At 42.6% G+C, this 71,645-nt stretch overlaps 4 protein-coding genes and 1 long non-coding RNA gene across 5 annotated transcripts in view; 1 reads left to right on the top strand and 4 right to left on the bottom strand.

The window, feature by feature from the left end:
- LOC131321202 (protein INVOLVED IN DE NOVO 2-like) overlaps positions 1-4,775 on the bottom strand; it is a 13,972-nt gene extending 9,197 nt beyond the window's left edge. The window contains exons 1-5 of the mRNA XM_058352206.1: positions 4,431-4,775; positions 2,023-2,962; positions 1,617-1,798; positions 884-973; positions 505-792 (exon numbers count right to left, since the gene is read on the bottom strand). Coding sequence (XP_058208189.1) covers positions 505-792; positions 884-973; positions 1,617-1,798; positions 2,023-2,941 — 1,479 coding nt within the window. The 5' untranslated portion in view covers positions 2,942-2,962; positions 4,431-4,775. The remainder of the gene's footprint in view (positions 1-504; positions 793-883; positions 974-1,616; positions 1,799-2,022; positions 2,963-4,430) is intronic.
- An 11,700-nt stretch (positions 4,776-16,475) lies between these two features.
- LOC131320408 (uncharacterized) lies at positions 16,476-19,812 on the top strand. The gene is made up of 2 exons (XR_009198219.1): positions 16,476-16,807; positions 19,536-19,812. It is a non-coding gene; the product is annotated as an uncharacterized LOC131320408 (long non-coding RNA).
- LOC131320407 (uncharacterized) lies at positions 18,120-22,203 on the bottom strand. The gene is made up of 9 exons (XM_058351110.1): positions 22,073-22,203; positions 21,802-21,918; positions 20,905-21,226; positions 19,699-20,116; positions 19,523-19,622; positions 19,377-19,436; positions 19,141-19,224; positions 18,712-18,819; positions 18,120-18,611 (listed from the first exon to the last, which is right to left on the bottom strand). Exons 1-9 carry the CDS (start codon positions 22,142-22,144, stop codon positions 18,303-18,305), a joined length of 1,590 nt encoding a protein of 529 aa, XP_058207093.1. The 5' UTR covers positions 22,145-22,203; the 3' UTR covers positions 18,120-18,302.
- A 22,065-nt stretch (positions 22,204-44,268) lies between these two features.
- Positions 44,269-45,154, bottom strand: LOC131321201 (serine/threonine-protein phosphatase 7 long form homolog). Its single transcript, XM_058352205.1, has 2 exons — positions 44,561-45,154; positions 44,269-44,442 (listed from the first exon to the last, which is right to left on the bottom strand). Exons 1-2 carry the CDS (start codon positions 44,840-44,842, stop codon positions 44,269-44,271), a joined length of 456 nt encoding a protein of 151 aa, XP_058208188.1. The 5' UTR covers positions 44,843-45,154.
- Positions 45,155-49,874: 4,720 nt separating this feature from the next.
- On the bottom strand, positions 49,875-55,484 carry LOC131321199 (16 kDa phloem protein 1; the record flags this gene model as incomplete). Its single annotated transcript, XM_058352203.1, has 4 exons — positions 49,875-50,442; positions 50,551-50,695; positions 54,227-54,295; positions 55,388-55,484. Coding segments are annotated over 4 exons (513 nt in total), but the record flags the coding sequence as incomplete, so codon positions are not given.
- Positions 55,485-71,645: the final 16,161 nt, after the last annotated feature.

Genomic DNA, 71,645 nt, shown 5'->3' with positions numbered 1-71,645 from the left:
AGCTTTTTGCACCTTAACCACAGACCAACGGTTGATGGTTAGCATTTTCCAAACACATTTACCGCAGTCCACATAGAAAGTCACTGGTGACTTGCGCAGGCAGCACAAGTACCAGGTGATGTAAGTCATGTAACAGATTCTCGCTTTCCAGGTCATCCTATCAGAAAAGCATCTACACTATCACAAACTATGCAACTTGAAGTCCATTAAAAGGCCATGTGCTACATTCAACTTAATCATTACGTACCGTAACCTATATTTGGCATGATCATGTAAGACTGACTATAATGGCAATGGGATCTGAACAACAGCGGTAAAACCTGCAAGTAAATTTGGAATTTGAAGCTACAAGGCATCTCAAGGTAGAGGGCACCCGTCGTCATTTTAGGCATTTCTTCTTTTTTCCCTCTACCGTTCTTGCAGTTTCTTGAATCTAAAAAGTAGACCTCAGAGAAGAAAACTACAAGGCAGGGTAAAAAGAAAAGAGTAATACAAAATGCTTACATTAACCAATTCTTTGCGAGCTTCCTGCAGCTCGTCGTTACTCTTCCGCTCCTTCACAATTAGTGTCTGGTTCAATGCTTCTAAATCATCAAGATCTCCTTCCTTTTCTCTCAACATCGTGTGTATTGCATCAACCTTTTTAAGAACTTCCAAATCACCATCATCTCCCATGTGCTTCATAACATTCAACGACCCTCTCAGTTGCTCGATTTCTAGCTCTATTGCTTGTTTCGCATCCAATTGTCTTTCCAGTTGAATAATTCTCTTGTGGAGATCCTCTTTTTGCCTCTGAAATAGATAGTCAGGCATGCATGACCTAGCCAACATTTCAACTTTGAAAAGGGGAGTCAGTATCAACAACTACTAAAAATTAACATACCTTCTGATCTTCAGCCAATTTCAATACATTTTCGTCAGCTTTCAGTTGCTCCATAGCTGCCATCTCAAGCGAACTATTTCTAACCGCATTCTACAAGAACAATGTAATCCATGTCGTCAACCATTTCATAACCCAGATACTACAGCATTTAAAGCACAAAAATGACACTAATGTGTTGTTGCAGTAAAAATTACAACGAATGCGAGTTACTTTCGAGTAAGATCTCTTTTGCCCAGTAAGACTTTTTTTACCTTCTTATTCAAAAATAATGTCACAGCACTTAGTGTAGCTGTACATGTAGCATGACACATAAGACATTTTTTACCTTCTTATTCGAAACTAATGTCACAGCACTTAGTGTAGCTGTACATGTAACATGACACAGGAGATCACACACACAAAAAAGAAACACTTCGGGAAGCCATGCCAATTAGGACGTGAATTAATTTGTTTTCCCTTGTGCCTTACGGGTGAGAATAATAAGAGGTGAGTTTTAAGTTAACCAATACTTTAACAAAATGGAGTAGAATGTCTAATCTCCCTAAAATGGTACATTTACATACCTAAAATAAATAAGCAACAGCAAGGACAAAGGGGGGGAAAACTGTTAATTTTATGCTCTTCCACTGCGGAAAGCATGAAGCTAGCAGTATATTGAAAGAAAAGCTTAACTTCTTCATTGTTTACATGAGGAACATGAAACCATAATAAAACCAAGCAAGAAATACCATACTTTCTCAATCTCTTCAGCAAGCTTTCGGCTTTCATTTTCAGTTTGGACCTCACGTTTTTCCAATTCTTGTCCCCGCAGCTCAAGCTCCTTCTTTTGAGATTCCAATTGCAACTTAAGCTTTTCATGGTCATTAAAAATCTTCTGAAAATGGTCTCGCGCACTCGACTGAATCTTTTTAATCTCTGACTCCAAACAAACATCAAATACACTACCGTCAGTTCAAGTATTAGGTGGGGATTGTGTGTGTGTGTGTGTTTTTTTTTTTTTTTTGGGTGGGGGGGGGGAAATACATAACTCAAACAGCCTACAAGTGCACTAGATTAAAATTAAACTTCCTCAAACACGTTACGCAGGTAAAGGGAAAAAATACTTGACCGCTAAAACCAATAAGGAAAAAAAAAAACACCTTCGTTATAAGATTGATGAAGCCTATCTTTCTCCTCCATTAATTTGTTAAGGGAGTTTGAAGTCTCAGACATTTTATCCTGCATCTTTGCCAAGTCCTTATTTTTTACCTCAATCAAATCTGTCAACTTAGACACAAGTTTACTAGTTTTCCTGGCTTCTTCCTCCATGAGATCAGAAATTGTTCTAAGGTCTGCAATCTTGCGAAGATTTTCCCCAATAATCCCATCAGATTTGTAGTCATCTGCGCGAGCAACCCAAGCATAGAGATCAGATCCTCGATCTTTCATGTCTTTAATTACAATCCAGTCCTTTTTCCCGTGATGATCCGCCTCATAGGCCTTCTCAAATGACATGGCATAGTTGAAACCAGACCAGTCTTTGTTAAATTCCACAGTAGCAGTTCCAGAGTGACCCCTGAAGTTCCATAATGGATTAACTCTTGTTGGATTGAAGCCTCTCCTGGTTAATTGGTCCCTCAGCTTGGAACCACTTGCCCCCACATAACGCCCATCCTTCCATTCAGTTTGGAGGTTAACCACAATTCCAATCCACGGCCACACAAACATCTCATCATGGTCACAGTTTTCTAGAGCGTCACCCTCAGCAACAACAGGTTGTGAGGGACCACCACCAACCCCTAGATCTTTCTCCAAGTACTTTACCAATGCCAGATGATTTGCCTTATCTCTCGCAGTTCGCTTCTGTGAGCTACCCTTGCCCACCGCATTCGCATGCTGTAAGAGATCCTTGTATTGGAAATCTCGTTTTTTGTTCTTCGGACAATAAGGACAATTGAAGGTTTCATCTGATATTTTGACCTGACGAGTTCCACTCTTGAGTTTTTCATAAGATTTGTCTTCGTACTCCTCAATTTCAGATTCACTTATATCAGTGTCCTCTTCTGAACTGTGATCCATTGCACTTCCTGCCCAATTTGCCTAAAAAATTGTTGAAAATGAAATGATGAAGACGTTAGACTATCAACCAACAGCAAAAATCATTGATACTGACATACAAAAGAAAAAGTTGAGGTGAGGTGAGTGACTCTTTTCAGGAAATAATTCATTTAAGGAGGAGGGAACCAAATGAGTTCCAAACTTACAAGTTACACATGACAAAAAGGCTGTTTGTTAACGCTTCTGCGGTAACTATTCCACTTTTTTGCATTAAAAAACCTTCATAATGGTATTTTGGTAGCAATTTCAGGGACTGATAAAAGTAAGACATTTTATAGCCCAGTTGATTGGGACACAAGGCTCAGTTTGGTTTGGTTAGATATGCAGATTTTCCACTTATTTGGCATGGATTAAACATGTATGGACAAAAAAAAAAAAAAAAAAGCAATTAACTTCTAAGGGGAACTTGGACATTCACTCGATGGAAAGCCATCACAGGGTGTGCATGAGATTCTTCCAAAGTTATGCCATCATAAAATAGAAATGCATTCACAGCTATTTATCGGATACTAGTTTTAACCCCAATTAATTTGACTTTCATAAACCTATAAGTCATGAAACCTAGATGGACAATGGTAGTTAGCAGAATGTAAAACATCTCATAAAGTGTCACAAACAGATTAGAGTCTCGACCAACTCTCCAATGTTATACACTCTCCAATGTTATACTCGATTTCCCATTTCATAGCTTATAAAATGTAAACAGGCTATGGATTATGTAATCCGGCCCTCTTATTCTGTTTCACAATTAGTTTTCTATAACACTTCAGAAAATTCATTGTGTGATGCATTTCACACGTTATTTTTGAACTCTTTTCTTCAATAAGAACTCATCTTTTAGCGAATAACTGAGAATTTTTCAAAATCCAGCGGAAATCACTAACCAAAGCGAGCGTGTGTCCCAATCAATTGGGATCAGCTAATTCATGTCATAAAGATCTAACGGGGCTTTTACGTGCTGGCTGTCAAGTGTGCTACCTAACACACAACCCTCCTCCTTTATTCGGGCTTGGGACCGGCTGCAAAAAGATATGACTCAAAGCACGGCACGGGCGGAGTTATAATCTAGCAGAAATCATTTATGCTAAAAACTAAATAACACGTGCAGAAGATGAGTACTTTTGGGGGGGTTAAAGAAAAAACGGAAAGATGAGTACTTGTTTTCGAAAACAACTTCCCTAAAGTGTTTTGAAAATCTGTTTTCGAAATTAGCAACCAAACGGGGTTATAAATTACGACAACGCACAACTCACCCAAATCAAACTGCTTGAGAACTGAGAAGATCAATTGCGGCACATTTACAAAAGCATGCATGAATCTGAAAATTGCTTAAAATGCAGACGAAAAATCAGCTCAAAATCGCACAGAACAGAGCAAATCTCATCAACATAAAAGAGTTTCTAGAAGTATACACAAACGAGCACGCGTACAGAAGATAGAATTTAAGTACCTTCGATTTAGTCGAATGTCGTGTCGTTTCTCAAAATAAAAAAGCGGAGGGGGAAAACCCTAGCTGTCGCCGAGAATTGGTGAGGAATGAAGTGAGTACGAGGGCCGCCAGGGTTTTCGATTTGATCGAGGAAAACAGAAAGCAAAAATGGTGGAAGGGACTCGTGATGACTTGGGGTTCGGTGAGCAAAGCAAAGGAAGAGGACAGTATACTTTCTGAACAAATGTACACAGACTGGGGTAAATTATCGTGACCACCCTGAGGTTTAGACTATTGCAATTAGCAATGCTAGGGACCCGAAAAGTTTCTTCGAAAATATCTCTACAAAGACAAATCAGTTGTTCGGATTCACTGGGACCGGCCTATTAGCTTGTGCAACTTTAACCTCAAGGTTATCACCAAGGTCATGGCTAATCATCTCAAAAGTTTTCTGAACGGTTTCATCTCTGTGAACCAGTCAGCCTTCGTCCTAGGGAGAGTGATCCAAGCAGGGCCGGCCCGGGGTAAGCTCTGTAAGCCCTCGGGCCTGGGCAACCCCCGGGCTAGGGCATTCAAAAGATTAATTACTTTAGGCATCTACCTGGTATTGTGGCTAATGCGTATGGTCAAAGTTCAGGGCGATCCAGGTTTGATTCTTGGCGCCTCATCCCTTATTTTCTTCCATTTTTATCCTACCTCTTTTTGTTTTCCTCCCGATCCACAATTTTTTTTTTTAATTTTTGTTATACCTCTTTCTGTTTTCCTCCCAACCCACAATATTACAAAAAAAAAAATCCTAAATTATTTTGTTGGAAATTTTTGTTATTCTACCTCTTTTTGTTTTCCTCCCAATCCACAATTTAATTTTTCATTTTTGTTCTACCTGTTTTTGTTTTCCTCCCAACCCACAATATTACAAAAAAAAAGATCCTAAATTATTGTTGGAAATTTTTGACTTAACAAACACAATAGTGGAGTAATGTGGATATATTCTTACATTTGATTAAAAAAAGTCATAGTTAAAATAAAATTAAGCGAGCTAACATAGTTTATGTTTGGAAACTGATATTAGCACTCCAAAAATAAAGGGAAGTGGCTTTGGAATTACAATGATATTGGAGTGCCTCCATCAATTTTTGAAGTGCTTATATCAGTTTCCTTTTTGTTTTTACCTTCGAACTATCATTTCGCAAGAGAGATTAAATAAATTGGCTATGATTTCAATTGAAAATGATGCATCATTCCATTAAGAGCATTTAGTGACTTTTTTTTGTGACTTTTTACACTTTTCAATACAGGCTCTCTTGTCACATATATCAACTAAAAAACACAAAAAAACTGAATAACCAAAACTTAGTGGAATGGACCCCAAGTTCATGGATAAGTAAAATATGATGACTTAATTGAGAAATTGCTTTAAAAATTGCAAAGGGAGGTAATTTTTTTTAATCGGATCATGCTATTTATAAAGCACTATAACCGGGGTTACATTTTGATGTTGATTTTTACGATATTATTCAAACTAAAGGAACAACATGTAACTTTGATGTTGTTTTTTTTGGTACTTATATGTTTTTTTTTTAAAATTTTGTATGACTTAATAGTGGATGGGCAACAAAGCATGAGGCTAGGCTTGGACAACCAAATGTCGGGGCCGGCACTGGATCAAGATAGTGTCATTATAGCTCATGAGGCTTTTCACTTCCTCAAAAGGAAAAAGAAAGGTTTAGAGGAATTCATGGCAATCCAATTGGATTTCAACAAAGTGTACGATCGGGGTGGAATGGGACTTTCTGGAGGCGGTAATGCTAAAATGGGCTTCAACAAGAGATGGGTAAAGTGGGCGATGGAATGCGTCTCAACTATTCAGTTTGATATATGTGCCAATGGGGAATCAAGGGCTAGAATCTCTCCTCAAAGGGGCCTAAGGCAAGGAGATCCTCTATCACCCTATCTATTTCTTCTGGAGAAAGACGTGTGGTCGGGGCTTATTCAAAAGGATATGGATCAAGGAAACCTTTCAGGTCTTCGTATCAACCGTCAGTGCCCCACCATATCCCATATTTTCTTTGCGGATGATGCCCTACTATTTACTAAGGCTGCACTTGGAGAATGTGACAGATTGAATGCTACTCTGGCTTTATATGGAGCTGCCTCTGGTCAATCCATCCACTTCGATAAATCCAGTATTGTTTTCTCATAAAAAATATAGGTGCAATGGACAAACAACTTATCTGTGATTTTATGGGGATTGTACCTATGCGGGGTGATGCAAAGTATCTTGGTTTGCCATTTTTCTGGGGCAAAACAAAATCGGAGGCCTATGTTTTTCTAGTAGAAAAAGCTCTCAAGAAAATGCAAGGGTGGATTTCCAAATGGTTAAACCAAGCTGGTAAGGAAACTATGTTGAAATCTGTGCTCCAAGCTATCCCAACCTACGCCATTGCCTGTTTTCTATTACCAAAGAAACTCTGCAATAAGCTGGATAGTCTTGTTCGAAACTTTTGGTGGAAAGGAAATCCTGAGGAAAGGGGTATTTGCTGAATTGCATGGGAGAGTCTGACTTGTCCAAAGGAGGAAGGAAGAAAGGCCTTTCGCAACTTCAGAGCTTTTAATGAAGCAATGCTGGCCAAACAAGGGTGGTGATTGATTATGAATCCTTAATCTTACTGGGCAAATTGCTAAAGGGTATCTACTTCCCAAATTCATCTTTCCTACAAGCTGCTAGAGGAGGTCATGCATTGTGGGTGTGGCTCAGTCTGCTCCATGGTAGGGGTCTTCTGGAGAAAGGGTTGAGATGGTAGGCCCAGGATGGGGGCTCTATTAACTTTTGGGAAGACAGCTGGATTCCAATGCTGGAGGGTTTCAAAGTGCAATCGGTTAGGCCTCATAATTCTAACATTCAAAAATGTTGCAGATGTGATTGAAATTGGCAAGGGCTGGAAGATCCCAAAGCTAGTTGTTGTAACAAGTCCCTCGGGGCTTAAAGCAATACAAGATATCCCTCTCCCAATTCTCAAAAGGGGGGATCGACTAGTATGGCATCACAACAGAAATGGAGTTTACTCTGTGAAGTCTGGGTACCATCTAGCTTCTAAAAAGCAAGCCTCTAATATCCCAAGTAAACCTGGCCCCTCCTTTCAACCCGGTGTCAAACTTTGGAAGGCTATTTGGAAGCTCAAAGTGCCAAATAAACTTAGGAACTTCCGGTGGCGAGCTTGTAGGAATGGGTTGGCATCAAAGAAGAATCTATTTAGAAGAAGATGCGCTCAGTCTAACATCTATTCAATCTGCAACTCTGAGGTGGAATCTATCGAACATCTCCTCTTTTAGTGCCCTTGGGCGAGAGCTGTTTGGTTTGGGTGTAATGTTGTGCTCGATGGGACTATTGGAAGGCCAAACTCAACAATTAAGTGGACAGCCAATATTCTTGAATCTATGCCAAAGACGGAAGCTATGGATTTCCTCAGTAAGGTTACTTTCATCGCATGGAACATCTGGAAGGGAAGAAATGATTTTGTTTCCGTAATGAACGAGTGAACCCAACTATAGTGATGGCCAGGGCAAACTTCGCTCAACTTGAGTTTTCTAGTACTCGTGTGACTCATTCTGTCCCAATGGATAACCAACCCATAGCAGATGTCCCATCTGGTTGGGTGGCTCCAAACGTTTCGAAAATCAAGGTAAACTGCGATGTGGCTTTTAAAGAAGGGGATACAAATAATACAATGGCAGTGGTGATGCGTGATCATGCAGGGGAACTCGTGGAGAGTAGAGCCAAGACTTCCAAAATTTCGTCTGCCTTACATGGAGAACTGGTGGTGATCCGGGAAGCTTGTCTCATGGTCTCAACTTTGAAATAGCTAGGGGTCACGGTGGAATCAGACTGTAAACAAGCTATTCTCCCCAGTGTTTTTGAACTGGTCCCACCTTGGCATGTTGCGGCAGTAGGGCTGGATATCAGGGACCTTGCAAAAGCCAGTGGCATTGTTTTCAGCTGGGCGCGCCAAGTTGCAAACAAAGCAGCCCACACCGTCGCGGCTTTAGCAAAATCTGGGAATCTACCTTGTAATTGGGTTGCTTGTCCCCCTTTATCTCTTTTGCCTATATTTTGTTTCTGATGCAATTTTGTAAGCTTGGGGGCATTTTTGGTGGATCAAAAAAAAAAAAAAATGATTCACTTGCATGTTTGGTTTTCACACATCAAAGTAAATCTCAATCATTAATTTTGTTTTCAGGAACATTTTTGGTGGAACTTTATGAGGTCCATAGAAATGTTGCTATTACAATAGTGACTCTACATTTTTAAAGGTTACTTATCCTCTAAAAAAATTGAATTTTGAAAAAATTATGCAATGCCCTTGAGGCACTGTGATGTGGTGCCTCTGGCGCCTCACATGATATTGTGGTGATTCATCAAGTGTAGCGTTGAACCGTTGCTTGCTCATGTGTTTAGGTTGGTCCCTTTCTTTTTCTTGTTTTAGGGTGAGCTCATGGAATAAATAAGACTAATCTAACGGGCGGCCTTGTACACAGTTGTTCTAAGGTGAAAAGAAGAAGTGCCAAACCAAAGAAAGATACCAGTTAGGAAGATTGGCCAAAATTTGAGCGATACAAATTCTAAAACCACTTGTGTAGGCCATGGTAGTTGACTTGATGAAGATGCAACTATATGGGAACCCTATGGCTAGACTGATCAACAATTTTCAAATCCGCCACTTTTTTCTTGTTGTTGCGAGAATGATATCATGTTTTTTTTTTTTTTGTAAGGTTTATTCCTTACTAAGCATTCTCCACCATAAAATCAAGTGAGGTGTCAAGGACACCATGAGGCGGTGCTCTAGGGGCACTGAGTAATCCCTCCTCCTTTTTTTTAGATTAAACCTAGGAGTCTTCAAATTTTAAAGGACAATGATATACCCACCGCACCTCACCCACCGCACTACCCACAACACACTAGCCGGGCCTACTCCGGCCACCAGATGGCCGATCCGAACCGTCCAAAAATTCTATAAAAAAAAAAACCGAGTGGGTCAACGAGAGAATCAACGGCATTAGACGTGTGTAAGTGCTTGATCCGAACTTCCAAAAATCAGATAATCCGAGCCATTAAAAAATGGAAGATTGGTTCGAGCACTTACACATGTCGGATGTGGTTAATTCTCGCGAAGGCCCACTCAGTTTTTTTTTTTAGAATTTTTGGAAGGTCCAGATCGGCCGGGAGTGGGCCCGGCGAGCGTGCGGTGGGCAGTGCGATGGGTGAGGTGCGGTGGGTATCATTGTCCAATTTTAAAAATAATTTTTGCTTGCTAATGTATTAATATATTACTATTTGGAAATTTTGTTTCAACAATTAACATGTATGAGAGAGGAGTGATGCTCCCCAACCATATACATAAAGAATTGACTTGATCTAAATCTTGTGTCAAATTTAAATTTTGGTTATTTGGAAGGACTTTGGTATAGAGTTAAAAATGATTTTTAAAAGAATTGTGTCAAACAATAGAAAGGGCTTAGATTTGGTGATGCTCTAAAGTTGTTGTTCTACCTACTAATAAAAATACATATACTTATATTTTGACCAAAATGTGGTTAATCTAACCTTAATGACGTCAATATGATTATGTTTGGAACTTAATTGACATTTTAAGCGCCAAGGTTACGTTGACCATCTCATTTGATTCTCACTCGGTCAAAACATTCTTCAAGCATGCAGCAGCTAGCACCAATGGTTTCCATCCTCATTTGCCCAATATATTTTTTTTTCCTGTCTCTTTTCATTTTGTAAAAAGTAAAAACATAACTCGTCTAATGGCACGGACGACGTCTGTGAGAGCCCATAATGGGCTAGTCCCACATCGCCTAAAAATGTGAAACATGTATAGCATACAGAGGCAGATTTAAAGAGGGACAGGGAGTCACATACAGAGGCAGATTTAAAGAGGGACAGGGAGTCACGTGCCCCCCTGGTTTTGAACTACTACACTTTAGTCCTCTATTTATTTGTATAATTTTCATTCACAACTTAAAATGTTTACACTAGTGCCCCTATATGGTTAAAAATTATAATTCATCAACTCTCATAAGCCTCAAAACCCATAAAGTAGCCTAAATTAATTTGGTTCACCATTTTTCTCTCCAAATTCACCTCTCATCTTTAGTTTTACAAGTCATTTTTTTTCATGAATATCTAATAATTACGGTTTGTTTGCTCGATTTTCATGTCGAATCTATTACTTATAGAGTGTTCTTGAAAGGTATGACTTTTAATTCCAAAGTTGATCTGTTACAATACGTACTTTTGATTTTGTTTTTTTAAATTTATATGTAGATTGCATGTTAGAACTTAAGTTTTTTCAATTTGAACAAGATTGGAAATAACATTGGACTTGATTGTGAAAAAGAAATCGAGAACATGAACAATAAGTGCCCCATCTGTACCAAATTTATGGCTCAGCCACTGATAGCATATAACGAATTCCGACCAGCTAATTGTGTAACGTCTTAAGATTAACCATTTAAGCCATATGGTTAGGCAAATAGTTAACAGGTCAGCTGGTGCAGGTCGTTACAACATCTAATAAGTGAGGTTTTTAGGACCTTCCCAATGGAAGACTTTTTCCGAATTATTTTGGAAATCATAAAATCAATCATTGGTAAGGCGCTAATGGGTGTATATATGCGTGGGTTGCGAGGGTATTGTGAACGGAAAGTCTAAGCTTACCGACCCAAAATCCTGATCGGAATCCCGACGCCCCACGCGGGCACACTCCGGCCATCGGACGGCCGATCCGAGCCGTCCAAAAATTCTAAAAAAAAAACAGAGTGGGCCTGTGGAGGAATAAATGGCATCCGACGTGTGTAGATAGCCGATTCAAACAATCCATTTTTGTGTTTGGATCGGCCAAAAATAGAGTGTTTGGATTGGCCAAAAATGGAGTGCTTGGATTGGCCACCTACACACGTCGGATCCCGTTTATTCTAACGAGAGCCCACTCGGTCTTTTTTTTTTAGAATTTATGGACGGCTCGAATCGGCCGTCTGGTGGCCGGAGTGTGCCTGGCGGGGTGTCGGGATTCCTCCCGTAGGGAACTGTAGCACCACTCTATTGTGAAGCGTAATATTGGATCGAGTATGACTGGACCATTGTGAATTTGATGTCACTACCAACCTTGGTTGCAATGAAGGGCATAATAAGTACTCCAACAATACCACATTAGCGTACAGTACACTATGCCTGTTTATGGTCTGTTGTATGGTGTCTTTTTTAATTGCCAATCCAAATTGCAATTCCAGAAAAAATAATAATAAAAATAAAAAACCCTGAGCAACGTGATAAGGACTTGACTCGTATCTTTGATGGCTCAGCCCATTTGGTGTGAGACGAAGAATGTCTAGTTACATAAGAGTGAAAACTTGAGATTTAACTAACACAAAGTTTTTTTTTTTTTTTGGGGGGGGTGGGGAGGAACATGGAAATAACACAATCGTGTGATTGTGTACTTTATGGAAAAAAGTAGTTAATAATGACCAATGAGCTTGTAGCCCAGTTGATAACTTGTAACTCGTGGCTCTCTTGTGTGAGACCAAAGTTTGAGCCCTGTTGTGACCAAAGTTTGAGCCCTGTTGTGGGCGGTTTGTGGGTTCAAGTTAGGGTTATGGATAGCTTCTGAACCCCCGAGAACTAACTCACTAAGTTTTTCCACTAACCCCTGCTGATGTATATAATATTGAAAAAAAAAAGTAGTTAATAATGTATATACCATTTGGGGTCCAATAAAAGATATGGCCATGTGGGTTCAAGTACAACAACAACTGAAACTATCAATCATTCTAGTACTCAGGTTGTGTTCTTTTACACTTAAATTTAACTTATTTTTTTTAATTCAGTCCATTCTTCTAACTTAACTTATTTTTCATCCTTAAACTCAACTTATATTGTAATTGTGTATGTGTGTTAGGCAATTAAGTTTAAGTTTAGAAGAATGGATGAACTTAACTTATTTTAATTTAAGTTCCAAAATGGGAGAAAAACTAAGTTAAGGTGTAAAAGAATGCAACTTCAAGCTAACTATCGGAAACTTGAATGTGGCAATTGCTTAACAGATATGCTACCAATCGGATTGTAATCAGAGAGACGATATGTTTCTAATCATATTCAGATCCTCTTCACATTTTTACACCTATTTGGATCGATCAAGAAGAAGAAAAAAAATATCATCTTAAGTGTGATCAAGCATAAGAACAAATAAAAATAATGGCTATCGAAGTCAGAATTACAGAATGTGTATGCAGCGGCTGCAGCCACCTTGTACTTGTTTATGGAAGCACATTGCAAATACGATAGTTTCCCTTTTATTTTCTCTGTACAACTTCTTGCATTTAGCAAAAGATGTTTCCACTAAATTTTTTAACCAAAAGTTTGTTGGGTTTTTGACCATGAAAAATAAGATAGGCCCAATTTGTATTTGGCCCAAAAGATTATTATGTGGGTTAGTTGTTAACATAGTATACATCATTAAGGGGTTAGTGAATGTGTTATAAATTAATTAGTATTAACACAAGAAATTGACCTCCTATTTATAGGAATCGAACCCATCACAGGAGCTACACGACTAACTGGGCTACACCCAAAGGTCATTATGTGAGTTAGTTAAATAGGTAGAAGTTTCTACACTTGTTTTGGCACATGTTTGTCACATGCCTTTGCTAGCTAGAAGGGGTTTTGCTGGAAAAAAGATAGAAATAGAGAGCGGAGAGAGAGTCGAAGATCAGAAAGAGAGAAAAGGGTTTGGTGTTGTTTGTGCTACCGTGAAAAAGGGAAAAACGTGGAGTGCATTGTGTGTGTTTGTGTTGTGACGGTGCTAAGTAGGGTGTCAAATGAACGGATTTAAGTCAAATTGGATAAGTTATTAGTGGTTTGGGTCTTTAATGGTTCAATGACATATTTAAACCCAACTAGTTATGAGCCTAATCATCCATACCCAACCCAACCCATTTTATTTGAAATGAAACCCGACCCGCCCATTAACCCAATTACATATATATTAAAATTTGAAACGACTAAAATACTCATGTACACTGAAATGACCGTATTGCCCTTGTACATTTAAATAACCATATTACCCTTGTACACTAAAATTACCATAATACCCCTTACGTACTAAAATAACCATATTACCCTTGTACACTAAAATTACCATAATACCCCTTACGTACTAAAATGACCAAATTACCCTTGTACACTAAAATTATTGAACTGAATGGAGATTTTGCTGGAATTTTAGAAATTTTTGGACTTAGCAGTTCGGAGTTTTATTTCTATTTTTTTATTTTATAGCTGGAGCTATGATGTAATTTGATATGTTTGCATTAAAAAGTCAAGTTAAGTGACTTATTTTTTTGTCTTTAAAAAAGTATGATTGAAACTCATAATTTTTTTAATAAAGACAAAAATAAGTCAAAAAGATAACTTTTTTTTGTGTTTTTAATTATGTGTTTCAATCAAAATGTTATACTTTTCAATCCAAAATGTTGGTGAATGGTACCCATCCAACATTTCAATCCACCGGTTAAAAAATGAGGTAATGGTGTTAATTTTGGATTCAATACTGACTTGCAACCTCAATTTGCAATTCCCTCTTAACTAGAGAAACACTTTTTCCTAAAACTCAACAGATTTTAGAGATCAATAAATTTTTTGGGAAGCTATTTGCGATGGCAGAAGGATGGTGGGAGCCTGAGAGGGGGCGTCGGGCAGCGGTTGAGAGAGAGGGGGGGAAAATTAAAACTTGCCTTATTTTGGGTTAATTAAGTGGGACCCACCTGAGGTGGCTTGCCACCTCAATTCTTGGACATGTTCCTGGTGGTTCTGTACTCATGGACCATAGCATTCCTCTTCCTTTTTTGTTTGGGTCATGTCTATGATTTATTGAGTCATTTAAATTGATCCAATTGAGACTCAATTAATAAATGGGTTAGATGGGTTGAACCCATTCTAACTCAACTAATTAATGGGTTGGGTCTATTTTCTAATAGATGGATTTGGGTTGATTAATATGTTTGAGTTCAATTTGGCACCCCTAAGTGCTAAGGAAGAGATCAAGGCAGCCACTTTCCTCTCTTTGTTCAAGCAATTTGCAGCAGCCTTTGTGTTTCTTTTGTTGGCTGATTTGCTCCGGTTGGTGCCCTCTGTTTCAGTTGTGTTGGAGAGTTTTGGATAAGATCCTTCCACTTTGATTGTAGGTTGTTGGATAGGGTATTTGTGAGATTGTTGGATCTCTTTGTAAGCCTTTTGTAAACCTTGGGGATAATGGAAATTGTTTCTCTCTCCCGTGGACGTATCCGAGTTTGGAGAACCACGTATATTGGTTGTTCTATTTGTGCCTTGTTTATTGTGCATTTAATTTTTCCGATTACCACTACAAGAAAAATTACATTGGGTGACGAATGAAAATCGTCACAAATTGCTTGTTTTTCGTCACAAATAATATAGGTGACGAAAAAAAATTTGTCGACTAAAGGTTGTCGAGGATTCCTACCTGGTGACGAAATCTATTTTTCGTCACCTATAGTGTCTTTTGATGACAAAATACTTCGTCATCAAAAAGTGAATAATTTGTGACGAAATTTTTTTCCTCGCTTATTGTGCTTTTTGATGACAAAATTTTTTGTCATAAATTATTCCTTTTGGCGACGAAAAAATTCGTCACTAATGAGTTTCATCGGTGACGAAAATTTTCGTTGCAAAAGACGTTTTCATATGGGAAAAAAATCATTCTTTCTTGCTCCTGCTAGGTTTCGAACCCGAATCTATTGAGTTTTTCGCGCAAGCTCTAACCAACTGCACCACACACACTTTTCAGTAAATATTTGAAATATCTAATATATAACATATATGTTTTACATTAAAATATATTTTGAATGCAATTTTGAACCTTTAAACATTAAAATTAGTAATTTTGATAAACATGAAAGTTGTAGGCAATTGAGTTATTGTTCAAACACAATTTGAATTATCTCAATCGGAGTTTTTAGTAAAGAGTTATGTCCGAAATACATTTAGTGACGAAGCGTAATTTATAAATTTCGTCACGAAAGGTACCCATTTGATGACGAAATTATTTTTCGTCACCAAAGTTAAGCATTTGGTGACGAAAAAAATATTTCGTTACTAAATTGGTCTCATTTAGCAACGAAATATATTTTTTGTCACCAAATGATTATCTTTGGCGACAAAAAATAATTTCGTCACCTTTTTTAAGCTTTTGGTGACGAAAAATGTATTTCGTCGCCAAATGGGTACTTTTGGTGACGAAAATATTTTTTTCGTCGCTAAATAGGTATAATTGATGACAAAATTATTTCGTCACAGAAGATGTCAAAACGGTGACGAATTTATTTTTTCGTCGCCAAATATACTCATTTAGTGACAAAATTAAATTTCGTCGTCACTTTTTCGTCATCAATTTTGATTTTTCTTGTAGTGTACGCTTCCGTTTGCGTGTGGGATGGATTTAGGGGAAATAATCCCAACAAAGTTTTGTTTCCCTTCATTTTTTCTCTTCAACTTTTACAACAACTTGTCCATTTAGTTTAGTGGAAACAGTTTGACTATATGTTAATGACAACATCAACCCCTTTTAGCTTAGTGAAAACACCACCTAAGTAGTGAACGCCCACTATGAAATCTGTGCTAGTAGTTTCAAATTTGTTAATGATATTGTGCAAAGTTTCGCTACTATTGGTTGTGTTAATCCTCGACCTGCTAGACTTATTTCATGGTCTATTTCGGGTACCTGCAAACTGAAATTGAACACAAATGGGAGCAGCAAGGGCAATCCAGTCATCAAGGGATGCATCTTAAAAGCACATATTTTGGGATGGTAACTAGGTGGCGGATAAGCTTGCTAATATGAGAGTGAATCAAAAAGACAAAATGGTGTCGCATGTCATTCGGTCAGATGATATCATTCCGCTTCTAGAGATGGATATGCAAGGCGTGCCATACGAGGGATTCTCAAAAAAAATAAGACTAAAAGAAAAAGAAAGTGAACGACCACATGTAATTATATACAGTAAAGACCATCAATCGAGAGCGCGAATCTCACACTATGCCTGCCCAGAGTCAGTGGTTTCCACTATCCACAACCCTGAAGTACATGGCACCACCAATTACCAAACAAGGTGCAAGGATATGTAGTTTGCACATGGGGATGGTGTTATATTCCCACTCTCAATTTCGCTTCGTCTTCTTCATCGATACTTCCCAGAGTGCAGAGACGCTGAGCAACAGACATAGAGAAACTAAATGCGTCTCCTAGAAAAGCGGAACTCTCTAACGATTAATAGCTCTCGAGGCATAAAGCTTTGACGTCTCCAATTTATTCCCCAGGCAGGTAATTATGTAATTATGCACATGCCTATTTAATCAGGGAGCCGCGATTTTCCTAGTTTGGTTGCTGAGAAGTAAAAATGAAACTACTTTTGAACTTTTCGCGGTAAATTGGTTCATGCCAATTTACTTCTAGAGATTTTTGTTTAGTTTTGTTTCACAATTTTTTAGAATCAATCATTCGTCTGGACGAGAGAATCAGAAAAGTATACAAGTATACAAGTATGGCCGGAAATTGGAAAGATGACACAAACAATAAAGACAGCTGTTTCAAATTTTTGTTTTTTCACATTTGCCATCAAATTTTTTGATGGTAAAAAATCAAAAGAATTTAACTTTAATTTAGTATACAAAGATATCAAAACGTTAATTTTTCCCAAACGGGTTAATATCTCTGGTGGATTGGTTTGCTAACCAGAATGCTGTATCGAATTCTATCAAGCGGAGTTCTGAGGATTCGTTTCCTTTTGTTCTCATACAATTTATCAGCAACCAAGTGGAGCTCGAAAGTATATAATTTTCCCTATGTCAACAAAATTGGTAGATATTGGCTTACATGATCAGGAGAGTGAAATTTGGTACTCCTGTTTTGGCCATTGATATTCGTGAATAAAATTGGACTCTACTGCATGGAACTGTGGAAGTATGGTGATTCTGGTATTTAAACCCTAAGGCCCTTAGCAACCATATTACAAACAAATGCTAGTTCACTTAAGAAGTAATGTAATCTGAGAATGTTCACAGATATGGACTTATATGTGGATATGTCAATCTAACTAGTTGTTATGTCTACTCGGAGGCACTCAGTCACTAAAAGTAAACATGGTGGTCTACCTGTACATGCTGCACTATGGAAAAAAGTATGCCACAGAGTTGTATTTGATCCCCGTCATTTTTAATACAAGCCATGAAGCACCAAAGAGCTCGATGTATTGTTTACGCGAGTAAGTATATATGTATTGTATTAGTGGATGGGCTCTCTGGTGAAACGGCAGGGATCTGTATACATGTAATTTTACCTCTTTCATTCTGGTGGCTGGGGGTAAATGTGCTAGAGAACCATCCGGACATGTTAGAAAATGTGCTGCCGATGCTCTTACCATGCATGATGTGTGTCTGGATGAAAACACTAGGGCAATTGAAGAGGCCAGCTTACGAGAGGTTGATTTTCGACAATGTTTATCGTAGTTGAACATAGGCCTTTGTAAGGGTACAAGAACTAAAACTGGGGGCTACTCCAACAGTCCAACTTATTGGTAATCTCATACCGAACAAAAAGAAATGAAAGGGAAAACGAAACGAAAGAAGAAAGAAAGAAAAGAAGTCATAATGAATTCTGCGGTCATGAAAACAGAAGTTATTTGTACAATATTCTGCGGGGCAAATTATGGATTCACATATCTGTTGTTTGGGGAGGCATTTACTGTTCTGTCACTTCTAAGTTCTATCTATATCATTGCCTTTTCTGTCAGCATCTTTGTTCTCTTCCCTTGTTTATCTCACAAGGGCAGCAAGTAGCGGAATTCCGAGTCATAAGGCTGAATCTCTACCATCTTTGCTAAAGGAGATTTTGTTTCTCCGATTAAGCACTCCATTATCAACCTTTTCAGTGAACCAGAAGGTGGCAATTGGCTGTAAATCCATTCCAGTAGCGACTCCAGGTCATCAGCAAAATCTTTCATGTGCCACTGTAGAAGTTTAGGCACCAAAATCTTTTTCTTGCTTGTAATTCCCACAGAAGCTTCCAAATACTCCACTTTTGCTTTTCCCAATTCATTCACGACGTCGTCTGGTGTGTACACCCTTAACTGCAGTTAACAGCTCCTTAAACTAATTTTTCTGTGGAAAATACGCTACTAGGACGAAATATTCATAGATTTGAGGTGAAATGAAGCTTAATGCACTTACTGCTGGTGAAGACCAGCTGCCTCGACAAAGAGCGAATGTCACATTTGGTTCAGGATATCCCAAGCCATAGGCATGCCGGAGTAGCATTTCGTTCTCGTCTATTAAACCCTTGTATATCCGATGCAAATGTTAGTTGGATGAAATGAGTACTCCAAAATTCAAACAGCACATTGTGTTTGCATTGACAAATTAATTTTGAGCCTTTGTGGTTGAAGTTGAGAATGGATCTCCACTGTTCTTTTGTCATTTTGATAATAGGAAATTTGATATTGGTGAACTGTTTGTACAATTTAGTCTGAGATTCTAGTATGTTTAGAACCGCACAAAAATGCAAGTGATGTCCAAAGTTGTTCATTGCTGACTTGCTTAAAATGCTGGATCTTGGTGCGTAGAAAGATTGATTTACTAGTTCAATTTATGTGCACTCACTTTTTTGGAGTCAGATGGATGACGGAGAATGAAGTGCTCAATAGCCAAAGCATTCAGTACTATCCCGCCCACATTCGTTGCAGCCTGGGTCAAATAGTTAAATTAGGTTACTAGAAATCAGTTTGCAAAGTTAGAACTAGCTTGTTGTAGAAGAGGTTTTCTCTGTGATTTAGGGTCTTGCATTGGTCATTTTTATTTCCACAAAGTAGTCCAATGCTTGCGGAATATTGACATACCTTGTTCATAAGTGCCAGCAGCTTCTCCTGTGTGGAAGGCAACCCATGTTGTAGAAATGCCTGGAGTAGAATATTAACCACTCAGATTGCTATATATAACAATGCATTCCATTTCTACTTTTGTGGCTTAAGATTTCTTACAGTACATGCATTATGCAGGCATTGTAGATGTTGATCCAGAAAGCTAATTTTTGCTTGTGGGTCAGTGAAGTTGGGTCCACATTGCAGAGTTTTTGCATCAAAACCCTGGAAGAAAAGAATAAGTAGGAGTGAAATACGAAAAATGATTGCTACTAGATCAGTAGGAGTGCCTTGGAAATACCTTAATTTTCCCATTGCTTTTATGCACTCTGAAATTTGGCTAATGTTCAGTGAACTTCTTGTGATTTGGAAGAAATTCTTGTACGGGCCAACATCTCTAATAAGGCCATCAAAATCGGGTAATATCCCATACGGATCAATATTTGATGTATTGTCAAATGAAAATTCTGGTGCTTTACAGTTGAATGAGGTCCTTGCCATGAAGCCTTTTGAGTTAATGCAAGAAATATGATGCCTTGAAGCAATAGCTGATCCTTTGCTGCCCGGAGATGCCTGGTTCAGTTTGAAAAATATGCCTATCAAGCACTTCATCAGCTCTTCTGAGAGTTCATTTGGTTTCTCCATACCATTCTTTATTACATCGGAACACTCATGGTTTCGGCTTCTTCTGGTACGTGTTGAGGTTTCAGCAATTTCCTCTGTTTTCATAGACCAAAACTGTGAGACTGTATGTAGATTTTTGGTTTTATCCGTGAGACTGAATCTAACTTTTAATTATTTTGCCCTGGAAAGTTATTCCCGGGAAAAGTCTATGATAAGAAAACTGCGAATATCTGCGAGACTGAAAAAAACTAAGTATAGTTATTTAATCCCATTGGGAACTAGATGAAAACAAGGTTCCTGACAACATTAGGTATTCTTTGTTGGACAAGCTTTGAGGGCGTTAGAGTTAAAGACGTCAGTCGGGAATTTTTTTTTTAACTGAACAATGAAAAAAAAATAGAAAACTAAGATATTCTGGTCCCCTTGTTTCATTTCCTGATTACTGGACGATCTTTTGGTTTTGCATTCTTGTAAACTTATTTGTCCAGAATTTATTTCGGTACTTTTTATTTTTCGTAACTTTTTGTTTAGCTTTTCGTTGTAGTTTTTGGGGTTAATCGTTTGTCACGAATCAGAAAAGTATAAAAATGTGGATTGATATTGGAAAAAATTCATATAAGACGACAATTTAGACAAAAAAAAAAAAAAACAGTTGTTTGAGAACTTGTTTTTGCTTTTAGTCATAATTTTTTACTTTTCAGACTTCTCTCGTCGAGACGGATAATTAATCCTAAAAATATAATGCAAATCTAACAAAAATTAAAAAAAGACGAACAAAATACACAAAACGAAGTAAAAAAATAAGTTTACAAGAACCCATTAATGCTGGTGTATTTTGTTGTATTGACTGCTATCTGTGTAGAGATAGGGATGAGTTTTGTACCATTGGATTTCATGGAAGATAAGTGTTGATGTTCCATAGAAGAACTAAAGGAGGCTCTTCTTTCACGTAAAATTGTGTTCTTGATATCCTCTTCTAAACCTTGGGGTTTTAGGGAAACCCGTCTGCAACTGACTTCCATTTGATTGCTCCGCTCAAAGGATAGTTGTTTGAGTTGCCAATGCCTCCTGCGCACCTTGGGCGGTTGCCATTCTCGGGTTTGCTTCTTTTCGTGGTACAAACTTAGTTTCAGCTTATCCACTTTTCTCTCTAGCCATATAATCTCTTCCTCCACCATAGCCAGTTCTGCAAGAAGTACTTGAACCTGCATCCAAACATCCAATTTCACCAAATTGGACTTCCTTCGATTACACAGAGAGTTAAAAACTAGTCCCTTCGATTACACAGAGAGTTAAAAACTACAATTAGCGCCTGTTCATTTCATTCATGATATGTATCCCACTTTTTGTGTGGGATTTCATATCCAACAAATGTTCAGTCTGATATAAAAAAAAAAAGTCCCTTTGGGTTTATATTCCAATGCAATGCTCAAATCCGGAAAAACAGACAGGCCCTTTGTTTGGCCGGATTAAACATGACATTGGAGCAAATGATTAAAAATTAACATGTTAGATGGGGATTCCATTCCCAGCGTTTGAGGACGCATCATGAATCCGTTGAACAACCAATTCCACAAAGAGCGAGACCTTTGGGGATTTCGCATTTGAATGCAGTAATGTTAGAGAAATTAAATCGGGGTTGATAACAAGGCGTGATGTGATAAATCCTCTCAGTATTAGTCCGGTTGGTTAACTAAGTTATCCTCATTTTGCCTCTCATGGGTTAGCCAACCTATCGTAGATGACCTTTTTGAAAGGAAGACTTGTCGTCTTTTCCTACCTGAGAAGGAAGCAATTTGGAAAGACAGGGACAGGATTGCACGGGCCCTTGCAATGCACATTGCAAAATCTTGCTCAGTTTCAGCTCTTCATCCAAATCTTCTTGCAATTTCTCTACCTGCAGAAGACAAGAATTGGTTTGTGGGTCATCAAACATTTCTTCTACTTCCATTTCTTGTTTTTTTTTCTTTGTTCCTATCCGTATTATGTTATTGTTGGGATGAGTGAGAATTAGAAGACATTTGTAATAGTAGAACACAAAGGACTGTCACCTCTTCCTCAAGGTCAACTCTCCTCTGCTTCTCTGAATCACTTGTCCGCATCAAGAAGTCTTCGAATTTCATTATTTGGCAAATGGGTTTTAGCTTTAAAGCCTTATTCGCACGCGCGCGCACAGAGAGAGAGAGAGAGAGAGAGAGAGAGAGAGAGAGAGATATGGGACAACATATACTGTATAAAAAAAGAGTATAGGTGGTTAGGGGGAAAGAGAGTTTGTAGCAACAAAAGAAAGCAGAGGAATGGAAACTGGTGGATGTACGACGTGGAGGTCTTGGATTGGGAACTTATGTGGATGGGCTTAACGTGAACGTGAGCTCACCTAAGACACTTATAGTTAATTCAAGTCAAGGAGGTGACAGCGTGAAGCCCATGCCCAGCCGTTGGGCAGTAGAGGTGGAGTTTTTACTTCCTTAATTTAGTAGGCCACTTGTCTTCAAAAAATTAAAAAATAAAATAAAATTAGTAGGCCACTTGACTTATCACGAGTTAAAAGTTGTGTGTGATAGAACCTTAAAAGGTTAGTCCGATTGTTTGGTGGTTTGCTTCTTATACAATTAACCATGATTTGATTCTAGAGGTCATGCTGTAAGAAACTATTTGTTTGTCAATTTTATTGTCCCGACGTGGAGGACTTGCCTTTGACCGGACTGAAGAAAAAATTAGTAAAGATGCGCGAAGCTGACCTAGACACCCTAACTCTTAGAGAGAGAGAGAACAATTATTCTCCATAGGTATAGGGTGGTCCAGAAAACAAGAGAAACCTTCCTTCTATAAGATTGAATCTATCAATGGTATCTCTTTTTTTTTTTTTTGGTAAACCTATCAATGGTATCTCAAGTGTGATTTGGCGCCACTCCCCCCTTTTTTATAACCGGATGTCGGGATCCCGAATTAGCGACGGGCAAATACTCCATTGGCCAAAGCTTCCCACCCTTCTAAATCACCATCTTTAATTTCTCTTACATTTTTTAACAAGAAAAATAAAAGGAAGACAATCTCAAATACCGATTCCCGGGAACCTCGTTCGTTTGGGGGACTCAAAACCCCTATGCACAATTCTCAATAAATTTTTTCAATCTATCTCTCTCTACTCATTACTCTTAAAAACCTTTCTCAAAACCCAAACCAAATAGGTATCTTTCACAATGTCTAGCCTTCCCCACTTCTTGCTGTCTCACCTTAATTCCTTCTAACTACTCCTACATTCCATTTTTCCTTTTGAAACATGCCAGTTTTCTGCCTTGTTAAAAATTTCCAACTCAAAAAATACTCATTATCCCTACTTCTAAGTTCTAATCATTACTTTCATTATCTCCAATCATTACTTTTATTTCTCTCTCCACTTATTACTCTTATTTCCAATTATTTTTTTTGGGTAATTAAAATTTTTTTGGGTAATTATTTCCAATTATTACCCTACGTTCTCTCGTCATCATTGCCCCAAAAATTATTTTCAAAATTTTCAAAGTTGTCATCCAAACACAACAAAAAACTCTTAAACCACTTCGCTCTATCTATACACAGTGACTCCCTCCCTCCATATACTTTTGGTTATTCTTTCCGCACATCGAACAGCAGCATTGTTAGTAAACCAAATTGTTAGCTATCATCAGATCAGCTGAAGAAGGGGGCCATCAAATTGTTAGTAAACCATAATTTTCAGTGGTTAAATGATTATCAAAGTAAGAAATCTGTTTCTCGTGTATTGTTTTTCGGTTTGATGGTTTGACGTTGTCAAACAGTGTCGAGGTGTGTTTATTCGTGTACCGCTATTTTGATTTAAAAAAATCTGGAGCTACTAGTTGGCTAGACGAGCTAAAGGCACCGACCAAAAGTGCAACAACGGTCCACCAATCGTCACACGGGACCCACTCTGGGTTCCGCACAGATAATTCGAGCCGTGCAATAATTTTAAAATAATTTTTCAAGTGGCCCCGCAAAAAATCAGTTCAATCCGATACGTGTTGGTGGTGGATCCAATCTTTCAATTTTTCATTCAGTGGATCATCCGTGTGGGACGCAGAACCCCACGTGACGGTTGGTGCACCTATGGTTGGTGCCCATAGAAGGGTTCCTAGACGAGTTACTCCAAAAGCAATTTGATATGACCCGAAAGTTTGAAATCATTTTTGTAAGCGTTCCTGCCGTAAAACTAAGGGGTTGGTCTGATGATGAATGTTTGCTCCTTCTTATGGTCTTATGCTTGAATAGTTTCAGCAATTAACTCTTACAAGTCCAGCTATGAATTTTTATGGAGCTAGTTCATATAGAGTTTTTGCCCTAACTTTAATTGGACCCCCGCTCGTGGTGAGATTAGTCAAGATCTACGTTAACTGATCCGAACGAACTGAGTAATCAAAAGTGTTCCTGCCATCCATTCTTCTGGTACAAATTCACATAGCTAATATTGTCTCGTTTTTATCACCATATAGGCTGCAGTGTTAAAAGAAGGAATGCTCCTTGTGTCACCTAATCCTCCAACCATGCTTCAAAACTTCATTTTGGTTCTTCAAATCTTCAATTTGAAGAATCTCCCTCCTCCAACCATACTTCATTTGAGGTCTTCAAAATGAAGAACCATTTTCATTCTTTAGAGCATCTCCAACCAAGCCTTCATTTCTTCAATTTGAAGAACCAACTTCATTTTCTTCCTTCAAAAGGAAGAACCACTTTTGATTCTCCATATATGAAGAATCCTCCAAAAAATGAAGAACATTTTTCATTTTATTTGTACACTTTAAAATGTTATAACGTATAGTATCATAATTCATTTTTCATAAAATTAATATAGTTGAATAGATACTCATGAGACCTTTAAAACATGACCACTCATTAATATATTTAGTATTTTTTTAAATATGTTTAAAACTTGGAGGGAAAATTGAGTTTTGGAGAGAAATGAATGAAATATTATAAAGTAGAGATAGAAATGAAGAATTGGACTAGATTTGATGTGAATAATTACATTCTTCATACTTACTTTTTGAATAAAACACATTATTTTGAGTCTTCAATTTGAAGACTTGGGTCGGAGATGCTCTCATATGAGAAGAATCATTCAAAAAATAAAGAACCTTCTTTATTTTATTCTCACTTTAAAATGCTACTAATTTATTTAATATATCTATATTATATTTAACGTTAAATTAGTATAATTAGAAAGAGATTCACAATACCTAAAGAGACCAATTCATCAATACATTTAGTACAAGTTCATAGGATTTAAAATTTTGAAGGGAAAGTTAAGGTTTGGAGGGAGATTCACAATACCTAAAGAGACCAATTCATCAATACATTTAACAAGTTCATAGGATTTAAAATTTTGAAGGGAAAGTTAAGGTTTGGAGGGAAATGGATTAAATCTGAAAGAAATGAAGAATATGATTGGAGTTGATGTAAATATTTGTATTCTTCAAAATCACATTTTGAGTTATGTATATTATCTTGATTCTTCAAAATAAAGAATTTTGAAGAATTAGGTCGGAGATGCTCTAAACACTGGGATGTGCGTACAAAATTCGTAAGTTAATCCACAATTGCTTACTGAGAGGACAACCATTTGTAGACACCCCAATCTGATTTCCCGATCGTTTTACTTCGTTTTTCGGTTTCTTGTTTCCTCGATGATGAATCAGGTCGAAAACAGTCTTGAGAAAATGAAATGGCTTGAGTTTGGTGTGTGCGGAACCCGTCCTTAGCCTTGAAACCCTTGAATCCAAACTTGGACCTTAGGTTTGACCATCGCGCGCTTTACAGGGTCCCTCACGCGATGATTCACTTGCCAGGTGGTGGTCAAAGTCAAAAGCTTTGACTGTTGACCCTTGCGGGGCTAGTTTGACACTCGCGCGATGCATCCAGTACCTCGCGCGATGGTCAACACCTGTCATTTTCACCAATTTCCAGCTGGATTGCGTGGTGATCAGGGGGCTACAGGCTTATGTAACCCCGTTTCGTCGACTGAACAGCGTCCTGCAGGGTTGCCCTTGCACCACCTCTCCCCCACTTTCCCATCACCTTTGGCACCCCACTTCTCCACCAAGTAATTGCAACCAGCCTTGTTGGCTGGTTGCATTGCCTTGCTTAGCCACCAACCAACATTTCCTTCTATAAGTACCCCCCCCCCCCCCGCCCCCCCCCGCCCCCCCCCATGGTTCATCTTCAAGGGTTACAAAAAATTGTCAAAGGAAGAGAAGGAGACATAGGCCTAAGCACTTCTTCCATTCCAAATCACTCATACACACTCATTTCCAAGTCACACCACCTCATTCAAGTCATTTTCAAGACACTCAAGCAAAGGTATAATACCTTTCTGTTTACTGTTTAGACCCCTGAGGGGGGCTAGCAGGGTCATGGCTGGTAATCAATACCAGTCTTGGCCCTAAAGCTAGCAAGGTTTCAAAAGCCATGGCCAACTAAACCCTCGCGCGATGGTCCCACTCACTCGCGCGACAGTTCTGTTTGCACGAGATTGGACCACGTGGGGAAGGGATGCTGGTCTTTAAGTTTCTTGTCATGTTCATAGTCACTTTCAAGTTTTTTTTTTAGTATTAGCTCACTGCTTTGCATGTTAAAAATCAGAGTTTAGTTTAGTTTATAATTTCACTTGGTTTGGAATGCTCTTGAACGTGTCTCAGAGCCCCAAGCATGCAAAGCAATTCCTGGAAGTCCAATCAGAACCCTCGCGCGAATATTTCACTCAATCGCGCGCTGGTTTTCTGATTTCCAGAGACTGCCCTTGCATGGGCAGCTTGGTCTTGGCCTCTGTTTAGTCACCCCCACTGTTTAGGGGTTGTATTTCCAAATTATTGCTGCCTGTTGTAATATTATTTACTTTCAAGTACATATAAACTGCTTGGTTTGCACCTGGGTGAGCACTGGTCCTTCCAGAGCCCAGAAGGGGGTAAAATTCAAACTGTTGGTGAGGCATCAACACTCGTGCGAGTGTATGGGATTGTCACGCGATGGTTCATTTGCATGCAGGTTGATCCACGCATGCAAGTTGGCCATCATTTGTGCCAATCTCATACAAAGCCCTGTTTTGGTGTTTTGATCATAAGTGTTGGGTTTTATCCCACTTTTTATTTTAACATTCTATCCATCCATGCTATCATTCACATCCTGCAAACATGTTAAAGTTTTAATTCCCGTTAAACTGTTCCCCCGCCCTAATTGGCTAAAAATTGATTAATGAAACAGAATCGCAAACAAACATTTTTCGCAAATGCCTAAGTAGAGACCAATCTCCGGATTGGGCGAGAGGGGTGCCATAAAACCCTTCCCCTCTCGTAACCTGGCTCCCGAACCTAGATATGGTTATGACGGACTGGTTCTGTAACGACCCTGATTTTTTGTAAATAAAAAATTTCGTTAAATATTTAAATTTTATTTTAATTACTTGAATTTGCTACAAAAAATTTCTTTTTAATTTTTATAATCCGTCATAATTAGATTTGAGACTTATAAAATTATATCTTTCACGCCGAGCAATCTAGTCATTTTCTAAAAACAAGTATGCTTATAAAATCACTTGTATATTTTCCTAACGAGTTAGATAAAATCTTTAAATTATATTTCTTGGCTAGAAACCCTACTTGGCAAGTAGAGTTAGTTGCAACCGATTAGTTGGAGGAACCGGACCACCGATTCACCTAGTTACAATACCCTAACCCTAATTAGACCTTTTAGACTATCTTTGAGCCTTATGAACCCCTCCAAACCCTATAGGACCATTAGACCATAGGAGTAATCATTTTTATTCTCATGACAAGTCATTTCAAACCCTAATTATTATCAATATTCCTTTAACCCTTGGTCCATAATTGTTAGGGGAATTTTTGTCCCTTGGTTAATAGACATTTGTCTTGCCAATAAGCATGACAAGACAAGTCATACAAAGAATCCCATCATTTTGCTTCCAAAAGAAGCAAGGCTAGCTTTGCCATGCATGCACACCTATGTTCTAGCCTTAAACCTAATAATCCTAGACTTACTTTCCTAGACATACATTTATATATATATATATATGTACCGAGGAGAGAGAGAGAGAGAGAGAGAGAGAGAGAGAGAGAGAGGGGGGCCGAGAGTGAGAGAGTGGGGTGGAATGTGTGCATGAGTTTTGATTACTTACACAAGCAACCTTTATAGCCTTAAGCCTATTTTTGACCATTCAAAGTACAAAGCTAGCCCATGATTATATTCTTTCTTGCAAGCAACCTCCCCATAGACTTGACAAGTCAAAAACCCTTCATGATGGCCTAAGATTTGGCCTAAATTGGAAAAGACAAGTCATGGAAGGCTATGACTTGATTGAAAGGCTTGAAATGACCACTCAATGGAGCAAATCCATGGGAGAAAGGAGGGGGGGGGGGGGGGGGGGGGGGCATAGAGGAGGGAGGAGGAGCTCAACTGTTGGCTATAAATAGCACCCCATGCCTTCCATCCAACTCACCCCTTCACTCATTTGCCATTTCCATTTTCCAGACAGCTTACTGCCCTTCACAAATCTTTATTTTTCTCCTGCTTAAAGTAGTTTTTAGAACCAACTCCCTTCGGCAAAGTTGTAGAGCACTTCGAAACCTTCAAGTTAGACCCAAGAACCACCCCAATCGGTGAAGAAATGACAAAGATATTGGCATCCGAAGTTCAGTAAAAATTTCGGATTTTCATTTCCAGACAGCATACTGTCTCTTCCTTTATCACCATTTTTCTCCTACCTAAAGTAGTTTCTAGGATCAACTTCCTTCACAAAAGTTGTAGAGCACTTCGAGAGCTTCAATTTCGACCCAAGAACGATCATATTCGGCCAAATATTGACCGAGTTATTGCCATCCAAAGTTTGGTCCAGATTTGCGAGTTTCACCGCCCGTAGAAAACTTCCAACTAGCTTGTTCGGCCCCGACTAGTTTCGGATCAAGGTAGATTAATCTTACTCACTATCTCTATGTATAACGTAGGATCATCTTAACTCCTATCTCTAAGCATAAGCAGAATATTCTTAAGTATTTCCTTAAGTAGATAAAGTTATCTATTGCTTCAAATGTTATGTGTGATACTTGTATGCATGAGGAACTTGAAAAGAGCTTTCTTTAAAAAGATGAAAAGGAAGGGGAGTATGTTGAATATATCGACTTTATTTTTCGAATAAACATATGTTGCTTAGGATTTCTCAAAAGAAAGAAAGAACGGTTTTCGAAAGATAGAATTTGACACTTGAATAGAAGTATTCGTATTTTGATCTTTAAGATGGTTATGAGTATGATTATTAATATAGAATTGGATGATCTTGTTAGTTTAGTTTCAAGATTTCAATGATTGATTTATGGTTGCGTATGTGAAAAATCCTACCACGGAGTCTATGCATGAAAACGAGACACGAAAATCGAGAAAATAGAAACATAACACCTAGGGTGTGGATAATGATGAGATGTGTTTTGAAACCGCAGTGTGGCCGGACTTGGTAGCCCATTATGTGTATGAAAACCCGCGATGAGGCCGGACTTGGTAGCCCATCATGTGGATTGTGAAAACCGCAACGTGGCCAGACTTGGTAGCCCGTTGTGTGAATGAAAACCCACAATGTGGCCGGACTTGGTAGCCCATTGCGTGGATTTGTGAAAACCTCAATGTGGCTGGACTTGGTAGCCCATTGTGAAGATTGCCAATGGGGCCGGACGTGGTAGCCTCATTGGTAATGTGGCTTGGTTATCCGCGGAGAGGAGCCAATGCAAGTTTTGTGTGCCAATGGGAACCCGGTGTGGCGGAACCATTGTGAAGATACTCGGGAACCAGGAACGGCAGAACCGAGGTTGGGTGTGTTGAAAATATTTTTGGAAATGATGAATTGGTATATGAAAAATGGTGACACGGTCTACGATGAGTTGCGTAGGAGAAACACAGAAAAACATGGACGCCAACGATACTTGAATAGTGAATGTGGATGTGTGATTGTTACTATTCGTCGTATATGATTTACTATTTATAAGTTATGAGTTAGTGGGTAGGGTTTACTCTATTGAGCTTTTGTAAGCTCACGGTGTTACCTTTGGTGACCCTGACATATTATATTGGTGGCGACGCCGGTATAATGTGTCAGACCTCATAGATGAACAGGGTGAACATTATACCTTGGAAGCTTTCGGAGCCGAGGAGCTGGCCAGAATGGAAGAAGAGGCGGAGCAGTAGATAGGAACCCTAGTCTACCCTCCTTTTGTTTAATAAAGTACTCTTGGGAGAATTATGTTGTAAAGTTGAGCTAGACTCTATTTAGATTTTCAATGAAATTGACTTCTTTAACGTACCCAAAATTGGGGGCGTTACAGGTTCCTTAACTTTTTCAAATCAATCAACGCGGCAAGTGCTTCGAAATACGGTTCCTTGGGTGTCGGACCTTCAAACCCGAGTGGCGACTCTGTATTTTTGCGAGCGCTTATCATCCAACTGAAAGCGCTCCCGCGAACCGGTATTTTTTCCTCTTTAGGAAGGGGACGAAATCCTTTCCCAAAAAGAAGAAAAAGGGCACGCATGCCCATAGTGGCGACTCTGCTGGGGATCGAATCAATATTGGTCTATACTTAGATTTTAAATACGCTTGAGAACAATCCCGCAAAAGTCTGTCAAAATAGTGAGCTTCGCGCTGCTAAAGAAAGGATTGGCGATTTAACAGGACCTCGTGTCCGGCCATCCAATCTGGGGCTTTTCCGATTGTTCTCTTCTGTAGTTTCTTCTAAGTATTGATCAATAAAGAGAGCCAAATTTGAAAAGGCATTTGCGAATTTACGATTCCATTTCATTAATCAACTTTTTTTAGCATTCTTATTTGCATCGATGTGGGATAAGCCTCGTTGGATCGTTTTGGCAATCCGGCACGGTTTACCGGAGCCCGGGGACCCCGAATGACTAACAACCTTCGACGATGATGAGTCATTCTACCGTTCGACTGTTGCTCAGCGATTACGCGGGCAGCAGGAGGTATATCTTGGCTTTAGTCCGAGGAACCCGTTACAAGCCAAAACCAGCCTTTGCATATACAAAGCATTAGAACTCTCCAAACTAGGACAGGTACCCGCAGAGTAAGATCTACTTGCATCTAACCCTCATATACTGTCTACGTGTTACTGCTTTCCCTATCGCATGCACTGTACATATGTACCGTTTTGCGTAGGAGCATGTTTAGGGCGGCTTCTAGGTTGTCTCTCCTTCGAGTCTGTCTTATGTTTATTAAGACGTTGCCGTAGCCCGATGAAGAGTCATGCATCTTGATGGTGCGTGTTATCAAATTTCAAAGTCCTTAGATCAGTAAGACTTTGGGAAATCAAGACTTTCTAAGCCCTTGTCTATATACCCAATTGAAGTTTCAAACAGAAAACAAGGAATGACGGAGAGAATGCCGTGATACTTATACCACCTCGGTTATCGTGCGCAGCATGTACACTGCTCAGGCTATGTCACTGTGTCGCCTACGCCGCCCCGGTTAAGGTATCACGTCATCTACCCTGAGTTATTCCGAGTTCAAAGTTGAAACTTTGAGAATGGAAAAGTCAAAGGCTTAGACTGTTTTTGACGTCTCTTAGTATTGGTCGATTCAAACAAGGATACACTCTCGAAAAGAAATTCGAGGATTTTGGCAGCGTCCGAACATCATGAGACAGACCCGTCTGTAGTCTTAGAGTCTAGGGGCGACACTGACGACGATGGCTGTGTTATCGCTTTAGTCTTTTGTTTAAAAGTAAAGTTGCTGCAGGGCCCTTATTGACCCTTTTCTTACTTTAAAGCAAAGCAAAGAAGGATTCTGAACCATTGCGCCGCCAAGAAAAGTATCGAGGCAGAAAGCCAAACCCACTTGGGAACGTCTGCATCGGGATCTGGTTCAAAGGCTAATCAGGTTGCAAGCTCAGTCAGTCACAACGGAAGACTCTCCGTGTTCCCTGTTGGCCGCTTTACAGTCAGAATCACCGTCGGTTATCCAAGAAATTGAATCTCCGGCGTCACCTACCTTTTCGTCCTCGTCAAGTTCATCTGGGACCTCCGTTATGGCAGATCATCCGCAACCGCTAAGTCTCAAAACCATGCTCATGAACATTCAAAATAGCATTGCCACCATGCAGCAAAGGGGTGCTCAGACCGATGCAAATCTCACCAGGCTCAATGACCTTATCAACACTCGTCTTTCGCCGACTGCAGAAGCAAGGGGCGAGGTCGATGAGGATGACCATGTGGAGCCGATCTTTGTTGAAGACCCCAACCATGCGAGGCGGATTATAATTCAGCCCAACCCGAGAGAGGCTCGCCCGAAAGCAGCAAACCTAAATCTTGTTGTTGCGAGACCTATTCTAGATCCTAACATGACTGCTCTCATGGCGAAAACCGTCAAGCTGGAGGAATCTGTTTCCAAGTCCGAGAAGATCAGTGCCGGGGGAATTGACCTAGATCGCCTCTGTTTGTATCCCAACGCCAAGCTCCCCGACAAGTTCAAGATGCCTGATCTCGCCAAGTTTGATGGAAGTGGCGACCCAAAGACTCATCTTTATGGCTATCATGCTGCCATGAAACTCTTGGCTGTTGAACCTGAGGCCATGTCCCAGCTATTCCCTCAGACTCTTTTTGGACCTGCTTTTCACTGGTTTCTGTCCCTCGACATCGCCAAAAGGAGGACTTGGGAAGACATCGGTGCTGCGTTTATTTCGCAGTATAGTTACAACTCCCAACTCAGAATGACAACCCAGGAGCTTGAGTCCACCATAATGGAAGCTAAGGAATCCTTTGCGGATTTTGTCAAAAGATGGAGGACGAAGGCCGCTCAGATGACCGATCGCCCGAGTGAGAGAGATCAGCTCCGAATCATCTCCGAATCATCTCCGCAATCTCCAACCAGATTATGCTAGGCATTTGGTCCTTGTCTAAGCTTCTTCAAACTTTGATACCTTCTTCGAATCTGGGTTGGCTATCGAGGATGGGCTACAAAGTGGGATTCTATCAAGAGGGGAGTCTTCTAACCCTCTGAAATCAAAGCCTCGGGTCTACTCAGGAAACACCAATGCGTTGTTTGGCAGTGGGACATTCTCCAACACAGCAACCAGCGGCACTAACGCCTCTTCTTCCAATGCAACCAATCATATTGCTGAGGTTAATCAGGTGCAAACCCCTCAAAATAACCGGCCCCGCAATCAGCCTCGCAGCTTCTCCGAGTTTGAAGCTCTATTGTCATCCGTCATGGAGAAATTGATCCAGTCAGGGCATCTGAAACCCCTCGACCAGACTCCTCTGCCTAAGAACCCTTCACCCAACTTCAAGGCCAATCTTTATTGTGCCTACCCCCAAGGGGCTGGTCATCTTACGGATTCTTGCTTCCGTCTCCGACATGCGATTCAGGATCTCACAGATGAAGGGACTCTTCATGCTCCACCTCCACAAACCCAAAAGCCAAACATCCTTTCCAACTCCATGCCAAAGCACAATGCTGCTCTCCACATCAACCAAATATCCCTCAGCTCCACTAATATTAACCCTAACTCCACTATATTCAACCCTACCGACCATATAGCTTCAACAGACCAACCCAGGCCAGTTGTGCCCATACCTTCTCAACCCGAAGCCGAGATCTTCTATATTCATCTTGAAGAAGGACAGTCGTCCAATTCCAATGTGCCCTTCGCGCGCCTGTAGAATGGAACGTTTGTGTTCAACGCTTCTATCAGCGACTTGTTCCACCAGTCCATCCCTTCCGTGCAGCTCAACTCTGCCTCTTCCTTGGACAGCCCGTATTTCGATGTGACGGATCCAAACCCCTCTCCGAGTTTGATGAGCCATTTTAGGTCTGCTGTTCCTCCTCTACCGGAACAACAGATTGATATGCAAGCAGTGGGATGGGCCATAGCTGATAACAATGACTATGCAACCCCCATAATCAATGAATGGACGGAGCTAGAATTAGACGGTTTCCCCCAGAACCCTAAGTATGTCCCTTTTAATCATGCCTAGTATGACGCCTGAATGGCTAATTATGAGGCAGACATGCTTGATCCTTTGGATGGGTTCTCTTTGAACATGCTATTTCAACAGCCTGAGCCTGTTCTACCTGAGGAGGAGTACTATTGGGATCCCGAGCCCGCGTGGCAATTTTCGTTGGAGTTTGACCCTAATCCTCTTCAAGGATACGCTCTGCCCAATCATGAGATTTAGTTTATAGAAGATGGTCTCATTCAGGAAGAAACTCGTGTCTTGGGAGAATGTTTTCTCCCTTCTACTCTCGACAGGTTGGTTGACTCGGTAACTAACGTCAAGTATGACCCTACATTTTACATCGTCAATGGGGAACTCTCGTGCCCCACACCGCCCCATCTAACTGAGGAGGATTGCAGCATTATGGTTACAGACGTTGTTCCACCAGCTGATCTCTGGGACGTTGACGATGTAGTCAATATCCAAGTAGGGTCCGAGGTTTGGACCGTCAACTGCTCTTTCGCCGATGAGGGACTTTGGGACATCCCGTTTATTGCTAATACGGAGCCTATCAGGGAGGCTGTAACTGTTAAGGATGCAGACTTCTGGGAGTTGCTGTTGTTGAACGATTTGGCTGAAGACCTAGGCTTGGGCATGGAAGTACCTGTAGCCCCACAGCCCTCTGACAAAGGGAAACGCAAATTGGGGGAAGTTCCTACTGACCTTTGGGATGATAGTCAAGACCCTCAAGTGGTGCCCTCTCTAGAGAACGTTCTCAACGTTACGAGGAGTGGACGAGTTTTTCAGCCTACAGGTCTGCAAACTGGGAGCTCGTCCAATTCTTCTAACCAAAGGAACGAACCTTCTGCTTTCTCAAGGTCTGCACCATTTGAGGTACCTCTTAGCTCCCCGAACGATGATATGATTCGGAGGCAACTGGAGCAGATTCCTGCTGCTATATCACTCTGGGGACTAATCTGTTCCTCCCGTGAACATCGTCGGAAGTTTTGCCACACTCTATCTCGTCTTGAGATTCAACCGGATGTCACACCTGAAGCAATGATATCTATTATCCTCCCGCCTACTTCTAAGCACGCCGTGACTTTCACTGACAAGGATCTACCGATCGAAGGGGTTGATCACAATCGCCCCTTGCACATCACCGTTAAATGTAAGGGACTTTGGATTCCGACTGTTCTTATCGACAATGGGTCGGCAATCAATGTTTGCCCGTTGAGAGTGGCTTACCGCTTGGGACTAGCTAAGAAGGACTTTGCACCTTCCAATCTGGCTATCAACGCATACGACAGCACTCGTCGCGTGGTCGAGGGCACACTTGTGCTCAAACTCGATGCTGAGGGTTTTGAAATGGATGTCGAGTTCCATGTAGTTGATATCCCTGCCACTTTTAATCTCCTGCTAGGGAGGCCATGGCTTCACAGATCTGACATCATGGCTGTACCGTCTACACTTCACCAAAAGGTTACGTTGGGGCTCCCTACCGGTACTTTGACTATCTGCGGGGACTCGGGCATTCGCCCGCTTAAGGAAGATGGCACACCTGTTTTGGGGATTGCGCACGGTGACGAAGATGTTGATCTTGGGGGTTTCTCTTTTGACACTTCTGGTTTGGTTTTGGCCATCAACGTAGATGGGGACTTCATCATAAGCTCTGTTGCTTTAGACATCATGAGGAGGATGTCCTATCTACCTGGTCTCGGTTTAGGGATTCACCAACAAGGGATCCCGGAGTTCCCTGCCTTTCCTTCCTGCGAGGGCCGCTTTGGTCTGGGGTACTCCTCCTCTACCAAGGATGCCAAAAGAAGAAAATGCATGGGAAAACCTCGATCTCTCTATGGTGAGCCCGACAGCTACTTTGTGCGTGAGGTGGGGAATGATATTTACACCGGGCAGCCTAAGCCTTTCGTCGATTCAGTCACTGGGGAGCTGCTACCCGGGTTTGAGGTCTTTGCTGATGACACCTGGTCCTCTAGTGATGAAGAACCAGCAAGGGCAGGATTCAAGAGGAAGCTTAGCCAGCCCAAGCTGAAGACTGATTGGCTGATGTCTTTTGATCAGGGAAGTTTGGAGCAGCTGTTCCGTGAGTTCTCCCAAGTGGGTTTGGCCAAGGAAGCTGAGAAGGCCGAGGTGTTCATGCTCGGGTTCCACGATCTCAAGGATCCTATCTCCCTCATCACGGAGGCCAAGGGTAGCCTCAAAAATTGCATTTTCAAACCACGCCTTACTTGCATTGATGATGTATCAGAGTCTGACACTGAGTCTGTTGAGTCGTCTGAGTCTAAGTCTAGCTCTGAGTCGGAGTTTGTGCCTCTAGGCCCTCCGCGTCATAGCTTTTACTTTGAGTTCGATTCCCTTGTACTTTGCGACCCTGCAGGGTCTTATGAAATGAAGGAATCCTCTTCTGACTGCTTGAATGATCTTTACATAAACTGTCTCGATCCCGACGATGAAGGGATAGATTTCGATGGAGATATTCCCAAGGAAATGCCCTCATCGAAAGGGAAGATGAAAGACATGCTCAGCCGTTAAAAGAAGAAATAGTCTTAATAAACTTGAAAGATGAGAATGATCCCCAAATGGTTCAAGTGGGCTCCACTTTATCTCCAGAGGAACATCATAATTTCAAGGAACTGCTCTCAGAGTTCAGTGACATTTTTGCATGGTCCCATCAAGACATGCCCGGTATTGACCCAGAAATAGTGGAGCATCGAATCCCCTTGCTACCAAATGCCAAACCCGTAAAGCAGAAGTTAAGCAGATCGACACCGGTTTCCTTATGGTTTCTCAATATCCCGCTTGGGTTGCCAATATTGTCTCGGTTCCTAAAAAGAATGGACAAATTCGAGTGTGTGTTGATTTCAGAGATTTGAACAAGGCAAGCCCTAAAGATGTTTTTTCCCTGCCGCATATCGATACACTGGTTGACAATACAGCGGGCCATGCCATGCTCTCGTTTATGGATGGATTCTCCGGATATAACCAGATTCTCATGGCGCCGGAAGACCGTGAGAAGACAACACTCATCACTGAATGGGGGACTTATTGTTATTTGGTCATGCCGTTTGGTTTGAAGAATGCTGGTCCTACCTACCAGAGAGCCGCTACGACCATTTTGCACGACATGATGCACAAAAAGGTTGAGGTCTACGTGGACGACATGATTGCTAAATCAAAAACTCGGGAGGGACACGTTCCCGTATTGAGGAAGTTTTTCGAAAGGCTCCGTAAGTTCCGCATGCGTCTTAATCCACAGAAGTGCACTTTCGGGGTCACAGCAGGCAAAATGCTCGGTTTCATGATCACTTCGCGTGCGATTGAAGTCGATCCATCAAAGATCAAAGCGGTGCTTGAAATGAAGCCACCAGAGACTGAAAAGGGAGTGCAGAGCTTTTTGGGGAAAGTTCAGTTCATCAGCAGATTCATCGCCAAGTTGACCTTAACTTGCGAGCCGATGTTTCGTCTACTCAAGAAGGATACCCCGTTCGTATGGTCAGACAGATGTCAGGCGGCCTTCATGTCAATTCAGAACTATTTACAAAATCCGCCTATTTTGATGCCACCAGTGCTTGGGAAGCCCTTGATTCTGTACTTATCTGTGAACCCTTCATCCATGGGATGCTTGCTAGCTCAAGAAGGGGACCAGGGAGTTGAGAAGGCCGTTTACTACTTGAGTAAGAAGATGGTTGGATCTGAAGAGCGCTACACGGCCTTGGAAAAAACGTGCTGAGCTCTGGTTTGGGCCTCTAAGAAGTTGAGACACTACATGCTGGCTTACCCAGTAAAGTTGATTTCTCGAATGGATCCTCTCAAGTATCTGTTTGAGAAACCAGCTCTCACTGGTAAGTTAGCATGTTGGTTGCTCCTCTTGGCAGAATTCGATCTTGAATACGTCACGAGAAAGTCGGTGAAAGGGCGAGCCATCGCTGAGTTTTTGGTTGATCACCCTGTGGATGGACCGGAGGATGCAGATTTCGTGTTCCCAGATGAGGAAGTGCTAACAGTTATCGAAGACGTTTGGACTCTTTACTTCGATGGGCAGCCAATCAGAAAGGATTTGGGATCGGGGTCTTGCTAGTCGCCCCTGACGGTTCTCATATTCCGCTTGTATTCAAGCTTAACTTCGATGTTACAAACAACCAAGCTGAATATGAGGCCTGTATTGTGGGTATGGAGGCTGCACTCACGCTCGGCGTTGAAAGGCTCGAAGTCATCGGGGACTCTAATCTCGTTGTATCTCAAGCCAATGGGGACTGGAAGGTGCGTGAAGAGGGGTTGAAGCCTTATCATTAGGATTTGGAAGGGCTAATTCCTCGCTTCAACAAAGTGACTTTCACCCACATCACCCGTTTGAAGAACCGGTTTGCCGATGCACTTGCGACTTTGGCTTCCATGGTCGAATTACCTTTGGGAGTCAAACTCCGCCCAGTTTTAATCGAACAGCGGGACTGCCCCGCTTATCAATATATCAACGCCATTGATGATGTCGATGATGGCCTACCCTGGTACCATGACATATGGAATTTCGTCGAGAGTGGCTTGTATCCGATCGAGGCCTCTAAAAAGGATCAGATTGCGTTGCGGAGGATAGCTGCCCAGTACATCATTTGTGGAGGAAAGTTATATAGGAGATCTCATTGCGGAATGCATAAGCTCTGCGTCAACGGAACCGAGGTTGTCAGAATCATGGAGGAGATCCATGAGCGGGTCTGTGGCCCTCATATGAGTGGCATCATGCTCGCTAGGATGATCTTGCGCCAAGGCTATTTCTGGTCTACTATGGAATCTCAGTGTGTGGATTACGTGCGGCGATGTCACAAATGCCAAATCTATGCTAATCTAATGCATGTTCCACCCTCTAACTTATTTGGCATGGCTTCGCCTTGGCCTTTCTCTGTATGGGGTATCGACGTCATCGGCATGGTCAGACCGTCTGCTTCGAATGGTCATAGGTTTATCCTCGTGGCGATAGATTATTTTACCAAATGGGTGGAAGCCGAATCTTATAAGACCCTGACCGCGGTTCAAGTTGCTCATTTCATCAGGAAAAACATCATCTACCGGTATGGGGTTCCGCAAGCAATTGTATCAGACAATGGGAGTCATTTCAAAGGCAGGGTCCTGGAACTCTTCGAAGAATTCAAGATTCAAATCCATCATTCAACGGTCTATCGCCCTCAAACGAATGGAGCAGTTGAAGCAGCCAACAAGAATGTCGAGACAATCATCAAAAAGTCTGCGGAGTCCGCCAGGGACTGGCATGAGCAACTGCCTTTAGCTCTTTGGGGTTATCGAATGTCGATCCGAACATCAACAGAGGCAACCCCCTATTCCTTGGTTTACGGAATGGAAGCAGTCCTCCCTATGGAGCTTGAGGTACCATCTTTGAGGATCATGGTAGAATCGGAACTCTCGGAATCTGAATGGCTCAGTGGAAGATTTGTTGAACTCATGCTTTTTGATGAGAGGAGGCTCCGGGCCTTATATCATGTTCAGGGGTATCAACGGAGAATCGCTCGGGCATTCAACAAAAAAGTGAAGTCTAAAGACTTGGTCGAAGGGGACATGGTCACGAAGGAGATTCGGGTGCCAGTTTTTGACCCCCGCGGCAAATTCCGACCTAAGCGTTCCGGACCCTACATCATCAAGACCATCCTTTCTGGAGGAGCGGCTCAGCTCATCGATCTCGACGGCAACGAATTCAACTCTCTGGTTAACCTGGATCAACTCAAACGATACTATCCCTGAGAGAAGCTTGTTGGGCCGGAAACCACAAGGGTGAGCGGTTCCAAGCAAAAATTAGAGCAAACTTGCTAGACCGAAAACCTGAGAAGGCGGTTTAGTCAAAAATAAATAGGCATCAATCAAAGCTCGCTAGGCTGAAAACCCGAAGTGGCAGCACTAGGCAAAATTTAAAGCGTAAAAGGAGAGCTAAAATACTCGAGTGAACCTTAGCCTGAACTACGTGCTGACCTGATTCCCTGAAAAGGGATACGTAGGCAATCTCTCTGTGAGATTCGGTCACAATCCATCAACTTGATCCACGATTTCCTGTAACAAGTGGTCAACCCAATGATTCGAAATGACGTGGCATTCAACATTTGAATCAAAAGGGGAAAATTCTCAAACTTTCATTTTTATTTAAATTATAACTTCTATTACACAGGCTGAGCGGTCTTTAAAAGATTTAAGCATAAAAACAGAATAAAGTGCTCGAGGCCTTAACAGGCTCACGGTTTATTCTAGATCATCAGGATTCGTCAGAAGTCAGTCGTTGTTTTGCCTGCTTGCGATTTCCTTTCTTAGCCATACTTGATATCGGTGCATAAGTTCTGTGCTGAAGTCTGGGTTAGCTCCTCCGAGTCGCCTCAGACCCCAATTGTGCTCATATCCTTTTAAATTCCGGGCAGTGAAAGCAGGGATTTGGAAGTCTTCAATCCCAGCTCGGTGGAGCCCTTGGCTCATCCTTAACTGACGAAGGATGTGTCCAGGGATATAGAATGTGAAAGCAGTCAGCCCAGCTATCACTACTCTCTCGAAACCTGCAGAACTCAGGGCCATGTCTGGAATGTTTAGGACTTTGTGCCGCCATATGATTTCGTTCGGCAGCATTCCCCTCATGAATGTGTACCATTGATGCACGGACATTTCCGGGTAGATCATGCCCCGCTGATGCATTCGACCAGGCAGATGAGACCAATTTGCTTCCGGTGCTGTAAGCAATCCCAATTTGTCAGACAGCCAGAGCTGCGTGAGTGGAAAAACAAGTGAGAAGTCATATAAAACTTGAGAGGAAAGACAAGTGAGAAGCTTCGACATAACCTTAGTCGAGAGATGAGGTAAAAACAGAACATGAGAAAACCGAAAAAAAGGTGAGCTGAGTGAGAGTTAACTTGCAGTAGGAGTGGACTACCACCGAATACATCTGTTTGGCCGGTAGAAACCAAATCCAAACCTATGAGTGTCTCTGCCAGAACCAGTGGAACCACATTTCTTCGGGCACCCATTTGAGCTGCGATGCTCACCAGCATGGGGTTGACTTGCCCATTCGGAGATGCTAGTAAATAAGCGGCCAGCACGCTGATTGCCAGAGCAAATCGACACTGAGCCTGCACGGCTATATCCTCTACGTCCCCCTCTGGCCCATACCACTCCATTAGGCGCATGATGTTGATCTGCCCTCCGGTTAGCAAACTTTCGGCCGCTCCCCGGGTAATGTCAAGACTTGACTGTTGGAGCTTTAGCATACTTTTCCTATAAGGCGGCATGACAATCATGCTCGAGGCGACTCCTTGGAGGTATGCTTGGAATTCCTCCACGGTTGGGCACAGCTCATTAACCCCAAACCTGAACACACGAACCTCTGGGTCCCAGAATTGTAGGGCTGCCCTCAGAAATTCAGGACGAACCCTCACATTGCGGAGAAAACGGAATGCGGCCAGCCCGTGAAACCGGAATGACAGCCAATCTCCAGCAACAAAGGCCGTAAGCCATGGGCTAATCAAGACAGGAAGGTTATTTGCCATTTTGCTTCTCGTGGGACTTTCAAACTGTGGGAGGAATGCCTTTCATCAACAAAGCATTGACCTCTTTATAGACAGAATACATGAAATGTTCTCCTTTCCCAATGCAAATATCCATACAACGTTGCATCCTCTTCTCCAAAGTGAAGGCATCTCTGCACTGCCCCCTGAAGTACTCTGAGCAGTTAAAGGGTGATGAAAAGGCTTGGTCATTCTAAAAATCTGAAATGGTCAAATAAAGGTGGCCTGGCACGGCCCAACCATCGCGCGATGATCTCATTCCATCGCGCGAGTGAGCAGTATCAATTCCATCGCGCGATATACTCACTCCCTCGCGCAATGGTTCAGCCTGCAAATTGACAGATTGCACCAGCTACTGTCCAATTTTGGTCGTTTCCTGTTCCAAGGGTTCTTTTGCAACTTTTATGGTTCCGACAAGTCACTATGTAACCGCATCCAAGCGTCAGATTCGAGATATCGCGTTTAACGAGGTTTTTGAACCCTCAGCGGCCCGTTTCAAGTCCAAATAAGCATTTCGGGAGTTCGAAACTCGGTCCAAAGGTTCATGTTCTTTTCTCTCAGGCCGTACAGGTCATGGTGGCCTAATATGACTGTACGGAGGTGTCGGCTTCAGTTTGGGACATAATAGAGTCATGTTTTTCCACCTCGTGTCCGTTTTGTGTCCTTCGTAACGTTTTTGGTCAAGTTTGCGTTTCGGGATGTGTTTCTCGATTCCGTCAGCTCTCGTAGGTCATTTTACATATACATGACCTCACGGAAGTGTCTTTTTTATCCAAGTTAGAGTATTTTGGGTTTTGACTTGTGAATGTCCAATATTTCATTCCCTCGTATCCTCGTGTCCTGGCTGTGTCTTAAGGAACATTCTTGTTTTCCTTTTGAGCTAGTTCTGTCTGTACATGTGCATGTATTTGTGAGCAGTCTCAGTACGTTATCAATGCAAGTATGGTATTAGTGGCAAGCACTTATTTACTCTAATTCATTATAAGAGTAAAATAAACCAAAAATGCAAATTTTATAGCTAAGCCATAATCTGTCTATGTCAAAGTAAAGAAGACTACCGTGCGTGCGGCGCTTCGGCCACTCAAAAGTCATCATGTCAACTTGGGCACACTCGCCCATCAAGTCAAGGCACACAGGCCTCAAAAACGTCTATCAAAGTATCAGCTAAGGCACTCTGGCCTTCTATCTATCTACGCGGGCACGCAGGCCCGAAAGCAAAAAGCAAAAGTCCAGAAAGTGAAATGAGGCTTCTTAATAGCCCTCAGTCTTCTCCGAACCAATCGCCATCTCCGTCGTCATCGTCGTCGTCCCTCTCTCTGGGATCTTGTCTAAAACCAGGATCGTCCACTGAGTCGTCAGAACCGCTGCTGTCGGGCGTCTCCTCGTCTTGTTCTCCTTCCTCTTCCCCTTCCTCCTTGGAGTCCTCGGGCAAGATTAGCCGCTTCTTGCGGACCGGCTCATCTTGCGGAGGCCTTTGGTGCATCTTCAGTTGATACCTCTCCTCAGCGCGCGCCACGGCCTCTCGGGCCGCCTCCTCACTCGCAGCAGGTGGCTGTACGCCCCGCGTCTGTGGTCTAGTAGTGGGTGGAGGAGCAGGAGTCCTAGTTGCTAACCTCTTTTGTGGAGGTTCTCTGGCACTTTTCCTTCTAGGAGCCGCCCGTCCCTGTGTCTGCATTGTAAATTTTTGCACATTTAGTATACATTCTATGTGTTATATGTTTGCAAGCAGGTACAATCAGTTTCAAAGTGGACGGCAATTAAAGTGTACTATATATCGAGCAAAGCATGCATATGTCAAGTATCGAATGCAGGAATGTATCATTTTTCTGAAAGATATACCTGAGATCTCTGAGCCGCCGGTGGTGGGTAGCGCAAGTCCAAAGGCGGGCCATTTGCCGCTCGCCTTATCACATTCTCCAGTGCAAGCATACGCCGAACAGCCTCATTCTCCCACTCATTGGGCACCTGCAAGAATAATTTGAACATAAGCAATCGGGCAATGTTTCAAGATTTTATGGAAGTACAATAATAAAGGCTACAATGTCTTACCGGCACAGTAACGGGCGCTGGCTCAACTCTAGAAGGGGCTAGGTGTAGCTCAGCTGGATTGCCCTGAGAGTCTACCACTGCTATCTGCCACGTCAACTCTGGTGGCCCACCTAACACTGGTCCACTCGGACCCTGTCTCACTCGACTCTCACCACTACTCTGCCTCACGGTAATGGCTCTCCTCTCCTCAGCAGCTCCACGAGCCTGACTCCGGACCTCTCTGAACTCTCGCACTCTCAGCGGCCCCGCCAAGCGCTCTCTCTGGTAAACCGCATAGTCCATGCCAGGACGCAGGTGGCGTGTCAAGTCGGTGTCAGGCCGTGTGAAGATCTCTAGCTCGGCCAGCGTGTATTCCCCTGTGTGTGAGGCCCATGGTGGAAGCGGTCCGGGCACCTGGAACCCTGCGTAGCCAAGTGATTGGTGTGTCACTCGGTCACCCAAGTACCACTGCCAACCAAAAGCCGACTCCAGCAGCACCCTGCTCGCCGTCACAACCCTGCTCCTGGCCAGGTATTCAGGCTCTGGCTCCGCCACCCTCCAAGGATCCCACTCTACCTGCACAAGCAAGCAATGCAAGCATCGGTCAGCGACAGCATAAAAGCAATAAAAAGGGATGCATATTTCCGTTTGATAAAGTCGTGTCATACTTGTGAGGGTCGAAGCTCGTCTAGGTATATCCTGAAGCCATTCAGGTCACCTCTCCCTCTCTTCTCTCCCATGTTCTTCTTGCTCCAGATATGAGCACGCGGGAGGATCCCCAAGTCTAGGCTCTTCGTCACTGGACGACACATGTTCAAAACTTCATAGGCCCAGAGCTGCACAGTTATCAAAAGATCAAATCGTTAGAACAACGCAAAAATATTATTGAGCAGGTTATATACTCAAATAGATAAGTGTACATTGGAAATGTGCTTTACTCTATTATAATCGTACCTCCCAAATCCGCCAGTACCCAGCAGTGCTCATCTCTGTCCTCGACGAGTCCCCCATAAAGCCATAAGCTGCGCCAAGTGCAGCTCCTCCCCAGTCAAAGCGTGAGGCTGTCCTCAGATCCCTTAGTGCAGGCAAGTACGATAGGTGAACCTTGCTACGCCTATTCGGGTACAGGGTAGCACCAAAAAGGTACAACAGGTACGCCCGGGCCATCTGCTCCGCCTCCTGCTCAGTCGCCACCTCCTTTGTGAGGTATCTGGTAAACTGTCCATATCTTGCCATCCCCTCCTCAACCTTGGGCACCTCTCCCAAGAACCATTCCAAGGCTCCTCGTCCTCCTCAATGCCCGAATCAAACGGGATAGGTTCACCTCCAACCGTCAAGCCGGTGATCGCCGCAAAGTCAGTAGGCGTCACCGTCATCTCCCCGAGCGGTAGGTGGAAGGTGTTGGTGGTATCCCTCCACCTCTCTGCAAGTGCAACCAGGACAGCATGGTCATTTCTGGCCGGGGTAAGGGTCTGTATGAACTCCCCGAAGCCTGCCTCATCCACCAACTGCCTCACCCTCTCAGGCAAACCCTGGTACAACGCCAAGGAGTTGCATGCGCCCCCAAAACCTTGAATGTCTCTCTGTCTCGCCCTCTCCTGCATTAGACATGGAAATAAGCAACAAGAGATATATCAGCATGTAAAGTTTTCATTCTCAAGTTCTAGGTAATCAATGTAACCTGGCAATAGATGGTTTGTTCAAGTTATTATGTCTCATGCATGGCATTCAACGTGAAACTATGGTGTCGCCATTCGAATCTACTTCAAAGGATTACACTGCACCTCTCGGTATTTGAGCACATGCATTATATTTAAATTTGCAATCACAAAAGGAAATGAGGGATTCTCAGAAATTTACCTCAGCCCAACTGCTCGAAATATGGGTATCGGGGTCTCTCAGAACGAGCTCAGGGTCGTACTCCGCTTGCCGTGGCTTGTATGCTGCAAGACCCGACAGAACAAACAAGTGTGGAACAGGTGGCCTGTACCCCTCCACTGAAAACGGAACGCGAGCCAAACCCTTTGCCTCAGACACCACTATCACCCTAGGCCCATGTACTCTGGTTCCAATCCTCTCCTCGGTCTCTACGTCCCTTAGAGCCTCCTCCTCAGTGGCTCTCGCCCTCTCGGCCCTCGCCGCGACCTCTGAGGCGACTATCACCCGCTCTCGCTCCTCTCGAGCCTCCAAAACAGCAGCTCCAATCATGGGATCCTCCTCGAGGAGCCGGGCTAGTCTCTCCTCGCTCAGAAACTCTGCGAGATCCTGTCTCCTGATCGGTCTGTGGCCCGACGATGTCGCGACTGGTCGAAACAGTACCTCCTCCTCAGGAACCTCTGTGGCACCCTCCTCCTCGCTCACCACGCTCTTGCCTTTCGCCGGATCCCTCAACGGAATCTCACTCGGCCCGGCATCCCTACCATCGGCACCTCTGCCGCCCGCACCCTCGGAACTACCGCCAACTACCACCGAGCCACTCACGGTCTCGCTCGGGTCCAGTTGCTCGACTCCAGGCCTCACGGCCCCAACCTCCTCCGTCGCGCGACGATCTGACTCCGTCGCGCGACGCTTGACGCCACCACTAACCTCATGCATGCGGCCCTGTTCGCCATCGCCGCCGCCCATTACCTCTGCACTGGTATCTGCGACAGCCCTCGCTGGCGGCTGATCCTCTGTTTCGACCTCCATTGGTCCTCCCTCGTCCTCCGGACGATCAACTGCTTCTCCACTACCCCGGTTGACGCCGTGGTTCGCCATGGATGTTGGCTCGTGTATGGATTTCTTGATTTTGGGAATAAAATCAAGGCTTTAGAAGAGGAGCTTGAGAGAGAATAGAGTTAGGGGGGGTTCGAAACTGCTGTGAGCGGTTTCAGAACGTCCCTGTCGATTAAAAGGAAGAAGGCAGCCATGGGCCGGGTCTGGGCTTGTTTCAGACCCAAACCCTGACAAGAAATCGTCGCGCGATGGTGTGGCTTCCTCGTGCGATGGTCCAATTGGGCCGTTGACCAGGTTCAGCCTCTGGTTCAGGCTCGATCTTATGTATCGCCTTAATAATGGCCCAGGAGTCTTACTCAGGCCACGCAATTGATTTTAGGATTCCTTCAAGATGTCCTTTACATCCCCAACGACGATCTATCCGTCCAATTTCAAATCAGCGACGATCCATCCGTCCAATTTCAAATCAACGACGATCCATCCGTCCAATTTCAAATCAGCGACGATCCATCCGTCCAATTTCAAACCAGCGGCGATCCATCTGTCCAATTTCAAATCAGCGACGATCCACTCGTCCAATTTCAAACCAGCGATGATCCATCCGTCCAATTTCAAACCAGCGACGATCCATCCGTCCAATTTCAAATCAACGACGATCCATCCGTCCAATTTCAAACCACCGACGATCCATCCGTCCAATTTCAAAGCAGCGACGATCCATCCAATTTCAAACCACCAACGATCCATCCGTCCAATTTCAAAGCAGCGACGATCCATCCATCCAATTTCAAATCAGCGATGATCCATCCGTCCAATTTCAAATCAGCGACGATCCATCCATCCAATTTCAAAGCAACGACGATCCATCTGTCCAATTTCAAATCAGCAACGATCCATCCGTCCAATTTCAAATCAGCGACGATCCATCCGTCCAATTTCAAATCAGCGACGATCCATCTGTCCAAATTCAAATCAGCGATCGACCTGCTCTCCGATCCCTTGGTGCACGGTATTTGTATATACTTGGTTGCACTTTTCGTTTAATTGGCTTTTGGTTGAATGGGATGGGTGTCTAGAAATCTTTAACGTTACCGTACCAGCCAATGGTGCTCCGCGTGCCGTCAAAGAGGGACTACTGTAGACACCCCAATCTGATTTCCCCATCGTTTTACTTCATTTTTCGGTTTCTTGTTTCCCCGATGATGAATCAGGTCGAAAACAGTCTTGAGAAAATGAAATGGCTTGAGTTTGGTGTGTGCGGAACCCGTCCTTAGCCCTGAAACCCTTGAATCCAAACCTGGACCTTAGGTTTGACCATCGCGAGCTTTACAGGGTCCCTCGCCCTATGATTCACTTGTTAGGTGGTGGTTAAAGTCAAAAGCTTTGACTGTTGACCCTCACGGGGCTAGTTTGACACTCGCGCGATGCATCCAGTACCTCGCGCGATGGTCAACACCTATCATTTTCACCAATTTCCAGCTGGATTGCGTGGTGATCAGGGGGCTACAGGCCTATGTAACCCCGTTTCGTCGACTGAACAGCGTCCTGCAGGGTTGCCCTTGCACCACCTCTCCCCCACTCTCCCATCACCTTTGGCACCCCACTTCTCCACCAAGTAATTGCAACCAGCCTTGTTGGCTGGTTGCATTGCCTTGCTTAGCCACCAACCAACATTTCCTTCTATAAGTACCCCCCCCCCCCCCCCATGGTTCATCTTCAAGGGTTACAAAAAATTGTCAAAGGAAGAGAAGGAGACATAGGCCTAAGCACTTCTTCCATTCCAAATCACTCCTACACACTCATTTCCAAGTCACACCACCTCATTCAAGCCATTTTCAAGACACTCAAGCAAAGGTATAATACCTTTCTATTTCTTGTTTAGACCCCTGAGGGGGGCTAGCAGGGTCATGGCTGGTAATCAATTACCAGTCTTGGCCCTAAAGCTAGCAAGGTTTCAAAAGCCGTGGCCAACTAAACCCCCGCGCGATGGTCCCACTCACTCGCGCGACAGTTCTGTTTGCACGAGATTGGACCACGTGGGGAAGGGATGCTGGTCTTTAAGTTTCTTGTCATGTTCATAGTCACTTTCAAGTTTTTTTTTTAGTATTAGCTCACTGCTTTGCATGTTAAAAATCAGAGTTTAGTTTAGTTTACAATTTCACTTGGCTTGGAATGCTCTTGAACGTGTCTCAGAGCCCCAAGCATGCAAAGCAATTCCTGGAAGTCCAGTCAGAACCCTCGCGCGAATATTTCACTCAATCGCGCGCTGGTTTTCTGATTTCCAAAGACTGCCCTTGCATGGACAGCTTGGTCATGGCCTCTGTTTAGTCACCCCCACTGTTTAGGGGTTGTATTTCCAAATTATTGCTGCCTGTTGTAATATTATTTACTTTCAAGTACATATAAACTGCTTGGTTTGCACCTGAGTGAGCACTGGTTCTTCTAGAGCCCAGAAGGAGGTAAAATTCAAACTGTTGGTGAGGCATCAACACTCGCGCGAGTGTATGGGACTGTCACGCGATGGTTCATTTGCATGCAGGTTGATCCACGCATGCAAGTTGGCCATCATTTGTGCCAATCTCATACAAAGCCCTGTTTTGGTGTTTTGATCATAAGTGTTGGGTATTATCCCACTTTTTATTTTAACATCCTATCCATCCATGCTATCATTCACATCCTGCAAACATGTTACAGTTTTAATTCCCGTTAAATTGTTCCCCCGCCCTAATTGGCTAAAAATTGATTAATGAAACAGAATCGCAAACAAACATTTTTCGCAAATGCCTAAGTAGAGACCGATCTCCGGATTGGGCGAGAGGGGTGCCATAAAACCCTTCCCCTCTCGTAACCTGGCTCCCGAACCTAGATATGGTTATGACGGACTGGTTCCTTAACTTTTTCAAATCAATCAGCGCGGCAAGTGATTCGAAATACGGTTCCTTGGGTGTCGGACCTTCAAACCCGAGTGGCGACTCTGTATTTTTGCGAGCGCTTGTCGTCCAGCTGAAAGCGCTCCCGCGAACCGGCATTTTTTCCTCTTTAGGAAGGGGACGGAATCCTTTCCCAAAAAGAAGAAAAAGGGCACGCATGCCCACACCATTGCTCTCCAGTTATTTTTTCATTAGGAGACTAGGACATGTGCAATGCATCGTCCTAACGCATTAGAGTTTGTTGCTACCTTTTTGTCTTCTTTTTTTTGGACTCATCTCATATATGGGCTTTTTTTTTTGTTAGGCGACTCACCTCATGGGTTACCAGGTTAGTAGCGTTAGTTGTTAGTTGGGATGGGGGGAGGGGGGCAATGGGGCTGAGGCTCAAACCCCGCCCTCGTGTGTGAGAGTATAAGAGAAACGCTAACTGCATCCGCTCCACTCGCAATTTGTTGCTACCTAACATGGGCCACTTTGGACAATGGGATGCAAAAATATGGTTCATTAATTGGAGCTGGTTACTTCTGGGTTAATTTTATCAGATTATACTTTTGTTTTCCTTGAATTTTTATTGGATACTAACTTGGATTTAAATGTGGCGGGCAGCCTAGCTCCAAAAGAAATAATAGTGCTACAAACATAAAATCGAATCTATTTGGATCTGCAATCATTTGATGCACACAAGTCCATACATGCAATATTATACAACATGTAAACGTGTTGAATAGCTCTGAACACATTTGTGTTTTTGTGGCATTATTGCAAAACTGGAGGGGAACTTCAAGGGGGTGTGCCACTTGTACTTAAGAAAATTTCATTCAGTTCCAAACACATGCGCACTGTAGGGTGAACCATTCCTACCATGAAATTGACAATGGAAACTCCGAAGGAGATGGATTCATAGCTTTCTGCAGTTTCCAAACTGACTCACACACACAATTACAGAGTCCACAAATAGCTCTAATAACTGTCATAGAAACAGAGCTTTTCTAGCAGTCGCTTTCTTTCCATCCGCCAAATTCGTTTCCACCATCATCTTCCTCCTCTTCTTGTACTTTTGGAGTGAATTTGATACCAACTTGAATCTCCCCACAGTAACTTTTGTCCGAGGAAACAATGCTATACTTTCGAGGATGTAATTCTGCATTTCCTTTCTCCACTCCTTGTGCCAACAGCTCTTCCAAGTATATCCTACCACAGATATCGTACACACCTCACGTGGGATTGATAAATTTAGTTAGGTAAAATCACTGTGGTTTATACGTGAAAACACAATAATATGCCAACAAAGGGCTTTACGTGGCTTGGCCGAGGAAATCGTCAGTAGAGAAAGTGTCCTTATCCATCAAATTGAGAATGAGCTTGTACTGGGGGCTATCTCCAACCCCGGGATACTCTACCCTGAACGTGAATTTCTCATTCCGGACTGGACTCCCGCCTTCCCCTATACCATTTGAACGTAGAGATGATATAGTATATCAGATATACCAATTCTTTTCTACAAATTGACATGTAAAATCCCACAGAATGCTGTAACAAGTTCATATGTTAATACTTCAAACGCAAAGACCTTTCAAGGTGTTTTATTGATGAAGTACTACTGTGTTTGAAAAATGTCACTTTCATAGCTTCCATGTTGAATGCAAACATACTCGATATTACATTACATCATAATTGCCAAACCGTGAATCAAAATGAGAATAAAATTAAATTGGGAATCATTCTGATTCGGTCGTGATTTTCTAGATTACATTAAAATGTATATTTACGCCTTTGGAGTAGGAAAAATATTGCAAAAAAGTGAATACTTTAGACCTACATCAATAAAAGTAATGAATTGCGTGGATGTGATGAATTCGATTTTTCCAGTTTAGGTGATCGCAATACTCGCCTCAAAAGGCTTTCAACACCTCAAATTTCCATTTTTTCAAATATCACACTTGACACTAATTTATTCCTTTTGCAAGTGAAACATTTTGACAAGTGAATCAGGTACAACATATTGAATCATAGAATACATTCCCTGAATTGCATGCTCTCGCGATTCACCCCTTAGATACGAATAGATAGCTTGGTGTATTGGATTGAATCGTACTTGTGACTCACATACACGAAGGTGAAACTGCAATTTTTGTATGGTACTGACTAGTCAATGTCAACCCAAGTCCAGTTTTCTTTAATGTGCAGTCCAGTTTCTTTACCGTGTTCCTAATGAGCTCACAATAGTAATCGACACTATTTATTTCACCAAGAAAATCATTAACGCAACATCGATAGCTCCATGAACGAAATGAATTTGTGAGAAAACTAGTGAGAGTTTAAGTTTCAAATTAAACGGCCTAGTTTTCAAATAAAATCCAATTAGTTCATGTTGTATCGATATTAGATTAAGCTATTTTTCAAAAGAAAGAAACGGTAGTGTCTACTAGACAAGTTTGACAATACAATGAGTCAATGATACCAATCAATATTGTGGGATATTATAATATATACATATATATATATATATATATATATATATATATATATATATATATATATATATAGTTCGGATCTCCTAAGGGATCCCGCACGGGCTTACCGTGCGGGACTTCCCTTTTCCGATCGAATTACGACGATCCGATCCGCTCAAAGTGATCAGAACGTGATTGTAAGGGTACCCATGAGAAATTGGCAAAAAAAATGATCGGGAAGGGCTTGATCCGAACAGTTTTTTATTGAACGGTTCAATAAAAAACTGTTCGGATCAAGCCCTTCCCGATCATTTTTTTTTGCCGATTTCTCGCGGGTACCCTTAAAATCACGTTCTGCACACTTTGAGCGGCTCGGATCGTCGCAATTCGATCGGGGAAGGGGAGTCTCGCACAGTAAGCCCGTGCAGGATCCCTCATTGGATTCCGAGTGTGTGTGTGTATATATATAAGTTCTTTTCAATTCCGGACGCCTTACGGTCCGGAACGTCCGGACCTCGCATTTCCTGATCGAATTTCGATGATCCGAGCCGCTCAAAGTAATCAGAACGTGATTTTAAGGGTACTCGCTAGAAATCAGCAAAAAAAATGATCGGGAAGGGCTTGATCCGAGCAGTTTTTTACTGAACGGTTCAGTAAAAAACTGCTCGGATCAAGCCCTTCTCGATCATTTTTTTTGCTGATTTCTCTCAAGTCCTCTTAAAATCACGTTTTGAACACATTGAGCGGCTCGGATCATCGCAAATCGATCGGGAAAGGGAAAATCCGGACTATAAGAAAATCCGGGTGAGTGGACCTGAAAATTACACAAGAATGAACATTGTGGGCCTGCCCAAACCGGATGCTTATGGAAATTGGAAGGGAGCTTGGTTTTGCAGAGGCTGGCTGCAACAACCAACAGTGTCCCAGAACGTCAGCATGACTTTATTATTTAGGTGCAGACCAGACCTGACCAGTCATTAATTATGTGATGTTTCTTGTCGAAGTTCCAACCCAACCCATGCCAACCAGGTTATACAGTAGTACAATTGTAGCCAGCTGGAGCATCAGCGTATGGGTGTAGAATACAAGTGGAGCCACGCAATATACTACTCCGATCCATTTTGCTATATGAGTAAGGAGGGGTGATCATTCGTAGATCCACAATGTACTCCAATAAAAACAGAGCAAGACAACTACAACTAGGTAAAATGCCACTAATAGTCAGATAACAAGATTGTTAGAGATCCAAAATTTCCTCTTGGTAGCTAAAAAAGCCAAACATGCATCATTTGTGTGCCTAGCTTGTTAGAGGTATTGCAACAATCCCTTCGTATGGTGAGAAAAGGTGAAAAAAGAAAATAAAGAAAACCCTTTCACAAACTTATTGGTATGACTAGCAGAAGTTTAAAAATGGTGAAAAATAAAGCAAAAAGACGAATCCTTATGGGCCATCATGTTTCTCACCAAATCTCATCAGAGGATCGACAACTCTTTGTTCTCTCCCTTTTTTTCAATCTAATTGCCCTATAAGGAAATGAAGGAAGGAAGGAAAAGAGGTCGTGAAAAGGTTGAGAACTGTGGCCTTTCCTTTTCTACTCCAATTCAGAATGTGGTGTCTATGAAGAGTTGGGTGGATGGCCTCTTTGTTGAATTTGGGGATAAATTCTCTGATATTTTGGGAACCATCTCTCAAATTTGTTGGGCCATTTGGAAGCAAAGGAACGAACGGATTTTCTCACAACAGAAACCTAACGCTGAAAGCACTCTCAAGCATGCTTTTCAAGTCCATGGAGATTTTCTAGCGGCGGCTTGTTCTCAGGAGAATAGACTGGCTCGTAATCATGGGGATAGTAATGACTCGAAATGGCAACGTCCTCTTAACGACCGCTGGAAATTCAACTGCAATGGGGCCTTCAACCCCTCGGACAAGTCGGCTGCGTATGCTGTCTTGGTTATAGATAACAATGGACATGGGAGGATTAAAGTCTCTTCGGCTTTAGCTGCAGAAGCTTGGGCCATTCGGGTTGCTGTGTCAATGGCAAATGCTTGGGGGAAAAGGGATTCTATTATAGAATCTGACTGTCAAACGTTGGTCAAGATGCTTCAACCAGAGGCCGTACAGAAGAGCTGGGCCATTCAAGCCCTGCTGGATGACATTTTGTCTATGTCGTTTAATTCTAACTTTGTGTTTAATTGGTGTAAACATCAGGCTAATAGATGGTAACCTCCCTGTTGAGCTTTGCTCCTTGATTCGTATGGATCTCTAATAGAAGACTTGCTTTCCAAAAAAAAATAATACTTAGAAATGCTAGGTGACTATTTTGAGTATTTAAGGATATTGCCACGTGATATTCAACTCGAAGGTGATTTTGTTTTTGCTAATACAGCAGAGGCTAAAATTGTTTAATTGAGTTCATGTATCGAAATCTAGCAACTCTAGGGTGTGTTACTTATCAGTAACTGGTGATCAAAAGAGCAATCAATTAGGAGTAGTTATTCTGGAGATAGGGTAATTTAATTACCTCGGGCAACACTGCTCTTGCGCTCTTGGCTCTTGTATTGCATCACAACATACGGATCTATCCCACCACCTAATTGATACTCACATGATGATATCCAAAAAAAACAACAAATCAAAAAGAAAACCTTAGAGCATCCCCAATGGGGATGTATTTTGGAACCGGATGGATAGTTATTTTAGATGAAAAAAATGGTTAAAAGTTAGTTGGATGTAAAACAAAACTCACTCCTCTCCAATAGTGAGATGTAAAAAAAGGATGGATAATTAACTAAATTTCCCTCGTCCTTAATTTTCTCCAACTTTCTTAACTCTAATTTAAGTACTGTTGAAAAATAATTTTGGTAACTAATAATTGAGGACTTTAAAAAAAATTTAATTCCGCAAAAAAAAAAAATTTACTTCCGTCCCAATTTTTTTTACTTCTCATCCACTTCAATTAAGATTTAAAAAAAAAAAAACTCCAACGGGCAGCCTGGCCCACCCCCAATGCGTTTTCATCCCTATTCTCTCTCTCTCTCTCTGTGTGTCTCTCACAGTCAGAGAAGAAACGTAGAAACAAGGGGTTTTGATCGGAAACCCAAATCACTCCCGCGCCCCCCCCCCCCCCCCCCCCCCCCCCCCCGCGCGCGCGCGCACACACACGATCTCTCGATCATCCATCCCTTGCCGATCCAAACCCTTGCATCCCGATCGGAAATCACCTCCAGATTCGACCCCAACTCCCGCCGGCGTCATCCACCTCACGGACCCCCTCATCTCTTGCTTCCTCACCTCCAGATTCAAGATTTGTAGATTCCGGCGAAGTTCAAGTTTTTCCGGCGACTCAGGTATACTCCGGCCGTCCATTGTTCTGGTAAATTAGTTGATTTGCTGACCTGGAGGGGATGGAAAGATGCTTCTAGGGATGGATATATCCATCTCCATATAACTCAAAGCTATTTTCCATCCCCATTGGAAAGCTGATTTTTGATTTAGGGCTGGATAATAACTATGACAACCCCTTTTCCATCCCCATTGGAGTTGCTCTTATACTACAAGAATCGAATCTGGAATTAAAGAATATAAAATCAAGAACAAGATCTGATCTCTTTTGAACAGCAAGAAGAGGATAGAGTGAATTCAAAAACCCAGCAATCCACAGTGTAAAGCACAGTGTACATACCAAAAACTCTTAAAACCCCGTTATTACTTATGTAGTGGTCGGCATTCCTACGTGCTCTTCCTTGCCCCCTACTTAAGAATCCAAAGGTAACATTTGGATGTTGTTGTTACGGGGTCTAGATTTATGGATTTATGGATGGATTCAGTCGCAAAAGTCCCTCCAACTCAATCAATATCAACATGCTGTGACCAATTAGGCTTGGTTGATTTTGTCAGAAAAGAAAGTAGGTTTCGGGGGTTCATTGATTAATAGGGAAAATTTCAAAAAAGCCCCTGAACTTTCTGACAACTTGCAAAAAAACACCTGGACTTTCACTATTAACAAAAAAACATCTAAACTTAGCATTCCGTTAGCAATTAAACCCCTGCCATCCAATTCCGTCAATTTTTAACCGATGGAGCTAACGGAAGGTGTTAACTTTTTATTTTTTTACTTTTTACATCCAAAAATTACTTTTAACTCTTTCTTTTTTTATTGGTAAATAAATATGCAATTAAGTTCTTTTTTTTCTTATTATTTATCGAAAATTACTTTAACCCTATTTTTTATTTTCAAATTTTACCTTTTCCCCCCGCTCTCTCTCCCTTTTTTTCTTATTAGAATCGACTCCACACCACCAATTAACCCCACAACCAACCGCTAAAGCCTTAGCCACAATTTCAGAAATTCAAAAGTTCTTTTAACCTCCTCTTTGTAACCTTTTCTTTTTTTTACTACTTTTACTTCCAAAAATTACTTTTAACTCATTCTTTTTTTTAGTCATAAATAAATATGCAATAAATAGTAAAAATGGGTTAAAGTTATTATTATAAATAGTAAAGATTAGAGTTAAAGTATTTTTTGATAAATAGTAAGAAAAAAAACTTTATTTCATATTTATTTACTACTAAAAATAAAGAGTTAAAAGTAATTTTGGAAGTACAAAATATAAAAAACAAGAATGCTAAAAAAAAGAGTAATTTCCAATTTCTAAAATTAGAGCTAGAGCTTTGGCAGTTGATTGGTGGAGTTGGGTTAAAGTTCTAAAAAAAAAAAAGAGGGAGAGAGAGAGAGAGAGAGAAGGGGAAAGGTAAAATTTGAAAGTAACAAAAAAGATGGTGGTTAAAGTTATTTTTGTAAATAGTAAAAAATAGAGTTAAAGTAATTTTTGATAAATAGTAAGAAAAAAAAAGAACTTTATTGCATATTTATTTACCAATAAAAAAAAGAAAGAGTTAAAAGTAATTTTTGAATGTAAAAAGTAAAAAAAAAATAAAAAGTTAACGCCTTCCGTTAGCTCCATCCGTTAAAAATTAACGGAATTGGACGGCAAGGGTTTAATTGCTAACGGAATGCTAAGTTTAGGTGTTTTTTTTGTTAATAGTGAAAGTTCAGATGTTTTTTTGCAAGTTGTCAGAAAGTTCAGGGGCTTTTTTGAAATTTTCCCTTGATTAATACACCTCCTGTGCTGGTAAGGTCGGGACTGTGATCGTCCGTCTCCCGTTTGCCGGCGATAAGATCTCTGAGATTGACCAGTCAGCTGGGTTGACTTTATTTTTTTTTCCATAAAATTTTCAAGTTATTTAGGGTCGTTGCCTCAAATTACTTTGATAAAGAGTGAAATCCGACATTCCAAAATCTATTTCAAATGAAAATTGCCTGTCTATATGCATGTGTGTGTCCATAAACTTTTACACAAATAAAAGGAACAAAATACAGAGCCTTCAACGGAGAGATATTTGCACATCTATGTCTCTACATATGTACATACCGAAGAATTCGTTTCTTTTTGAGACCTCGGGCACCCACCAGCCGAACCTCCATGACCCCAACTGCCATCTCTCTCTCTCTCAAATTCCCTCTAGATTTACTGTAAAAAGAAGGATTCAAAGAGATTGTATAGAGAAGTCTACAGAATGAGAAGTTTATAACGACAGGTCATACACTGACACAGGAAAATGAAAAAAATAGTACTCTCTCCGTCCGGATTTAATTGTCCTTATTTTATCCTAACCGGCTAAAAAACGGATTATATCTTTGAATCCGTAATAAATTTCATATCGAATATGGATCTTGTTTGATAGATCTCGATTAGTTCTATAATACAATATTTTCGAAATCATGTAAAACATTTTAAATTGGAAGATATAATCGATTGAAAAATGACACGAACTCCAAAAAAAGACTATTAAATCCGGCGGACGGAAGAAGTATGAGGTAATCTTTTTTATGGAGGGGTGAAAACTCCGAGTTTTGCACCCCGCCACATGTGGGCTCCATCAACATTTTATTGTAATAATTCAAACAGTTTGTAGGGTCCGTAGAGTAGTATAAAGATGCAAAAAAAATCAGCTTTACCCAATATCGATAGGTATATCAAAAATTAAATTTGAAAAAATTTCAAAACACGCCCCAATCTTTACTCTAAATTTCAATTAGACTCCCAAACTTTTAACAAATCAATTTTACTTCCAACGTTATCTTCCGTTAATCAAAATGACTCCTTCTGTCCAAATGACTAACGGATTTCATTAAAGGCTCCGTTAAAAGCGTCCCGATCGAATTTCGATGATCTGAGTCGCTCAATGAGTTTAGAACGTGATTTGAAAAGTGCCCTAGAGAAATCAGAAAAAAAAAGAGACCAGGAAGGAGTTGATTTGAACAGTTTTTTATTGAACAGTTCAATAAAAAACTATTCTGATGAAATCCTTTCCGGTTATTTTTTTTGCTGATTTCTCGCGGATACCTTTAAAATTACGTTCTAAACACATTGAATGGCTTGGATCATTGAAATTCGATCAGAAAAGGGAAGGTGCGGATTGAAGCAAAATCTGGATGCCCTGACTTGAACAAAATCCGGATCGGTCTACACCTCCCTTTTTCCAATCGAATTTCGATGATCCGAGCCGCTCAATATGTTCAGAACGTGATTTTAAGGGTACCCTCGAGAAATCAGAAAAAAAAGGACTGGAAATGGCTTCATTCGAATAGTTTTTTTTATTAAACTATTCAACAAAAAACTACTCAAATCAAACCATTCGTGGTCTCTTTTTTTTCTGATTTCTTTAGGGTACTCTTAAAATCACATTTTAAACTTATTGAGTGGCTAAGATTATCGAAATTCGATCAGGACACTTTTAACGGAGCCTTTAACGAAATCCGTTAGTCATTTGGACAGAAGGGGTTGTTTTGATTAACGGAAGATAACGTTGGGAGTAAAATTAATTTTTTTGAAAGTTTGGGAGTCTAATTGAAATTTAGAGTAAAGGTTGGGGGTATTTTGAATTTTTCTCATTAAATTTTGGTTTATAAAATCGATGGCTTGTAATCTAGGTCGTGGATTTTGTAAACCAAAATTAAATTTCTAATATACCTATTGATGTTTGGTCAAACCAAGGTTCTGAATACCGTATCGGGCATGATACCGAATTTGTCACTAGAACGGTACATAATGAAATCAGTATGTTACCGAATACCGTTTCGGATTTATCGTTAAAAATATAAAATATATATACATTTAGTTATAACCTTATTTTTCCGCTACATAAAATTTTATTGAACTACGGAGTATTAGAATTTTAAAAAAATCAATTAACATTTATTTTTAATACCATTCTAACTTTCTCTCTTACCACGTGATACATTATAACACACACTTCCTTCTCTCTCTCTCTAATGAGTAACGACCGAATCAAAGCCCATCAAACACACTTCCTCCCCGCGATTCGCTTCAATCGTCCACTGCATGGTACCATGGGAAGGCGTTCAAATCCGATCTGGTATAGAACAACAGATTTGCTCTGATCAAGGTTACGCCGGAGAAGACCAAGAGAAGTCAGATGTTGCTCCGATCTTCTTCTTTTTCTCTCTCTCCCCTCCATTTCTCTATTTTCTTCTTGTCCTTTTTGTTTTGCAAAATACCGGCCGAAATCGCCGATTACACGATCTCGCCTGGTATTGTCCGAAATAACCGGTACTGACCGGTAAGGCCTGGTATTGAGACCAGGACAGTATTGTAGAGCTTGAGTACCGGAATCTTACCAAACCGGTACGTACCAACCGGTACGGAACGATATTCACAACCTTGGGTCAAACTGATTTTTTGTATATGTACACTACTTTGCAGATCATACAAAATGAACGGTTCAGATTATTGTGATAAACTGTCAATGAAGTCCACACATGGGAGGGATGCAAACTTGAAGTTTACACCCCTCCGTAAATGAGTTAATCTCAAAAAATACAGTGAGAGGCAGCCAAGTAGGTTTTTTTGTTCTTTTATGGAGTTTTTTTTTTTTTGGATGTCATTTTATTACTTGGCTTCAAGACTTCCGTATCGGTTGTGCTTTTTCAGGCGTGTTTGCCTCGGATTCTATACAAGCATTTTTTTTTTTTTGTGATTGTTCCTGCTCCGTTATTTTTTATAGATGTGTTCCCACTCTGTTTGGAATTTAGAGAAAAGAAAGAAAAGGAAAGGAAATGAAAGTGGGGAGGAAAGTAGGAAAGAAAATTCTTCTTTAGTATGTTATTTTCCTTTTTGTTTCCTCTCAAACCAAACGAAGGAAAATTATTTTCCCTTCTTTTTTATAGGATCCAAACAAAGCCTTAAAAGTGTTTAATCTATTACAAATGTCTTTCGGCATGACATTGGCTTTTGATTTTTAAAGTTCAACGAACTAACTCTTGTCACGCCTTCGATTTTAAACATAAAAATAATAGTTTTTCCATATATAAAACATCGTCTTATTCGTGCCAACATACTCATGGACGACCTGTCAACATCATCTCACAAACAAACCTCCTTTCAGAAAAATATCCACATGTTTACATCTCATAAATTACATAATAGTCTGGAGAGAGAAAAATATTAAGTAGCGTTACATTTGTCGAAGACAAAAGATATGACATTTAAGTTACAATTTCACTTCAAAACATAACTTAAACAAGATGAATAAGTCACTCTTCTAACCAAATACTTCAACGACATCCAGCAATGCACCATGGCACTCCACGCCATACACCTTGATTGATACCTGAAAATGGAAGGGTTGAGCATACACTTGCCTAGTAAGAAAATCTCTACCAACTTTATATGCTAATGGGATGATAAGTGCCAAGAAGACATTTTAATATGAGCAAAACATTTTAACTAAAGGTATAACCTACATAGCTATCCTTCCTTTAGACAACATAGACTTCTTCAATCACGCTAATCCTCTCATCTTCACACGCACACGCACCCCGTCTATCTTTAATAACTCATGTTAACCTCTATTGTATCCTCCATCGTATCCCTTTTATCACATCATCTTGTTAATGTTGATACACTGTTTTTTTAACTACTTTCTCACCCACAACTTACGTTCTTGTCTTCAGTCATCGTCTACCAAATTTCTTTCACACTAGATTTCTCTTTTATAAGTTTAACATGCAAATACCCTTTATAAATCTCTCACGGTGTGTCACACCACAAAATATCAAATATACATTTATGCTAAACAAGTTACCAAATCCTATTTATTTTGCTACTAGGATCAAACAAGCATCCAAGGACTGATCAGTCTTATATAATTGCATCAAAATAGGTCCGATATAAATAGATCAACCATATCGGCATCAAGGAACTTACACAACTACTTCACTTCTTAAAAATATCAAGTCATTGTCTATCGTATCTCTTCTCATTACCCTTATTATCATACTTTTCATGCCAATATGAGTAACTCACACCCACACACCACGTCTTTTACTCAGCCGATATTAGGACAATGAGCTTCAATGATTGGGAAGTTTATGAGAAGAAAAATAAGCTAGTATCGACATCTTAGATGATCTAAGTTACCAACTCAAACTGACATTTCAATCTTAATATAATACTAAATAATACTCCATCCGTCACCTTTTTAAAGTCTAGTATTCTATTTTGGACTGTCCCTTAATAAGTGTCCATTTTGTAAAGTTAGTAGGTAAAAGTTGGTACATTTCCATTTTGCCCCTAAAAGTAGATTTCATTTTGAAAAGTTAGTGAGTAAAAGTGTAATGATGATGTCTCCATAGGGGGTAAATAGGAAAAGTGGAGGTAAAAGTTGATATGAAATGTGTAATGATAATATTTTCTTAATAAGTTAGAGTTACGAAGCGGGACATTTAAAAAGGGACGGAGGGAGTAACAAGATTCTCCATTTTCACTATGTCACATTTTTTGATTTCATTTCCTAGCATTAAAGACCCCGTGCGTCCTATGTTCATTCCGGCATCCCACCTTTCAGTGGATCCATGGCTTTCTTGTGCACTTCCAGGCATTAGGGACCCCGTGCGTCCCGTGTTCATTCCGGCATCACACCTTTCGGTGGATCCGTGGCTTTCATTCCGACATCTCACCTTATGATGGATCCGTGGCTTTCATTATCGTTACATCATTCAATTAGTGTCACATATTCTCACTAAGCGAGCAATCTCTTTATCCACCGTTTCTCAAATCCCCACGCATAACAAAATATGTCTCTCACACCCGTACTTAGATTCACTTACACGAATATAATCTCATCTTTTTGACCAATTCATCATCAGGCATATTCTATAATCTCAGTACATAACAAAACATGCAAACCAACTAGATTCATGGATCAAACACACAAAAAGAAACTCCCTTCACAATTTCAATAAGAAAGACACAAAATTCCACATCTTTAACGTAGTAGATCAACCATTTGTTTCACATCAATCAATACGTACCCCGGTAAGTCAATTAATCCTTTCTGAACTCAAACCCAAGGAAATATGTCAAATAATCTAATTCTAAGTGAAATATCCATATTACAACTCATGGTTTCATTTCATCATTTACCTCATCATCAATCTTGTGATTGTACTACAAGTGTCAACTTATCCCTCACGAGCTCAATATCATATAGATGTCTACAAACGGACTCACATTCCAATTCCTATCAAACATTATTCATTATACTATGTGCGTTCATAATTCATTCTTGAACTTACCCTTAAATCAATGCAACCATTCATCAGATGTCAAAGATGTACTATGAGAACTCCACCACAGAATAACGGTATTAACATAACTTTGAATTTTGAATACTTAAACTATCCACATTGTTTTAATATATCGAGTAACTGTTTCACATCACATCCCTTATAGTTGTCATTACTTCATAATTAGGGTTCAAGTGTCCTATTTTGATTCTCAACGGCTCTTGGCAAGTCTTTAAATTTCATTTCAACTATAATTAATTCCTTCAAAACCCAAGATGATACACTACGTGTCCAATGTGGGCATGCGTGCCCCTTTTTCTTTCCTAGGAAGGGATTCCGTTCCCCTCCTAAAAGAGAAAAGTGCTGGTTCGCGGGAGCGCTTTCAGCTGGACGACAAGCGCTCGCAAAAATACAGAGTCGCCACTCGGGTTTGAAGGTCCGACACCCAAGGAACCGTATTTCGAAGCACTTGTCGCGCTGTTTGATTTGAAAAAGTTACGGAACCAGTCCGTCATAACCATATCTGGGTTCGGGAGCCAGGTTACGAGAGGGGAAGGGTTTTATGGCACCCCTCTCGCCCAATCCGGAGATCGGTCTCTACTTAGGCATTTGCGAAAGTGTTCGTTTGCGATTCTATTTTGATTAATCAATTTTTAGCCAATTAGGGCGGGGGAACAGTTAATCGGGGATTAATACTGTAACAGTTTGCAATATGTGATGGATAGCATGCATGAGTGAGATGACAAGTAATAAATGGAATGAAGTTCAAAATGTCGATCATACGTCAAGACAGCGCTGTGTATGATTTTGGCGCGAACAAACAGCCAGCTTGCATGCATGAGTTCATCCGCATGAAAGCAAACCATCGCGCGACATAACCATATACTCGCGCGAGTATTGATGCTTCACCAATGGTTTGAATTTCATCCCCTTCTGGGCTCTGGAAGACCAGTGCTCACCCAGGTGCAAACCAAGCAGTTTATAGGTACTTGAAAGTAAACAATATTACAACAAATAGACGGAAATATAATATAAACGCAACCCCTAAACAGTGGGGGTGTCTAAACGGAGGCCAAGGTCAAACTGCTCATGCAAGGGCAGTCCCTGAAAGACACAGAACCATCGCGCGACAGAGTGGGATAGCCGCGCGATTGTTCAGACTGGACTTCCAGGAATTGCTTTGCATACTTAGGGCTCTGAGACATGTTCAAGAGCATCCCAAGAGCATTCCAAACCAAGAGGTGTTATAAACTAAGCCAAACAATGATTTTCAACATGCAAAACAGCAAAGCAGTGAGCTAAATCTCCCTAAAAGACTTTTAAAAGACTACAAACACAATAATAAACTTAAAGACCAGGGTCCCTTCCCCACGTGGTCCAATCTCACGCAGACAGAATTGTCGCGCGAGCATACGGGACCATCGCGCGAGGGTTTCCCAGTTAACAGCTCTTGAAACTCTGCCAGCTTTAGGGCCAGAACTGGTATCGATTACCAGCCTTGACCCTGCCAGCCCCCCTCAGGGGTTCGAACAGTGAGCAGAAAGATATTATACCTTTGCTAGAGTGTCTTGGAGATGGCTTGAATGATGAGATGGTGAGATTTGGAGGGTGATTATGTGGGAGTGAGTGGTGTGAGATGTTTGTGCTTGAGTTTGCCTTCTTCTTTCTTAGAGAGAGATTGGTAACCCTTTGCAAGGAAGCATGAGGGGGGGGGGGGGGGGGGTATTTATAGAAAGAAGGGGTTAGTGGATGGCTAACCAAGGCCTTGTAACCAGCCAACAATGCTGGTTACAATTGCTTAGTGGAGGAGTGGGTGGCAAAGGTGATGGGAGAATGGGGGGTGAGGTGGTGCAAGGGGAGCCCCCCCAGAACGCTGTTCAGCCGAGAAAACGGGGTCACATAGGCTTGTAGCCCCCTGACCACCACGCAATCTGGGTGAAAATGACAGGTGTTGACCATCGCGCGATGAAGTGAGAGCATCACGCGAGGGTCCAGCCAACCCCGCAAGGGTCAATGGTCAAAGCTTTGACTTTGACCACCACCTGGCAGACGGACCATCGCGCGAGGGTCCTAGTTTGTCGCGCGACATTCCAACCAAGGTCCAGGTTCTGATTTAAAGGTTTTAGGGCTAAGGATAGGTTCCTCACATGCCAAACTCAAGCCATTCCAAGTTCTCGAGACTGTTTGGACCTGATTCATCATCGGGGAATCAAGAAACCGGAGAACAAAGTAAAACGATCGGGAAGTCAAATTGGGGTGTCTACAGTAGTCCCTCTTTGACGGCATGCGGAGCACCATTGGCTGGTACGGGTAACGTCAAAGATTTCTAGACACCCATCCAATCCACCCCAAAAGCCGATTTAAACGAAAAGTGCTAGCAAGTATATACAAATACCGTGCACCAACGGATTGGGGAGCAGATTGATTGCGGATACGAATTTGGACGGATGGATCGTCGCTGATTGATAATTGGACGGATGGATCGTCGCTGATTGATAATTGGACGGATAGATCGTCGCTGATTGAAATCGGACGGATGGATCGTCGCTGATTGAAATTGGACGGATGGATCGTCGCTAATTGATAATTGGACGGATAGATCGTCGCTGATTGAAATTGGACGGATAGATCATCGCTGATTGAAATTGGACGGATGGATCGTCGCTGATTGATAATTGGACGGATGGATCGTCGCTGATTGAAATTGGACGGATGGATCATCGCTGATTGATAATTGGACGGATGGATCGTCACTGATCGTCGCTGATTGATAATTGGACGGATAGATCGTCGCTGATTGAAATTGGACGGATGGATCGTCGCTGATTGATAATTGGACTTTACACGGGCAGACCACTGCTGGGGATATAAATGCGCCTTGGATTTTAAAAGTTATAAACTCACAATAAACCTCAAAATTGTTGCAGCGCTTAAGAGAAAACCTATGGGTTCTTAAGGGTGGATAAGCATGATTGGGCCTATCCAGAAGCTGCATTGGGCCTGGAGGCCCAACCAAACCATCGTGCGACATAGTCATACCGTCGCGCGAGGGTTATCTGTTCAGGTCTGGGTCTGTTAAGAGCCCAGACCCGGCCCGGACCTGCTTTCTTCCATACAATCGACGGGGACGTTCGAAAAATCGCCCACAGCAGTTTCGAACTCCCTTCAACACTATTCTCTCCCAAACTCTTCCTCTCCAAACCCTCAATTTCGTCCCAAAACCAAGCAAACCCACGTGCTTATCATCACCCATGGCGGATCACAGCGATATCCGAGGTAGTGAACAAGTGGTTGATCGTCCGGAGGACGAGGGAGGACCAATGGAGGTCGAAACAGAGAATCAGCCGCGAGCGGGGGCCGCCGCAGACGCTAGTACAGAGGCAACTAGCGGTGGCGATGGCGAACAAGGTCACGAGCAGGAGGCGGTTGGCGACGAGGATCGTCGCGCGACGCAGTCAGACCGTCGCGCGACAGTGGAGGTCGGGGCCGTGACTGCTGGAGTCGTGCAACTGGACCCGAGCAAGGCCGTAAGTGGCTCGATAATAGTTGGCGGCACTCTCGAGGGTGTAGGCAGTGGAGGTACCGAGGGTGGTGGCGACGGGCCAAGCGAGACTCCGCCAAGGGACTCGGCGAAGGGCAAGGACGTGGCGGCCGAGGAGGAGGAAGCCACGGAAGTTCCTGAGGAGGAGGTACTGTTTCGGCCGGGGGCCACGTCATCGGGCCACAGGCCGATCACGAGACAGGATCTTGCGGAGTTCCTGAGTGACGAGAGATTAGCCCGACTTCTGGAAGAGGATCCCATGATTGGGGCTGCCGTGTTGGAGGCTCGAGAGGAGCGAGAGCGGGAGATAGCCGCTTCAGAGGCTACGGCGAGGGCCGAGAGGGCGAGGGCCGCCGAGGAGGAGGTTTTGAGAGATGCGGAGGCCGAGGAGCGGGTTGGAGCGAGGGGGCAGGGACCCAGAGTGATAGCAGTGTCAGAGGCGGAAGGCTTGACTCGCGCCCCATTTTCAGCAGTGGGATACAGGCCACCAGTTCCACACCTGTTTGTACCGTCAGGTTTTGCGGCATACAGGCCACGGCAAGCAGAGTACGACCCCGAGCTTGTTCTGAGAGACCCCGACACCCACATTTCGAGCAGCTGGGCTGAGGTAAATTTCTGAAAATCCCACATTTACTTTTGTGATTACCATTTTAATACAACGCATGCTGCTTACGTACCGAAAAACATAAGATGATCCTTTAAAGTAGATACGAATAGTGACACTATAGTTTCACGTTGAATGCCATGCATGAGACATAATAACTTGAACCAACCATCTGCGGCCAAGTTGTATTGATTACCTAGAACTTGAGAATGAAAGCCTCACATGCTGATATATTTCCTGTTGCTTGTTTCCGTGTCTAATGCAGGAGAGAGCGAGACAGAGGGACATCCGGGGTTTCGGGGGCGCCTGTAGCTCCTTGGCGTTGTACCAGGGTTTGCCGGAGAAGGTGAGGCAGTTGGTGGATATGGCAGGCTTTGGGGAGTTCATACAGACCCTGACTCGGGCCAGGAATGACCACGCGGTCTTGGTTGCGCTTGCAGAGAGATGGAAAGATACCACCAACACTTTCCACCTACCGCTCGGGGAGATGACAGTGACGCCTACTGACTTCGCGGCGATTACTGGTCTGAGGGTTGGAGGCGACCCTATCCCATTTGACTCGGGCATTCAAGAGGACGAGGCGGCCCTGGAGTGGTTCTTGGGAGAGGTGCCCAAGGTTGAGGAGGGGATGGCGAGATATGGCCAGTTCACGAGATACCTTGCAAAGGAGGTGGCGACGGAGCAGGAGGCGGAGCAGATGGCCCGGGCGTACCTGTTGTACCTTTTTGGTGCCACCCTGTATCCGAACAGGCGCAGCAAGGTCCACCTATCGTACTTGCCTGCACTGAGGGATCTGAGGACGGCCTCACGCTTTGACTGGGGAGGAGCTGCGCTTGGTGCGGCTTATGGTTTCATGGGGGACTCGTCGAGGACTGAGATGAGCACTGCTGGCTACTGGCGGATTTGGGAGGTATGATCATAATTGAGTAAAGCACATTTTCCATTATGTACTTATCTGTTTGAATACATAAACTACTCAAAAATATTCCTGCATTGTACTAATGATTTGAACCTTGATAACTGTGCAGCTCTGGGCCTATGAAGTTCTGAACATGTGCCGTCCAGTGACAAAGAGCCTGGACTTGGGGATCCTCCCACGTGCTCATATCTGGAGCAAGAAGAATATGGGAGAGAAAAGAGGGCGAGGCGACCTGAACGGCTTCAGGGTATACCTAGACGAGCTCCGCCTTTCGCAGGTATGACACGACTTCATCAAATATAAATATGCGTCCCTTTTATTGCTTTAATGCTGTCGCTGACCGACGTTTGCATCGCTTGCTTGCGCAGGTAGAGTGGGATCCTTGGAAAGTGGCAGAGTCAGAGCCTGAGTACTTGGCCAGGAGCAGGGCCGTGACGGCGAGTAGAGTGCTGCTGGAGTCGGCTTTTGGTTGGCAGTGGTACTTGGGTGACCGAGTGACACGCCAGTCGCTTGGCCACGCAGGGTTCCAGGTGCCCGGACCACTTCCACCACGGGCCTCACACACAGGGGAGTACACGTTGGCCGAGCTAGAGATCTTCACGCGGCCTGACACTGACTTGACACGCTACTTGCGTCCCGGCATGGACTATGCAGTTTACCAGAGAGAGCGCTTGGCGGGGCCGCTGAGAGTACGAGAGTTCAGGGAGGTCCGGAGTCAGGCCCGTGGAGCTGCTGAGGAGAGGAGGGCCGTCGCTGCGAGGCAGAGCAGTGGCGAGAGTCGCGCGAGGCGGGGTTCGAGTGGACCTGTGAGAGGTGGGCCACCAGAGTTGACATGGCGCATAGCTGTGGTGGATTCTCAGGGCAATCTGGCCGAGCTACACCTAGTTCCTGCCAGAGTTGAGCCAGCGCCCGTCACCGTGCCGGTAAGGCATCGTACCCTTCATTATTGTACTTCCATAAAGCCTTGAAATATTGCCCCATTACTTATGTTCAAGTTATCCTTGCAGGCGCCTAATGAGTGGGCGAACGAAGCCGTTCGGTGTATGCTCGCATTGGAGAACGTGATAAGACGGGCGGCAGGTGGCCTGCCTTTGGACTTGCGATACCCACCACCGGCAGCTCAGAGATCTCAGGTATATCCTTTAGAGAAACGATACATTCCTGCATTCGATACTTGACATACGCATGCTTTGCTCGATACATAGTGTACTTTAATTGCCGTCAACTTTGAAATTGATTGTACCTGCTTGCAAACATACAATACATAGAACATATACTAAATGTGCAAAATTTTACAATGCAGACTCAGGGACGGGCGGCTCCTAGGAGGAAGAGCGCGAGAGAGCCTCCGCAGAATAAGCTAGCAAGCAGAACTCCTGCTCCTCCACCTACTACTAGACCACAGACACGGGGCGTACAGCCACCCGTCGCGAGCGAGGAGGCGGCCCGAGAGGCCGTGGCGCGCGCAGAGGAGAGGTATCAACTGAAGATGCGCCAGAGGCCCTCGCAAGATGAGCCGGTCCGCAAGAAGCGGCTGATCCTGCCCGAGGATTCTGAGGAAGAAAAGGAAGAGGAGGGAGAAGAAGAAGAGGAGGACGAGGAGGCGCCTGACAGCAGTGGTTCAGACGACTCAGCCGATGACCCTGGTTTTAGACAGGATCCTAGAGAGGGAGGCGACGACGACGACGACGACGGGGATGGTGACTGGTTCGGGGAGGACTGAGGGCTACTAAGAAGCCTCATTTGTCTTTCCACATCTTTGATTTTTGCTTTTGGGCCTGCATGCCCGCGTAGATAGATGGAAGGCCGGAGTGCCTTAGTTGATACTTGATACATGCTCTTGGGGCCTGTGCGCCTTTTTGATTTGATGGGCGAGTGTGCCCGAGCTGACATGATGACTTTTGACTGGCCGAAGCGCCGCATGCATAGTAGTATTCCTTGTTTTGACATGGATAGATATGGATTAGCTATAAAATTTGCATTTTCAGTTCATTTTACTCTTGCAATGATCTTAGAATAAATAAACGCTTGCCACTAATACCATGCTTGCATTGATAATGTACCGAGACTGCTCACAAACGCACACATACGCACATACATAATTGACTCGGAGAAAAAAGAAAATGTACCCCAGGATACGATCAGGATACGAGGATACGAAATATAGGACATTCCAAAGCCAAAACCCAGAATATTCTAACTTGGATAAAAAGAACACTTTCGTGAGGTCATGAATACACAAAATGACTCAAGAGAGCCGACGGACTCGAGGAATACCTCCCGAAACGCAAAATTGCCCAAAAATCCTTACGAAGGACACAAAAGGGACACGAGATGGGAAAACATGACTCTATTATGTCCCGGACTGAAACCGACACCTCCGTACAGTCACAAAAGGTCACCATGACCTGTACGGCCTGAGAGAAAAGGACACGACCCTCTGGAACGAGTTTCGACCTTCCGAAACACACATTTGGCCTTGAAACGAGCCACCGAGGGTTCAAAAACCTCGTTAAACGTGATATCTCGAATCCGATGCTTGGATATGGTTGCATATGCTCACATTGACTTGCCGGAACCACAAAAGTTGCAAAAGTACCCTTGGAATCGGATGCGACCAAAATTGGACAGTAGCTGGTGAAATCTGTCAAAATGCAGGCTGAACCATTGCGCGAGGGAGTGAGAATGTCGCGCGATGGAGTGGGTGGTACTCACTCGCGCGATGGGCTGAGACCATCGCGCGATGGTTGGGCTGTGCCAGGCCACCTTATTTTGACCATCTCAGATTTTTGGACGTCCAAGCCTCGTCATCAACCTTTAACTGCTCAGAGTACTTCAGGGGGGGGGGGGGGGGGTGCAGAGATGCCCTCACTTTGGAGAAGAAAACGCCACATGGCATGGATGTTTGTACTGGGAAGGGACGACACCCCATGCATTCTGCCTATAAAGAGGCCAATATTCTGCAAATGAAAGGCATTCCTCCCATAGTTTGAAAGTCCCACGAGGAAGCAGAATGGCAAATAATCTTCCGGCCTTGATTAGCCCTTGGCTCACGGCCTTTGTTGCTGGAGATTGGTTGTCATTCCGGTTTCACGGGCTGGCCGCATTCCGTTTTCTTCGCAATGTGAGGGTCCGTCCAGAGTTTCTGAGGGCAGCCCTACAATTCTGGGACCCAGAGGTTCACGTGTTCAGGTTTGGGGTTAACGAGCTGTGCCCAACCGTGGAGGAATTCCAAGCATACCTCCAAGGAGTTGCCTCGAGCGTGATTGTCATGCCGCCTTATAGGAAAAGCATGCCAAAGCTCCTACAGTCAAGTCTTGGTATCACCCGGGGAGCGGCTGAAAGTTTGCTAACTGGCGGGCAAATCAACATCATGCGCCTAATGGAGTGGTATGGGCCAGAAGGTGACGTAGAGAATATAGCCGTGCAGGCTCGACGTCGATTTGCCCTGGCGATCGGCGTGTTGGCTGCTTATTTACTGGTATCTCCAAATGGGCAAGTCAACCCCATACTGGTGAGCGTCGCCGCTCAAATGGGTGCTCGGAGAAATGTGGTACCACTGGTTCTGGCAGAGACACTCATAGGTTTGGATTTGGTTTCTTCCGGCCAAACAGACGTGTTCGGTGGTAGTCCACTACTACTGCAGGTTAGTATAGTTCTCACTCAGCTCACCTTTTTTCGGCTTTCACACGTTCTGTTTTTACCTCATCTCTCAGCTAAGGCTATATCGAAGCTTCTTACTTGTATTTTCTCTCAAGCTTTTATGTAACTTCTCACTTGTTTTTCCACTCATGCAGCTCTGGTTATCTGACAAATTGGGATTGCTCACAGCACCGGAAGCAAACTGGCCTCATCTGCCCGGCCGAATGCACCAGCGGGGTATGATCTATCCGGAAATGTCTGTGAATCAATGGTGCGCATTTATGAGGGAAATGCTGCCGAACGAGATCACATGGCGGCATGAAGCTTTAAACATTCCAGACATGGCCTTGAGTTCTGCAGGATTCGAGAGAGTAGTGATAGCTGGGCTGACCGCTTTCACATTCTACATCCCCGGACGCATCCTTCGTCAGCTAGGAATGAGCCAAGGACTCCACCGAGCTGGGACTGAAGATTTCCAAGTCCCTGCTTTCACTGCCCAGAATCTGAGAGGGTATGAGCACGACTGGGGCCTGCGGCAACTCGGAGGAGCTGACCCAGACTTTAGCACGGAACTTATGCACCG

The sequence above is a fragment of the Rhododendron vialii genome, chromosome 3a (assembly GCF_030253575.1).
Source record: "Rhododendron vialii isolate Sample 1 chromosome 3a, ASM3025357v1".
NCBI classification, from domain to species: domain Eukaryota; kingdom Viridiplantae; phylum Streptophyta; class Magnoliopsida; order Ericales; family Ericaceae; genus Rhododendron; species Rhododendron vialii.
Note: the sequence above shows the minus strand (reverse complement) of the source record. Positions and strands in the feature narration are given on the sequence as shown.

What these genes read in the sequence shown, in the direction of transcription:
- LOC131321201 (XM_058352205.1), bottom strand. Translation starts at nt 44,842, where the DNA reads ATGGCAAGATATGGACAGTTTACCAGATACCTCACAAAGGAGGTGGCG. An exon ending in GGTACTGGCGGATTTGGGAG is followed by an intron (nt 44,443 to 44,560) that starts GTACGATTATAA and finishes ATAACTGTGCAG; the next exon opens with CTCTGGGCCTATGAAGTTTT.
- LOC131320407 (XM_058351110.1), bottom strand. Translation starts at nt 22,144, where the DNA reads ATGAAATTCGAAGACTTCTTGATGCGGACAAGTGATTCAGAGAAGCAG. An exon ending in ACAATGCCTGCATAATGCAT is followed by an intron (nt 19,437 to 19,522) that starts GTACTGTAAGAA and finishes ATTCTACTCCAG; the next exon opens with GCATTTCTACAACATGGGTT. An exon ending in TGCTGGCACTTATGAACAAG is followed by an intron (nt 19,225 to 19,376) that starts GTATGTCAATAT and finishes TATTTGACCCAG; the next exon opens with GCTGCAACGAATGTGGGCGG.